Consider the following 59772-nt stretch of genomic DNA (forward strand, 5'->3'; position numbering starts at 1 on the left):
AATAGACAAATAGATAAATCAAGCCAGGGAGCAATTAAAACGGGTAAATCAGAAGAATAATTTAAATTCAATGAAAACTATTAATTGGAAGCATGGATTTATTTTTTTCCTTCTGAAGTTGTGGATATCTAATAGATTCATAAATACTAAATAGTTGTAAAAACAGTCTTAGTATGGGGCTCACGGAAGGCGAAACTTAATTCAAAAGCGCTTTGGCCTGTCTTAATTCTATCATCTGTCTAGAGACAGATGATAGAATTAAGACGGCTTACCGAGTCATTTCCTGTATCGGTGTCACGTGGGTTCCTTCTCCGCACAATCAGACAGGAAGTTTGTACCATTAACTAGTTAGCACAAAGAAATGTTCAAAATTAAATATTGCTGTCCATTAAATTATTTTATAAGAGCTTTCGACAAGCTTAAATCTAAAATTCGTAAAATATGATAATAAGAGCTAAAATACAGTTATTTTTATTTTAAACAGCCTGTGTATTAGCGACACTTAAATCGGCTTAGTAATGTCGTCCAATATGACATAGGCGAGAAGGAAGCCTGTAATTGGACGGCTAGCACTAGGAAGTGATGAGCTGTCTGACAGTTCTCTTGTTTGGTAAGATGGTGAACATTACGATAATGGTGCGGTGCTGATACTACGACGGGCCGGTACAATCCACAGTTGTGTCGTCCTCTGAAACGTGATGGGTTACCGATTGTAATGGCCACTGAAGTGGATGGTTTTACGCTCTGTGTGACGTTACCAGCTTAACAGGCTTTCCAGTGTACCCAGTGTGGTTAGCTCATCTTGAATATTCTGTCTGGATCAACCACTCATCATCATCTCAGCAGTCATGTACGTCGGTCAATGTTTTTCTGTAACTTTTTACTTTAGCTCTTTCAGTTGCAGACAATGTACAAAGCCAGTTAGCATATTAAAAATCGACGTTCTGAGTCTCAGGTAGCCGCAAAATTTTTGTTGAAATGTTTGTGAAGGTTACAGGATTGTTTCTGTTCTTCTGAGTAGCTAATAGAAAAACTCCTAACAACCTTAAATGTAATTGTAGTGGCATCATGAACTGAATTGATGTGCTGCTTTACTCTAAGTATACCTTCCTATTTTATCACAATGTAATTAAAATTGTTTATTGCACGTGACTTCCAGTTGGTGTAAAGTTATATTTCTGTACGTTCTTGTAACTTTAATCTTGTAATTAAAAAAAGGGTTGTTATAAAAATGTATTAAGTTTGAAATGTACCAGAGAAAGTTAGTCCTTGTACGCTGTGACTTTAATGACATATAGTTTAAATTACCCCTTTTTCAAAGATTTAAAGCAACATCAGAACAATGCCAGGAGGATTGGATCAGGCCTGTTTATCTGGGTTTCTTAACTGACTGGTGATTGAATGTTAGTTTACAGTTTACAAACCTTCATCAATGATTGCTCTACTACAGTCTGCCTGTCAGAGATGGACCATGGAGCGGAAGTGCAAGTTGAAGCTGCTCCATACTGCTGCCCCACTTGTGATGAACGGGGCCAAAGCCTGGTGCGAAGAAATACAAAAACACGCAGCCTGAGCACCTCCTCAGCAAGCAGCTCTTCAGAGTACAGGTAAGACTTGAACAGAGACCCACAGGCATGAACACAGTTTGTATTCTTCATTTAGTCTTTATGAGATTTTTCACTGGTGATGGTGATCCTTACAGACCTCATAGATATTTACCCAGCAGATAGAGGTAATATTTTTAAACCAAACCTGTTGGCAATTGCTGTTAAGGTATTCACAATATGTTCGACATGATATTTGTTATCAGTAGAAAGTAGCTCAAAAAGTTAATATCAAGTATTGGCAGATACAAACATTTCTGTGGATATTTACAGGTAATATAGTGACTGTACATATTGCCAGTATATGCTTGTCTTAAATATCAGCAAAATGTACAACTGTACCATAAGTGCCAGACACTCAAGGAGGCCGATCATAAGCTGTGAACATTTGAATGAAGCCCCAAATGCTTAACAACTCCAAGACTGTCTTCTTCCCTGTTCTTTACAATAATAAAACGCATGTTTACTTATCAGTATTGGCATCAGTTTAGATGAGTTTGGAAATATTGACATAGCGGATATCGCAAAAAAATCCAATATACTGTCAAAAAAATGCTCAAATTGACCAAATTTTTTTTTTAATAAGGGTTTTTCTTGTAGTTGGAAAATTTGTTTCACGTTAAGATTTTTAAACACCTATAACGTTTTATAGGACTTACAGTTTATGCATGGCTGCCAGGCTGATTCTGTCTCTTATACCTAACATTTTTCTCTGTCACCCTTTCTTTCAGGAGAACACAGTCTCTTCATGGACCAAGCCCTGTGACTACATTTGGCCCAAAGGCATGCATGCTCCAGAATCCACTCGCTGTAATGTAAGTTTAACAAGGCAAAAACCATTTTGCAGAAGTGTTTGTACCCATGCTTACTGTACAGTTAGGTGGCCTGTTAAGATGGGATAAAGGAACAAATTGGGATTAGGGTTCCATGACAGTGCAAATCCACCATGAGCAGGTGGTTTAAACCAGTGGTTCTCAACTGGGCCGGCCTCAGGACCCAGTCTGTCTTACAACAGATCATGACCCAGGTTTCCAAAAAAATTTCAACAACGCATGTTTAATAAATTGAAAATGTTGCAGTCTGGAGCATGATTGGACCAAAACACTTGATATAAAAAAGAAAAGGGCAAACTGACAAGTTTTATCCTCTCTTTCCCCATCATTGTGTGTCCGTTTTTGCCAATTTTCCAGATAACTTGTGAAATTACTCCATTATCATGGGAAAAGTAGCCATTTATTGCAAGAAAATGAGATAAGTTAGTTGAAATATTGATCAAACATTTAAATATACCCAATTTCACTGTAAAACAGGGTAAAATAAGAGCTATTGATGCATGTCCTATAAGGACTGAAGGACTTTTGCCACCGTTTTATTTTTTATTTTTTCCTCAAACCCCTAGTGAAGACCCACTGAAAACTATTCGTGACCCACTTTTGGGTCCCAACCCACCAGTTGAGAACCACATTGGCACATTTCAGTGGGTTGGATTAATTGTTATTACAACTCATGAGTAAAAAAAAAAAAACTGGTGATTTTTCAAACATTGAAACCCCATATTTACTTGAAAATAGCACAAGGACAAAAGATTAATTGTTTTAAAAGAGAGATGTGTTTTGTTTTTGTTTTTGTTTTTTGTTTTTTTTTTTTAAATATGCTTATTTTGAATTTTATGCCAGCAGCACTTTTCAAAAAAAGTTGTGACAGTGGCAACAAAACAACTGGGAAAGTTGTAAAATGCTTAAAGACTGTACATGGAGGAATATCTCACAAATAATTGGGTTACCTGACAACATGTGAGTATCTTAATCAAAAGAGTGTCCCAGAAAGGCTGAGTTTGTCTAAAGTAAGGATGGGGAGGTGTTTCCACTCTCTTAAACAGCGGCTCCCAACTGTTTTCCTGAAAGCCCCCCTTACTGTGACTCCCCAGGCATCACACAGAAAAAACAATTGATGCATTGCTTCTGAAATTAAATAACCCTGAATACTAGGCGACTACACACTAGATCTTACAAAAAAAAACTTTCTAAATTATCTAGTAAGTTTTTTGTCATGAAGGAGGGCACAGTATGTGAGTTAAACAGCTGAAAACCCAAATTAAGCAAGAATGGGGAAATGTTTCACTTTTGAAATTACAGACACAGGTGTCTTAAGTTCCCAAACACACGCAGAGTGTTGCTACAAGAGGTGATGCAACAGAATGGTAAAGAAATCCTGTACCTCCCTTTTTAAGCATCTTGGCAAATGTAAAAGTAGACCTCTCTCTCTCATTTTGATCTTTGTGCTTGTCTCAGTCAGATATGGGCTTTAATGTTGTGTAATTTAATTCATTTTATTGTTTTTTACATTTACATAACATCCCAACTTTTTACAAAATGGGACTGTACAATAAATTCTGTGACGTAGTGCACAGCACAAGAATGAAGCTAACATATTAAGTGGTATAAAGATTAAAACAGGTTATTACAACACAGAAGCAAAGCAAGTCTGGCATTTAGGGAAAAAAATCACAGTTGGGACTGACACTAAGTCCTAACAGCATGCAAGCATCAGATGTTTTGTTGGATCACACACTTGCTGCCCACACTGCATCCAATAGACATTTAAGTCTCTGCCTTGTGAATTTCAGTTTCCCCTTGTGAGAAATCTGTTCATAGTTGTCATTTCTTGTAAGGGACCTCTCACTGCCCACCTGCCATACTTCAGGGGCCCAAAAGGGGGCCGCGGCCCACACTTAGGGAAGCACTGCTTTAGACAAGACGTAACCCTTATTCTCCTTAGCATAAAAGAAGAAACAAGTGTCCTGTATTTGGGGATGTCCTATAGGCCTCTTCAAACTGACACAGGATCTTAATTGGAAAAGCTCTGTCTAAGCCCTGCTGAACTGCACAGATCTCCTTTGTCTCTGGCTTACCTGTACAGAACCGTAGCAGGATCCTCTTTGGCCCAGCACAGCTATATGAGATGGGGTATAAACAGTGGTTCGCTGTTTTATGTTTAGTAGGTAAAATCTCTCTAATTTCAGCTTCAACTGGTCCATTACTTCACTGACCACATTACAGGCTTAGCATTTCAAATTTTTTTCCTGTCCGTAGGAGTAATAAGGACCAGGCAGTGACTAGAGATATAAAGCTCAGGGGGAACAGAGCAATAGGAGTCTATTAAATTTGGCAATGGTCAAGTATGTTGTTGGACTGGTTGGGACTCAATATGCTGTCTGTATTTTGGCAGTTCAAGGCTTAGATTTGCTCTGTTAAAATTCTCAAGATTGGTGAACAGAGAGTGGAGATGTTTCCTCTCCACATGTGCTACATCAGTAGAACTGAAAGTCTTTGAAGAGCAGTAGACTAGACCAGTTCAAGATACTTTCTCTAAGCCAAGTTTTGGTGAAACATGGGACAGTAGATCATAACAGTCCTTCTTTTATTCTGTGTAGGAGTAGTTAGTCCATCTTTTGATCACACATTTTGATCTACCAAGAGTTATCAATAAATTTGCATAACTAGAGGTTTGGCTTGGTTGATTTACAGGTGGGTGCATTGTAGCTGTTTAGAAGAAGACAAAGGATTGTCCATGACTCCACCTCTTTGATTGTTTCTAGGCGGAGCAAAAGTTAGGCAGAGTCAGCTTTTCAGTCATGGCCACAGTTTGTTTACTCTTGATGGGGTACATCTCTGAGACATGTCCATGGTTTTTACGCTCTATGGGCAACAGCTGCTAACACTTCTATTCTCTCTGAACAGCGGATACTTCATTTGTAACTTGGCCATTCTGCAGTGTAACAGAAAAGTAACTGACAAAATTAAAAAATCTCCCTCTGCTGTGCAGTTAAAACCTGTAACTGTTATAAGATCTTACCACAATAGATGAAAAAGTTTAACCAGAAGTTTCAACATAGAGTCTAGTTTCAGTATTACTTGTTCTTTTTGTGGCAGTTGGGAATTTTGGCCAAGAAGTTTGACAAAGAATAATGTTTCTTACCTTCCATCCATTTCCAGATGTTTAATACCACATCTGCATTGAAATTGTTGTTAATATCAACAAAGTGTGAGTCAGATAGACTTTGAAATAACTTTCAGACAAAGGTATGTTTTTCAAGACTTGGTCTTTTATTGTAATATATTAGCAAGCTTGGTTGTCCATTTTGCAGTATGAATTTTGTTTCATAGGTATTTCTATATAGTGGATATGCAATTACAGTTAAGAAAAGTTTTGCCAGCATCAATTAGTTTGTTCAGAAGCTGAATAAGAAATTATACTGTTTGTCCACTAGCTGAACGAGATGCCAAGGTAGAGTACTTCATATGTTTCTCTGTTAAGTGATAAAGAGTTCATGTTTTCCTGTTCAAGTCTTGTTAGACAGTTGGCCTCTTGACTGTTTAAGTCACATAAGTGGCTCACAGCACTGCTGCAGTAAATGAAGGATTAACTGCTTCAAAGCTGCTGAACAGGTTAAAAGTAGAAAAAATAGCATCTTTTTACAAAATTAACATTAGGCTGTAGCATTTGTGTACCTAGCATTTTAGCTGATACATTCTGTGCATTCATTTTCATATATGTAAAATATTAAACAACAGAAATGTGTTTTGGCCCCCAAAAACAAAGCTGTCTCAGTTTATTTAAACTGAGAGTGACTCTGAACAACCTATTTTTACTCAGACACCGGGAGTGGTTGTTAGACTGCTCACAGTAGATGGACAAAGCCAGATTGTTTGGTATCACTTTAGAGATTATTGTTGGAGAGCATTTGTTGTGAGAGTACAAAGACACCCATGACAATGGTTCCAGACACACCCTGAAACAAACACGTCAATGGCTGAAGCGTTTATTTTGGTCAATCCTTCCCAGGTCATTATGCTTCACATATTGTCTGTCCTTTTTTAATTGCTATCCTGACAACTGTTTACAAGTCAGATAAAAATGACTCTACATACAACCCATGTGTTGCTCATTTTTGCTTTGTGTAAGCCTGCACAGAATGATAAAATATGGTATAAATGTACCTAGATCTCATTAGAAAGTCAAGTTAACAATAAATTATGCCTGTGTAGCTGAAAGTTAATGTTTTTGTTTGAGTTTGGCTAATAGTTTGGAAAACAGCTGTAGCTCATGTCCTCTGTTCAACTTGAATGAAGCCTGCACAAATGCAATGTCTGCTAATGGAATTTCTAGATTAGTGGTGATTTTTATGAGTAGGATTCATTAACATTTGGACTCACCTGACAAGGTGGAGGGCAGATGAATAAATCCACCACACAACCTAAATCAGTATTTAACCAGTCAAGATGCAGTGTTGTGTCACATGCTCATGAGTTTCACTACATTTCATTGAGAAAAGTGAGCTGTTATCTTTCAGTCAGGTCTCAGGTTTATGTCACAGATCAGGTCATTCAGAAAATTAATAGAAAACACTTTTTTACTGGGTTTTTATTTTCTAAAAAGTTAGGGGTGCCAAGGCCACACCTGACACCATTAGCATTACAAACAAAAAACAAATCCATCCATTAAAAGCACTTTTTTAAAACTACAAAGACCAGCTTTTTTTCTTTTGAACTTTTACAATATTGACCATGCAACATGTGTGCACCATTTAATGAGCAGATGTGTGTTTGTGCTGGCTGCTCCTGCAGTAGGAGTTGTGCTAATCAGCAATCAGTCAGGTAGTGGGCATTTATGGATTATATCTTTTTGAATAAAACCATCCCTGTTAATCATAATGTGTTTAATTTAAACATGCTGGCAGCTACAGACTACAGTAGGCTGTGGGATGTCTTTTGCAAATGTAACTGATTTTTGTCAGACACAACCAGCAGTTTCAATAGAAATTAACCATACACATGGATATCTTATCCTTTTCCATAGTTGATGATAACATCCATTTTGGATTGGAGGGTCGATCCAGATGGATCCCTGGTCAAGTGTGAAGCAGTTTAACATTTCTAAAAATTTGTTATTGTCATCAATGTGTTTAACTTTATTGCTGAAACTGCCATTGTTTATGATATAAACAAACTCACTGGCATTAGAAATGGAGGCAAGCTAACTCAACATCTGAAACACCCATCGTTGAGCAGTGGTCAAGAGTGTCTAGTCTGGCCACAGATCATCTCGACAAAGTGCCTCCACTGACTTCATCTACCAGAGGCAGAGGATAAGGAGAGTTTGGATAAAGGATAATGGATAGAGTCGGAGTCACAGCCTTGACTGAAACTGGGATACCCCCGGCCAATCTGCACCCCATTAAACCAATTTTACTTACCACCACTAAAACACACTTTACTGCATTTACAATTTTATGCCTTTGTCTTGATAAACTTAGAACTAACATTCACCTTTTTAGCTGCACTGTCTTTATTATGACAGACAAATGATGATATGAATGTTCCATCATTAGGAATGAAAACAACTTAAGGATGTCAGTTGATCTGAGTCTCATGCAAGGTAATGTAAAAAAATGTTTTAGATTAGGGGACCTGAGTCAGGAATTGTCAACATTTTCAGTCAAGGTGTCAGTATTTATGAAGGGCACTGTAGCCTTAATTTAATACTGAGAATTTCTCTACACTGTCAGGATTTTTCAATATTCTTGTTTATGAAACACAATTATCAGTGAATCACCCTTGTAGTCTTTGACAACAAAAATCTTTTTTGATGTATCATAAGGCAAAATAGGAAACTACAGCAAATGAATGTTCTCTAAACTGCTCTCTCACACCAATAGAGTGGGAACCCTGTAGAGGAAACAGTCAGTCAGACAGCCCTTTCAGGTTCCACAAGAGGAGACAGAGCAATTCAGACAGCTCACTTAGGGAAACTCCGCTGAAGAAACCTGCTACCAAGCAGGTTTGTTCATGACAGATGTCACCAGAGTATCTGACCTGGAGTAAAAGGGATGTCTGCTTTTAACATGGACCAAAAACAATTCCAAAACAATCCTTCTCACATTTCAAGTTTAACAAACTTACCTTTAAGCGTATTGTTTGAAACATGCCTCTTGTTCCATTAACCACCCTCAACAATAGGGGTGGGAATCACTAATGGCCCCATGATACAATATTATCATGATACTTGGGTCACGATTCGATATTATTGTGATTTTTAACATTTTGCAATACAGTGAGTATTGCAATACAATATATTGCGATCTATACCATTTTTTTCAACTGTTAAGCTGATTTAGCATTAGTCCTGCCCTCATGTTTGTCGTATTTCCACAGTATTTTATTTTGATGTAGTACTTCTTGCAAACCTCATGTGTTATGTCCATTTCATTCATGCCCTGTTTGCGTTCCTAATGTCCTTCCCCTGGTGCTGCCATGTTTGTCGTACTAACTTTCTCCTTCTGTATGACCTTCACCTCTGCCGACCTCACTGGACAAAAAAACGGTTGTTATTTTTCTATCAGCAATTAATAAAAAAAAAATTGATACTTGGTGGGGGAGACGATACGATATATCGCCAGACAAAATATCACGATACTATGCTGTATTGATTTTTTCCTCCTACCCCTACTCAATGAGAATAAAGTATACTGGGCAGAAAAAACATACATAATTAAATTAAAATATATAGATATAGGTGATATAGATATAGATGATACAGATATAAATATATTCACACACAAAGATAGACATAAAACACATGTTGTTGTTGTTGTTGTTGTTGTTACTTCTAGTCACACACACCTTTCTGCTGAAAGGAAGCCCTACCCTGAAGTGGGCATGCTCAGAGAGGGTGGAGGCAGTGATGAAGCCGACCTTAAGCTGAGTGAGAGTTGTGATACAACAGCAGAATGCACCCGGAAGGTTTAGTGTTAAATCCTCAGTGGGACAAATATAGCCACCGTGAATCCAGCTGAAGGCGTTGTGAGTTTATCCTGTTGTCTAAGTACAGTACATAGAGAGACTCTCCCCTGTCTGTCTCTAAGACAGCCTGTGGTAGACTTATGTTTGACTGAGAGAAGTAAACCGACACAAATGCTCTGGCTGCTCGACAATGTTTGGCTTTCAAGGAAGTTGTTAGAGGAAGAATGAGTTGTTTTGTCAGTGCAGGCAGCACAGGGAGTGCGTTCTGTTCTCTTGCTGAGTCAATCTGAAGCAGCATCCTTGTTACATGTGGACAGCAATGAAGTTTCATCATTGCATCCCTCGGGACACTCCTGGAAGCCACAAGGAAAACAAAGTGTGGAAATGGTGAGAGGAGCCTCTGGCAACTTCCCTGTTTCTTTCTGAGTAGAGTTTGTTTGATTGTTGAAAGTCTGAATGGCAGCACCAGTCAGTGCATTGTCATTGTCAAACAGATGTTGTGATTGCTGGACTCACTGAAGATGCATGTCACTGCTGAAAGCTTCTGGTACTATAAACTGATGTCATGGCAGATCCAACTTCAAGCTTTAGACAAAGTATGCTCCATGGCTAACTTTTTGAGATGGTTTTGAATCAAAGAAGAAAAAATGTGTTCTTTTGGCTTAGAGTGATTAATTTTCAACTTCATGTGACATAAAGGTTAAGCTGTGGAATAGTAGTAAATGTAACCATGTGAAGAGGTAGTTGTAGAAACTGATGCTATTGGATGCTCTGGCTCTGTGGTAGAGTCATAGTGGGAGGCTGAACATGAGGGGAGGATCAGGGTGTAGATGCATTGAATTGGTAAAGAAAAACTGGTAATGAATAGTTCAGCTCTTCAAAGCTATGGAATATTTATTGTTCTGTATTTGTCCATTCATGAGTATGAGAGTATCGGTTGAAGTAATTAATGTCTTTTTTTACATAATACAGCCCATGATGCAATATAAACAGTTTTTTAGGTTTAATAATTAACATAATTATATTATTTGAAGTAGAATAGGAAGCAGGAATGTGACAGTTTTTAAACATGTTTTTTATTTCTTTGTGCTATGTGTTGTACTGATTAGTTGTAAAAATGAGTTGTGCAAACAGGTTCATTGTTTATTTTCCAAAAGGTACTTAGTTAGCTCCCTTTAATATCAAAGGAGAACAGTGACAGTAAAACTGAATTTGTCCTTTTTTAGTAGTAGTATCTATATTACCTGGCTAGAAGAGGCCAAGCTCATGTTTTTGCTTCATACTTGGGCTCCTCATGTCTCCATTGCATGTGCAGAAATGATCTCCATTATATATACAGACACATTTGACATGTATGATTAAATTAGTAAGTCATTATCTTATTACTGTGTTTTAATGTAGATGTCTGTATCTGTGTTTTTTTTTAATATGTTTCATTTTTTATTTTAAAAAATTTATCAGTGGGAATAAGTGAAAGTTTAACTTATTTAAGGGTTTTAGAACATAGTTGCAACATATCAACTATATCTGAGACAGAGCTCCACTTACAGCGACACAATAATTCTGACTGAACAAAAACTAAGCCGTGTTTGTTATGATAAAGAGGTGGACAAGTTTTTTATCGTCCTGTATTTGGTCTTAAATGCATAGGTCTATGCCGTTCGAGTCATACTAGAGTCTGGTTTGCTCCCAGAGGTAAAAGATTTGCATTTTTCTGTTCAGGCACATCCAGGACCCTGCAAGCCAAAGACTAACGTGGAACAAGCCACCAAAAAGTGTCCTTGTCATCAAAAAGATACGAGATGCCAGTTTACTTGAGCCTTTCAAAGAGCTCTGCATTTTCCTCACTGAGGTAAGACCCCACATTTCAGCATTCCACTTCATGTGCAACAGATTCTGATTAGATATACTCTTACCCGGCCCGCCCCTCCAAATACGCAGACTACGCATAATACATTGGGCAGGGATGTCCAAACTATGGCCCTGGGGCCAAATGTGGCCTACTAGCCACTTTTGACTGGCCCTCAAAAAATTCTGGAAATTAAATGAAATATGGTCCATATTACAGCATGAAGCTTGTACTAGACTGTATTATTATTATTATTATTATTAGCACAAAGCAGTGCTACCATGCTAATTCTGTTAAAAAAAACATTCTGACCAGATTGATTTATTTATGTTTATTTTTTTCATGACAAAATTAAGACAACACTGTAAATGGTAAATATATTGGCAACCAAAATAATATCTTAATTCATAACATCATGACAGCAAATAGTCTGATTGGTCACCCCAAACTTCTTGAAGTGATTGCCTATATTCCTTGTCAGCCATTATAAATAGCCATTTTCGCAATCACCTAGCATATCTTAATCTATATTACTGTTTTTTATTAACTTTAATATCCTCAAGGTGAGGTATATGAAAGTATCCCCACCATCCTTACATATGTCTTTATGTGGCCCCCAATGGAAAAAGTCTGGACACCCCTGATGGAGGGTCTCATCAACCGGGGGGGCTCCTCACTTTAGGCATTTCTTTCACCTCTCTGCCCATCAGGCCAGTGTTTGTATGACGTTTATGATGAATGTATAGACAACATTGGCCAAACATAAACTTTACCTTGGTGTCACACATTAGTAATTCAACTCTCAAGATATCTATTTTTAGAGATCGGTGCCATCTTTGATCAATTATGTGTGCACAGTGTCCCTTGCTCTACTTCTCTCTAACTGATACTTGCTGCACAGAAACTCTCATGGCATCTGTCCCTTAAATTTACCCGTTGTTCTGCAACCTCTCTTGCACAGATCAGCTGTTTTATATTTTAAGGTGATTTGATAAAAGAAAGGCTACTGAATGTGTTTAGGGGTCTCTTACCAGAGTCTGCTTAGGGCTTTACTTTGGCCAGGGGCAGCCCTGACTCTAACTATATAAATGGTATTGTGTGTGGCAAGGAGATCAATCTAACATCTCTGTCTGGGTGTTTCTGTGTGTCATTCAGATTTTATTCAGTCAACCTAAATAATGCAGAATTTCAGTGAAGTTGTGTCTTTTTTTATTAGTGTCATTTAAAGGTTATTCTTACGTGGGATTTCCTTATTACTTCATTCATTTCATCACAGGGAAGTGCCATAGTTGTCTGCTCACGCACCCATGCAATACTCAGGAGATTCTGTGACTACCAGCTTTTTACAGTTAGAGCCGTCTTTTTGTTTCTACCAAGGAAGGCCTTATTGGTGAAATAATGACTAAGGTGTAGCCACTGATTAATCTGTCTCCTTGTTTCTGATTTTAGGTGAAAGGGATGGTTGTTTATGTGGAACAGAAAGTTCTTGAAGACCCAGCTATTTTAGGCGATGAAAACTTTGGAGCTATTACAAAGAAATTCTGCACTTTCAGAGAAGGTATGAAAACCATCTGTATATGTATATACTGTATATACACTGTGTGTGTGTGTGTGTGTGTGTGTGTGTGTGTGTGCTGTATATAAAAAATATATAAAAGAGATATGACTGGAGATGTGTGACATCTGTTTTTTTATTAAATATTTTAGATCTTGATGATATCTCAAATCGAGTGGACTTTATCATCTGTCTTGGTGGGGATGGGACTTTGCTTTATGCATCTTCGCTTTTCCAGGTATTGTTGTTTGACAAATAGCAGCTGTATGTGTGGAGGTGGTGGGTTGCATGTATTGCTATTGCGTAACAATTCATTAATTCACTTACAGGAGAGTGTTCCACCAGTTATGGCCTTCCACCTGGGGTCCTTGGGTTTTTTGACACCTTTGAAGTTTGACACCTACCAGTCTCAGGTCACACAAATGATAGAAGGTACTGAATGGCCATGTCATTTTCATCAAACTTTTTTGTGTCAGCTTTCATTCTAAAAAGGAAATGTATTTTGTTTGGATTTTTAATGCAAATAGGTAATGCTGCCATTGTCCTGCGAAGTCGTTTGAGAGTCAGAGTATTTAAAGAGAACTGGGATAAGAAGGCCAGACTGGATGAAAATGGAATCATCCTGACTAATGGGGACATGGATAGTCGACGAAAGCCTCTACAATATCAGGTATTAGCTTTGCATAAAAAAATGTAGGCTGGAAATGTGTAAAGCATTTCAAGTCAAAAATAGATAGAAGAATAATTTGCTTGAGACCGATTGCTTGGATCATCAGTGTATGTGGGGTTATTTTACACAACGACCCTGGTAAATGAGTGGCTCCTATTCACTAAAGCCAACAAGAGAAAAAAAAAAAACATTTTAAATTGAATTCACACTCATATGAGCTTTAAGTGCTTATAGCCAACTGAGCTTTGTATTTTGGAATAAATTCAAAGGGGACATATCATGAAAAACACACTTTTTTGTATCTTTGGACCTACTGGTATCCAGAGTCTCTAAGGACTCAGAAAATGTTAAGCAAACCAACCCAGTCCTTTGTGGTTCACGTATGCCTGTAAACATGAGATCTGACGGTCTGTTCAGTCTTTGCCCTATGTGGCATCACTTATGTGTCATTGTAATGATACTGGCTCCTTATTAGGTATTTCCACCCATGGACAACGAAGCACACAGCTGCACTTGTGTCGGCACACTTCACAGAACCCTTAATTGCATTTACAGAGACACACCAAAAGGGAGTGTTGTGAGAAAAGCTGTTTGGAGCTGGTTTACAAAGGGGCAAAAACCTCCTCTGGTGTTTGATCCATAGTGTATTTTGACCAAAGGATGGCACAGATGTTTCATTTAGAACACAGGGGACTGAGTTAAAAGGTGAAGAAGGAGGATGATATGTCACCTTTCCGCCACATGATGTAAAGTTACTGCACCCTATGGCAAGTCTATACATAGAAAAAACGTCAACTATGTGGTGTCAACATAATGAATCCTTCTGTGACCTTAAAACCTGTTAGCAACAATCCACCTACACAAACACTGTCATCAAAACAAAAAACATAGCTCTGACCTCACATAAGTCTTTTTGTGTGTCTGAAGCCTCACTTCACACTCCTGGAATGTTTCTTTAATTGTTGCAAATGTGTTCAAACACCAGTGTACTTAAAAGCTTTCACAGTTGTGCAGTGTCTGTGTGAAGTTTGTCTTGAGAGAATATTAAGAAGTCTGGCTCAGGTGTTGACATGGCAGTGTGTATTGGTTCCCATGGGAGAACTGAACCCAGAAATCCCAAAATAACTAGGACACTAACTGTCATCACATGTTAAGCCATGTCATGAAGTGTTCTTGGTAGATTGAGAATCAAAATATTTAACACTTGAATATGTTTCAGGTTCTAAATGAGGTGGTGGTGGACAGAGGCCCCTCCTCCTATCTCTCCAATGTTGACCTCTTCTTAGATGGACACCTCATCACCACTGTGCAGGGAGATGGTGAGTGAGAATGTGTGTTGATGGTAAGCTGTTGGGAAAATGTACATTTCTTCATTGGATCAACATAGAATCACTACCATTTACATGCCATATAGAAGACCGAAAACTTTTTTTTACTTAAAAAGAAATTATTGTCTGCAATATATAGTCATCTGTATAGTCTGTATAGTCATCTGTGTATATATGACAGAGAACATTATTTGCTCTTTACTGTGAAACTGTGAAACTTAAGGTCATTCTATACAAACAGTTTTTTTATTCGTATTACTCTGAATTAAAAATGTTACTGTTTTAATGGTAGAACTACACAAGCGTCCCAGTCAGGATGGCTCCACAGTAGGGCTCCACCCTACTATTAACAAGCCAATGCTAGCTTGTCAACCAGGAGTGGAAATGCATTGTTTTACTAGTAGCTCTCTAGTTACCTGGATCAAAGCTGAATCTTATGCTGCCTACCTAAACTGCACAGAAAGAGTGTTAATTTGTTTTTTTGTTTTTTGTTTTTTTTCCAGATTTAGTTGCACTTTAGCTTTGAATAGAGCTGCCATTTCAGCAAATCTTCCCTGACAATATTCTGTAAGGTCCACAATGTAAGCATTAAATTCCTGATGAGGATAATTGCAAACTCTCCCATATGGATTCCTATGATATCTAAAAAAAAAAAAATAAACAAATGTCTGTACTTAGTTCTTGTTGAAACATTGATGCATTGATAGTTTTATTATCATATCTATTGTTAAGATCATATCAATCAATGCAGCAATGCCAATAATAACAATAATAATATTGATAATAATAACAACAACAACAACAACAACAACCCCATACCATTTAATTGTGTTTAATGCCTTTGTGCACCAAGGGCGACTTAAATAGACAGCATGAAAATGTGAATAATCTGGAGGTGAATTTTGATGTGCCTGTTTATTCACATTAGGAGAGTACTGCATTTTTCCAAATAACTTAATCACACTGTCTGCAGTGTGTTTGCACTGTTCTGTGGTAAACAGAGATATATTCCAAAACAAGATAAAAGCAGGGTTTTTTCCTTGCTTTTGTCCTGTTCCATGAATAAAACACACAGTCACTGCTGTTTTATTTCTCTCTGTCATGATCAGCGCCACTTCATTTCTCCTGCTAAGAGTCATTTTCAATCTGGTTGTAAATAGCTCCAGCACATGATACATTCATATGATGGACATGTTTTGGGCTGCCTGCTGGCTGTCTTCATCTTTTAAATAGGAGTGAAAAGAAGTGAAAAACATCAAAACAGTATTATGGAGAGGAGGGTGTTTTTGCTACTTCAGTATACATTTAAGAGATACAAATATCTGTCCAATCAAATAAATGTTTCTGATAATGCAGGGTTCCTTTTTAAACTGTTAAACCATAGGCACACACACATTAAATTGTCAGATGTGTGCTCAAATTGACCATGGTCCAAAAAATATTAGCAGTTGCTGTTGTGAAACTTGCATTGACTGGATACAAATAATAATAATGTGTGAATTGCTCACACAAAAACATGTCTAGTATGTAGGGCCTTTAGTCATGAACACATCCTGGGTACAGGAACTGATCTTAGTATGCATCACTCAGCGAAGTCCCTCTATGTGCTTACAGCTGTTTGGAGAAATCCTGCAGCCCTTTTCTTTGTGGTGGCTTGGTTACTCATGGCTGCAATTAAATTGAATTCCTCTTTACCCACCACATGTCCTCCCTCAGCCATATCATCAAAAAGCTCATTCTGTCATCTTGGACAAAAACTGTCTCTCTTTCACCCTCTCAAGGAGCTGAAAAACTTATCCTTGACTTTGCATGCTGTTGCCTCACAGCGAGAAGGTTCTTGGTTCACTTTCTGGCCAGACCTTCCTGTGCGGAGTTTGCATGTTGTCCCTGTGCATGCATGCGTTCTCTCCAGGTTCTTCCCACAACAAAAAACTTGCCTGTTAGGTTAAATGGCGACTCTACATTGGCCGTAGGTGTGAGTGTGATCGTGCCTGGTTGTCTATCTCTCTATGTCAGCCCTGCGATTGACTAGCGACCAGTCTAGAGTCTACTAACAGGATAAGCTCATGTTTTAACTAAGCTGACATTGGTAAATCGTTCCATTGTTTGAAAAGAATGGTCATACTTGAGGTGTATTTCAGAGCAAATTAAATTAAAATCCTGCACTTGCAGTTTGATGTTTACTCTCTTGATATGTCTCCGTGTCTACTCAGGTGTGATAGTATCTACACCTACAGGAAGTACAGCATATGCGGTTGCAGCTGGGGCTTCCATGATCCATCCCAATGTCCCTGCAATTATGATCACTCCCATCTGCCCGCACTCTCTCTCATTCCGGCCCATAGTGGTGCCTGCTGGAGTTGAGCTCAAGGTATTTGCAATAACTGTTTATGTATTCATAGGAAGTAAAACGTATCCTAAATCTGGCATTTCTGTGATAATTTTATATTTCTCTATTTAGCATGTTGATTTTCTTTTTAATCCATGTATCACATTCACACTCTACAACTCATCAACTTGCACTTAGTGGTAGCATTAAAATTCTTCACACAATACTGTAAGTTATTAGACCATAATGGTCCTATTATAATGCAGTACAATAACCGTATCCTTAACACAGGTGTTAACCTTTTATGATATATATTTCTGGAGCCGGACAACTTGTTGAATTTCTAGTTATGTACAGAGATTTAACCTACTTGAGCATCAAATAACAAAGTAAGATTACATGCGTTTAAAAATGAGGTTTAAATATTGGTTAGTTTGATTTAATTTTTAGCTATGGGAGTCAAAAAGGGATTCTTCTGAACAGCGAAAAAAACTTAAGTTTGCTAATTATTCAGTGTGTTTGCATTGTGTTCTTGTTATCTCTCAGATCATGCTGTCACGGGATGCCAGAAACACAGCCTGGGTGTCACTGGATGGAAGAAAGAGACAAGAGATCTGCCATGGAGACAGGTTAGTTCACATAGCTTGTATTCACACCCCAGCCACACAAAAACAAGGAAACAGAGAGGAATGGAGCCTAGTCAATGAAGCAATACCAATAAATATAATGTCCTATTCTGTCTATGTGGCAAAGTTGGCCTAAGTCACCCAACATCTTACATCTTATAAAACCTGCATACTTATTTAACCTGCCTAATCCCAGGAATGTGCCATAACCATCTTTTTCTATTATGTTTCTTAGTCAGAGATAATCATTTGTCTTGGTTCTTACAATGAACTTTTTGTTAGTTTGAGCACACTTACACAAATGTCCAGTATTGCATCAGAGGGAAGTCATGTAACAGCATTTCATGTCAACACTTCCTCTTTTATTGTGTGATTGCAAATACCTGGACTTTTCTACCCTTCCCTCAGCTATTGTGACACAAGGCCTTGTCTGTTGTCTTTTTTTACCATCCTTGTTCCAGTATTACCATCACCACTTCCTGCTTCCCTGTTCCTTCCATCTGTTTACGGGACCCGGTTAATGACTGGTTTGAAAGCCTTGCCCAGTGTTTACATTGGAATGTGAGGAAGAAGCAGAACTACCTGGAGGAGGAATTCTGAGGCCTTTCCCATCATCTTTTCCAAAGTTCCCAGGGCGCCCAAGGTTGAAGCCTGACCCTACTTTGCCTTTTGTTGTCTATGGATGTGAGATCTTTCCAAACTTTATTCAACAAAGTCTGAACCTGAAAATATTCCACTGAATACTTGAAGAAAAAAAGACCAAACAACACTGCATCAGTCCTTAGTTTGCCCTTTCAGTCCAAAAATTATGTGGATACTATTTAAAAAGTTTTTTAATTGGTAATAGTTAATTAATATTACAGCAATAACTGATAAGTACAGTATAAAATTAGGTATTTTTTCTTACCTTTATTAAACTTTTTTCATTATTCTTGTAAATGACAAAATCAATTTATTTGATTATTATTATTATTACAGTTCAAAAATTGTTTCAAATTACATTCATCCAAAAGTATTTTTTATTTCACAATGATTTCACAACGTTTCATATAAAATGCTCCCTTTCTGTGACAGTGGGGAGTGTCAACATGGCAAACCAGCTTGCATTTGTTAAATCATGACAATCCAGACACATTTTGCTGCAGAAAACAAACACAGTGAATGGACACAAAGAGTAACCTTTGATATTTTTATGTTAGAGGTTGCAAATATTGCATGGCTACCTGACTAACCAACTTGGTTGGCTTGTAAACTTTGATTTGGACATAGTTCTTCATACTGATTAAAGTAAAAGCAGGTACTAATGGCAGCAGCAAGATGGTTAATTCACAGTTAATTTGTTAGGAGTGGGGTCTTTGATTACTTAGTTAAACATCTTAGAGAAGTGCCTGTATTATGAGACGCTACATCTCTGTTGTCCATCATCATTGTAGTCAACAGGAGCTAGTAGCAAGTTGTTTGACTATTCAAGTGAAGGAATAAAGAAATATTTTTTATTACCCCAGGAAGAATAGTTGAGAAACTAATTGAGATCCACTGTAAATAAGTAGAATATGACTCGGTGGTCAAGTTGGTCATCTCTCAACTGGAAGTTTGGGGTGATTCCCGGCTCTTGCAGTCATATGTTGAAGTGTACTTGGGCAGGACACTGAACCCCAAACTACTCCCATGGGTGTGAGTGTGCATCAAAGGGATTAGATAATGCTGATGGATGCTTTACATAGTAGCCTCTGTGAGTGAATTGATGAGTGGGACCTGGTGTGTAAAAAGTGCTTTGAGAAGTCTGGAGAAGAGAGAAGAGCTATACAAGCTCAAGTCCATTTACCATCCATTTTTAAAACAAACTGGAATGAAACAAAGTTTACTAGGATTATAAAATTCTAAAAGACAGTTTATTAACATTAGTAGAACTCTAATATACATGTATAATTATTTCACAATATATTGGGCACTATAATTTGGTTCAACATTCGGAATTTGAAGCACCAAGCTCACTTGTGCCACCATGAAGACAGCACTAACAAATGTGTACTATGCACATTCGTATGACTATCATCATTAAAATGTATACTACAAGCTATTCCCAAAAATATGTATTTCTGTTTGTGTGAGCATATCAGAATGGTGGCTTGTTGAATGGAGTTTGGATCCACTTTTGGTCTAGGGCTGTCTATTTGATTTTTTTTTTTTCTTGTGTACACTATTAAGGTGGAATCGCCTGGGTTCAAAATGCAGTCTAGATTTTTTACCCTTTTTTCATAAACTTCACCAAAACAAAAAGCAGGTTTTGGATGATTTTGGACAAAATCGGTCAGATGTGGATGCCATATGTTGCAATACTCTTGGTGGGTGTTATCAGAACAGCGCTTTTTAATCTTTTAAGATGAATGGCAGGGACACATCCACTACTTTATAAGCAACAAACGCTGGTTTTGTTTTTAGAATGTGTTGTAATTTCTAGAAAACTCTGATCTAAGTCAGGCTTTGTTTTACTTCTCAAATTTTGTTAATCATATCAGAAAAAATATGTGGATATACCATCAACTAATGAGATTTAAGTTCATTTATTTTTTAGGTCTGATATGAGGAACAGAAAATTTACAGTACATTTTATGGCGTAATGTACGGACTGTGCCTTATACATTGGTATAGTTAAAGTAAAGAAATGTATTTTTTGTAATAACAGAGTTGCACCATTCTGTGATTTTTTTTGTATTTGCATTATAACCACAGTTGATTGTTGTCTTTGCTGTCTGAAGCACATAACACTTGATTAATTGAATTGTGAAATATGTTTGCAGAGTCTCTTTTCTGCAGTTAGGTTGTCGATGCTTAGGAGGACTTTCAAGGTCACACTTGTTCCAGGCGAGAGACCACAGTTCAGACATCTTAACCATATTTTTAATGTGCGTTATTTAATTTTCCTTTAAGCCATAGCTTAATTCTATGTACTGCAGGTCTCATAAACTAATGTGTGTTGATTTCATGGTCTTTGTGTTTAAGTTGGTGACTGCAATTATTTAGCAGCTTTATGCCACCATTCCAATGAGTTGGCAACTACTCTGTCACTGGGCAGTCTTAGCGAATTTTCTAAGGTAACTTGGCTTACATATCTATTCAGATATTAAATGTAGATGTTAATATATAGATTGTGAATTAGCTGAAAAAAATGATAGAAAATGAACAGATGTTTCATCTGTTGTATTTTTCAAATGGACCAACTGCTGAGTTTTAAGACAATCATTCCTTTAACAGATTTTATACATGTATTGTAATTGTTGAAGAATGTATTTTGTAAAGTCTATATGTTTATTAGCCAGTTTACAATTGATCCTTACTGAAAATAAATGTTTTTGGTCATTTTTAACTTTCTTAAGTCATTCAATTCATAGAAAAAGGATGTCATAACAGTTCTGATCTTCTGCTTTCATTTAAAAGTACAATAGTTCAATACTTTTTGTAAGATTTCGTCAGACAAGAAATAGTAGTTTAACTTCAAATGATGGTCTTGCACTTTAGTTTGAAATCTTGCTGAGAACTGTTATAGCATGTTTCAAAATCTTGGTCTAAACCCCAGTTCAACAATAAACCTCGGCCATTACTTCTTTTTGCTGTGAAGTATAATTAACTCTTCTCTCAAACAGCTTTCAGTTTTGTAACTCTGAGAGCGTGCTGACTCTGACTTTTGTATTGATCATTTTGGTAATTTTTCTATTTTGACTCCTAATATTTTCTTTCAGAGCACTGTAATAAACAAGGAGAACATTTGAACCAGAGAGTTTGAATTCCTGATTCCATCAACAACACCTCACACCTGATCGTCATTTAGTGGCCATGAAATTTGTTGTTGTTACTTAATGAAGACCTCTTGTTATAAATGTGCTTCAGTGGAATACTGTGCTGGAGATAGTGGAGTAAAACTGTTCTTATTTCACTCAGTGAGTAAAAAATAACTTATTTTCCTCATCGTGCCACTGAAAATGACAAGGTTCACAGTTGGCAGAGCAGGCACCAAATATGCTGAGGCTACATTCCTCGACACACAACTACTCTCCATCCTGGTGCTGTTTGGTCAGTCTTTCTCCTTTCTCCCTCCACATATTTCTTGTCTCTCTTTAGCTGTACCATTTTAATAAAGGAAAGAAAGCCTCAAAATAATCTTAAAAAATCTGAGAACAGTTCAACTGTTATCTCAAGACACCTTACAAAATAAGAGCAGGTGAAGACTATAATTAGTTTTATATTTACAAAGACGTCACATAAAACCGCCAGAAGCACATTTGTCAATATTTAGCAAAGTTACAGAGGCAACAGGCAAGGACATAAACTTCATTCAACAGCCAGAAACCTCAAGCAAAAGCAGACTTCTGATGAAGAGTCTTCAGTAAAAACTATGTTGGGGTTGACAGGGATAGAGAGGGGTGCACGCTGTACTGGTATAAACTCAATAACACTCACCATTGTGGAAGTGCCTTTTCTGAACGTTAAGCAAATTTCTGCACTTAATTATTACTTAACCCTCCTGTGTCCCTAGGGTATTTTTTGTTAATAACTTTTGTTGTATTGATGCATACAGCATACATATCGCTAAGGGTGTGTATTGTGGGGTGAACTTTGGTATTTTAGGAAAAAAATTGAAGTCTTTAATACACTATATAAAAAAAAACAACAGTCACACATGTCACTAAGGGTATTTTTTTTTATCCCATTAAACTCCCATTAAAAGCAATTTTTTGAATACTTTACCATTGCAGTTTGATTTATTTTTATTTTTTTAAATTTTCATGTTGAAATCCATTCAAAATTGTATTGTTTCTCACTAGGTGGTGATATTTTCTCATATACTGAAAACCCACCACTGAGAGGCCATGTCAACTTTTTTTACAGTACTGTATTATATGATGCACTGTAGGCTAATTCAAAAAATATCTAGAACAAAAATTAGTTGGGTGTGTTATAAGGATGTCATAGCGTGGTGTGAATATGTGTGTTGAGGAATTGGTGTGTGTTTGTGTGTGTGTGTAGCCAAAACACAGCCACTAAAATCATGGTCAGTGCAATGTGAAATGATGAACCCTATTTTACAATGCTTGTATGATTTTTCAGATGGATGAGGCTTGTGTGGGTGTATGTAGAGAAATGAGACCCAATCTGACAGACACATATATATATTTTGATCTGCAATGGCACCTGTGTAAACAAAGCCGGACTTTTCCAGGCTTTTTGTTTTGGGTCACTATGAGGGTAAGCTTTTGTACTCCCAAATGATGCAAGATGTTTTTTATTAATTGACAGAGTGTATGTGTAAACATGGGCCTGTGTGTGGGTGCATGTGTGTGAAAGATGGGTTTTGAACTTTGTGCACATCATAAAGGTCCTTTTGCCCACACACACACCCATCCACCACCACATACACATGCACACTCGCACACAATCCTCATCCATCTGAAAAAGCTTACATGAAAAATAGGGTTCATCATTTCACATTGCACTGACCATGACTTTAGTGGCTTCGTTTTTGCTACACACACATACACACACCAATTCCTCATCACACAACTTCACACCACAGTATTACATGCCTAGAAGCCCCAAAAAAAAACAGCCCAAAAGGGTAAAAAAACAAACAAACAAACAACCTAGTAGGGACACAGGGGTGCTGACTGAAAATAAAGTTTTAATAACAAGAACTAAGAACTGGCTTTTAAGGGGTGTGAATTTTGAATCAATGAATATTCATTATGTATGGTGAGGACTGAAGTTACTTATAGTATTTACTTTTTAAAAAATTGGAATGACACATAAATCTTCTATGGCAGTCTTTACTGGGGGGTATTTTTTTACCCTTAAGGACACAGGTGTCGCTCTTTTTATGCAATCTGACACTGCAAAAATAAAAATGAAATATGTTAAAAATCAATCCTAATGCCAATCTTTGACAGTCCCAGACTCTGATAATCTGACCCCAAAAAAATCAATTTTTTTATGGGATGGAAAATAATTCACTTTTTTGTTGTTTTAACTACAAATCAGTTTTAATCACAAAAACTGGAATTTAAAGGGTTAAAAATTTTGAAACAGAATGAGTATTTGCTTTGTTTGGTAAGGACTGAAGTTACTTGTAGATTTAAAAAAAAGGATTTAAAAAAAAGGAATGATACATTAATACATAAATCTTCTATGGCAGTCATGAACAAGCTTGCGTGCTACAGTAGAGGCACAGCCTAACCTCTGCTGCTACTTATCCTTCCACTTTTCTCTAAAGCTAATTTTCATTTAGTTTGAATTTTATGAGCCCTCTTTGTGAATAAAGACTAATGCTGAGAAATCCATACTGGTAAAAACAGAAAATAAGTCTTTTATCTTACAACACTACACTAAAGTCACTTGAGAGATATATTTTATTGGTAACCAGTTTGATGAGTGCCCTTAGAAAGTATTGGATATCTTGAAGAAAAGTTTCAAGCTATATAGAGTGTTACAGTGTTTGGTGGAACACCCCTCCTGCATGAGTTTCAAAGGATTTTAAATGATCAGTACTGCTTCAGAGGTATGACAATGTATGAAAGCTGTGAAAAAAATGTTCAGGAATTGATTTAGTTTATGTTAAATGTTATGTTGAATCATCAAACCACTTCCTTGATGGCATATTGTTCCGAATACCTTCAAACAGTACCTCTCCATTATTTTATAGTACAACCATCATTTTTAGTTGATTTGTGGAAAGAGCAATTATGCCAACAAAGAAAACGAGTGAAGAATACTTAATGCAAAAATTGCAGCAACAGCAGCAACTGCCAAGAAGGATCCTCCAGTGAGAGTTTTTTTTTTTCTGATTTGGAAGTCAAGATATTTCAAGACAACCATTAAGCATCAGTAACAAATGTTTGTCTACTAGCTAAATCAAACTGATACGTTTGTTGTTAAATATCATATGGCCCTCTCTCAGTCCTGTTAATCTAGGCCAAAATATTACACTATATATATTATACGTATACTTGTTTTCTGATTAGAATAGCACAACCTGAAATGACCTGAACGAACAGCATATGTTGTTAACTCAGTGTGATATGTGGCATCTGACTAAACAAGTAGAACTAGTTCTCTCTCTGTCTTCTTGTTTTTTCTTTTCCTAGTTCCTGACAAATGAACCAGGTGAGGAAGTAGGTTGACCATGCTCAAAGACTTTTAAAGGAGAATCTTTGAGTGAGGATTGATGAAGGAGAACTGAGGCAGAAAAAAAAGTTATAGAAAACATTAGACAGATTAAGGGACAGTCCACCCTGTGTTATTAGTGAAGAGAAGCACACTCCATGTCTGCTAAATGCCTCGTCTACACCCTGTGGCAATTTGTTGTTTCCATAACACTGTATTTTGTTTTATATTGTGTTTGTTAATTAATACACAACTAATTGATTACTTTTTTACAGAATGCATAATAATATAGACAAACTTTTCAATAAAAACAAGGAAAGGGCTATTTATGCAAGTAAGGGCTGAGCAAATATACAGAAATATACCATTATAGCATACTTCAGGTTTTAATGAGTAGTATTTGTGAAGTCTTTGTCATGTGTCTGCAACCATGTAGGAACTGGTCAGCTGCTCCAAATATGGACTTTGCTGATGTCATCTACTGTCTATAGGGATCATTGTTAACAACATAACATTACATGACCCGGAGCATAACAACATTGACAATGAGCTTAATACATCATTGCCCTCCTCTTCTTTTCTAAAAGTGCACTCCCTCCTGGGACAAATACAAGATTATTATGAACTGTTTTTACTTCCATAAACTTTCCATTGATAATCCTTTTTTTCCAGGAAGCTATTCTGATTTGCATCAACTCCCAGAATGTTCACACCAACAACTTTCTGGACTTACCAGCATCATTAGTGGAGCGCCATTACCATTACCCAGGCAACAGGCAAATAAAAACAGAGCCACCACCTAAATATGTCAAAGGCAGACATTTTAGCATGTGCCAGGACAGAGGGAGCATAGGTTTTCAGAGACAAAGTATCTGTACATTAAAGCTTTTGATTTAAAATGTGTGTTACACAGAAAATATAACTCTGATTGCATTACTATCAACGCTTCATACAGATAAGACTAATTCAAAGTGAAATCTAATGTGCAGTAAGAGTTTCAGTAAAGGAAAAAAACAACTGTAGAGCAGTTATACTTACCAACAAATACAATATTTTAATCCCAACAAGAAGGCGCCCCTTATTTAGTATAAGGAGACCAAGCCAGGTTTGATGAAAAGCAATCACTGTGTAATTTCAGGGAGAAGATTATGAATGTTACTCTTTATTATACATGATATACTAAATTGCAATATTATCTTTAGGTGGTACCTCCCCTTGCTAATAAGGAGAAGCAAGGATGAGCTCTGCAGTGGTACAGGTGTTGGCACCATTAAAGCAAGAAGGTGCATGCTTCAAAACCCCAGCCAGAAAAGAGGCTATTAGTGAGGAATCTGCATGTTCCTCCTGTGCATGCTTGGGTTCTCTCCCAGTTCTATGGCTCCCACCCATGAATGCACTCTAATGATACTAGTCAGAGACAAGGAATTGTCTGTAGACTGTGTATGCCACTAGTCATTTGACTCAGCATGGCAAGTCAATGACTTCAACCTTGTTCAATGCCTCTTGCTCATCAACAGCTAGGATCTGCTCCAGCCAAACTACAGTCTACAAATTACTGCCATCTTGTGACACCATATGGTATTTCCATTTAAGGTCAAAGAGAAAAACATGCAAAAGACATTACATAAAGTGGGCTTTCAGATATCTAAGGAACAAATTCTGTCTATAACAGTGTTAATTTCGTCGACTAAAACTATAACTAAAAGTGTTTTTCGACCGCCTTTTTTTCCATGACAAAAACTAGTCTAAAACTAACAAAAATAGATCTGTGATGACTAAAACCGGCAAAAACTAAGTCTAGTTTTTGTCAAGATGACAAAAACTAGACTAAAATATGATGTAGTTTTCGTTGGACATTCAAAATCCATAATATTTCTCCACTGTGGTTAAATCTGTCAGAAAACAATGCAGCTGTAGCTATTCTGCTTCTCAGCTGGCCTTCTAAAGTAAAGACTAAAATGTGAGGACTTTTTATGGACTAAAACTAGACAAAAATATTTTGATTTTTCATCAACTACAACTTAATAGGATAGAAAAGATTAAAATGTGATTAAAACTAAAATAAATTTCATTTAAAGACTAAAACTAAGAGTGAAATTGAAAATAGTTGCCAAAATTAACACTGATCTATTATATATATATATATATATATATATATATATATCACTTTAATGTTTCGGACCATCAAACTGGTTCTTATATTTCACAAAGACAAAATTAACACTGATCTATTATATATAACCTATCTGGCCCTATTTGAAAAGAAAAAGTAATTTTCCCCTGAACCTAATAACTGATTGTGCCACCCTTGGCAGCAATAACTGAAATCAAGCATTTGTGATAACTGGTGATGAGTCTTTTGCATCACTGTGGAGGAATTTTGACCCACTCTTCTTTGCAGATTGTATAAACTCAGCCATATTGGAGGGTTTTTAAGCATGAACTGCCCATTTAAGGTCACAGCACAGCATCTCAATTGGATTTAAGTCTTGGCTTTGACTTTGCCCCTCCAAAACCTTCATTTTTTTTTTTTTTTTTTTTTTTCTGGGCCATTTAGAGGTGGACTTGCTGGTATGTTTCAGGTCATTGTCCTGCTGCATAACACAAGAGCGCTTGAGCTTGAGGGCATCAACTGATGGCCGGATGTTTGCCTTCAGGATTTTCTGGTAGATAGCAGAATTCATTGTTCCATCAATCACAGCAAGTGGTCCAGATCCTGAAGCAGCAAAGTAGCCCCAGACTATCACACTCCCACTACTATGTTTGACTGTTGGCATGATGTTCTTTTTAATCAAATGCTGTGTTATTTTTACGCCAGATGTAACGGTCCACTCACCTTCCAAAAAGTTCAACTTTTGTCTGGTCAGTCCACAGAATATTTCTCCAAAAGTCTTGGGGATCATCAAGATGTTTCTTGGCAAATGTGAGATGAGCCTATGTTCTTTTTCATCAGTAGTGGTTTTGGCCTTGGAGTTTTCCCATGATGCCATTTTTGCCCAGTGTCTTTCTTATGGTTGAGTCATGAACTCCAACCTTAACTGAGGCCAGTGAGGCCGGCAGTACTTTGGATGTCGTTCTGGGTTCTTTTGAGACCGTTGCACCCTTGGAGTCATTTTGGTTGGCTGATCACTCCTGGGAAGGTTAACCAATGTTCCCAGTTTTCTTCACTTGTGGATAATGGCTCTGACTGTGGTTCACTGGAATTGCAAAGTCTTGGAAATGTCTTAGTAACCTTTTCCAGACTGATAGATTTCAGTCACTTTGTTTCTCATTTGTTCTTGAATTTCTTTGGATCGTGCCATGATACGTTTCTTTTTGAGGTCTTGTAGCCTACTTCACTTTGTCTGACAGCTTCTATTTAAGTGATTTCTTAATTCAACAAGTGTAGCGGTATTCAGGCCTGGGTGTGGCCAGGGAAACTGACCTTGAACACATTACTTTTTCACACAGGGACTGATAGGTTTGGATTTTTTTTACCCTTAACAAATAAAATCATTATTTAGAAACTGCATTTTGTATTTACTTGGGTTGTTTTTGTGGGATATTAAAATTGGTTTGATGATCGGAAAACATCATCAATACTTCAATCAATACATCAGCCAAATACTTTTTCACAGCACTGTGTATATAAAAGAAATTAATAAAGATTATGTAGAAGGGGGTTAAAAGGGATTAAATCCTATGAATCAAATCTTAGTGGTTAAAACTCTTGAGAAGTTTTGATCTAGTTACAAAAATGACTTTTATTAATGCTAATAAGCTATATGGCTCATAAAAGACCATCAGTACCAAAATTCATTATTAGGCCTACTGCTTTGTGTGGTGATGGGACAAGTTAAAAAAGAGGAAGATCATAGAAGGTTTTTTTTTTTTTTTGTAACATGCTCCTAGACAAGTCTTGAAGAAAGTACTGGTACTGACTGAAGTATGATTATACAACCCCAATTCCAAAACAGTTTATAACAACGTCTCTTTTAGGAAAGGCTTTGCATATTTCAGCAAGACAATACTAAACCACATCCATCACAAAAGCATGACTTTGCAGTAGGAGAGTCTGTTGCTGAACTGGCCTGCCTGCAGTCCAGACCTTTCATCAATAGAAAACTTTTGCCGCATTGTAAAGAGAAAAATCGAAGACCCAGGACTGATGAGCGGCTAGAATCCTACATCAGACGAGAATGGGACAACATTCCTCTCCCAGAACTCTAGCAACTGGTTGTCTCACTTCCCACACATTTGCAGACTGTTCATAGAAGAAAAGAGGATGCTGCACAAAGGTAAACTTGGCCCTGTACCTATTTTTTCCAGATGTGATGCTGCCATCAAAATCAAAATGAGCTAATGTTTTTAAAGAAATGGTAAAATGTCTCAGTTTCAACATCTGATATATTAATGTTCTATTGTAAATTAAACATTGGTTTAGGAGATTTGTAAATAATTGCCTCTTGTTTTCATTTACTTTTTACACAGCACCAAAACTATTTTGGAATTATACATGTTCTTCATTTGCTTTCAATAATCAATAATAATAATTAATACCAATGTTTTTTAAACAAATCTAAACAAAGTGAAAGACATACACAACATTGTATTATCCTTCTTCTGCCCTACTTGGAATCCTGCCTATCCACCAGACAGACAGCATTCCTGACTTGAAAACTCCTTGACTTTCTTTAAATAGGTCAGTAATGTGGTTCTCAAAAGATGTGGCCGCAAGTTTAGGTGTGCTTTGGTAATTTGCACAACAAAACTTTATTGCTACAACTATACATCTTAAGTTACTTTAACAAGTTTTTAAAAGGATATATTTTATATGGATATAGTGCGCTGTATTTAAAGATTTTGGACTGATCTTGAGTGTGCCCAGGGCAATAAAAGATTGACAATCACTGTATATGTACAGGGCCTAGAATTTGAATGTTGGTTTTATTTCAATTAAAGTTTTTCTCTGTTACTTATGCAGAATTTTCCAGTGAAAGTGAATGTTCTCCTAACAGTTTTTGAAAACCCTCACAGTTTGTAACTTGTGAGCAAGAAATATTTATTTGGGGTCATACAGCGCTGCTGCCATCCCTCTTTTTTATTCTTCTTCTTCATATTTTTATAATTATTATTAGTAGTATTAGTATAAGTATTAGTATTATATTATTATTACTATTATTGTTATTATTATTATTATTTCAATCAAATTATCAGCCCTAATAACTGTTTTACCACATGTAAAGGCTACCTCTGGGGTTGGAACAAGTAATAAATAATAAGAAAAGAAAAAGAAATTTAACTAAGGTTCACTGGTCAGGTCAAAGACATTATTCTGCCCAAAGAGATGCCTCTTTAGCTACATTTCAAATTGCAGCTTTGTAAGAAGACTTTAAAAAGCCACAATAATAAATAAAACTAGGCCTACAGTGATCGTGGTAGGCCTAGTTTTATGTTGTACTTGTGTGTTTATTTAACAATAGGCTACCATCAACGGAAATGCCTTGGTCAAGACATAAAGACGAAATCAGTCTTACCGGAAACTGTGAAAATAAGAGCATATTCTTGCAAAAGGGAAGGGTATAAAAAGTCAAACATAACAAACAAAAATAGCAGTAAAGAACACAAACGTATAGTTTAACACATTTGGGACGACATTACGTTAAAATGTTTTCAAATGTCCGCTTAAATGTGTAGCCTAGCCATAATATCCAAAAGGGCGCTTTAATTTGAAACCTCTGTTGTAATAGATGTACTTCCCGTTAGCTTGACGAAGCACTATGATTGTTAACTGGCACGTCTTGAAGTCAGGTACACAAACAGGTAACACAGCTAGCTCTGTTCGTGTGTGCTTATCCTGAGTGCAGTCAGTTAGTGCTACCTTACGTTGCAAGATAAAACGGATGTCTTCAAACCAGTCCTCTCCCTTCCATGTTCAGACAAAAAAACAGTGGCTAGTCAACGTCTACGTACAACTTCCTTTTATCTGCAACTCGCAGTCTTCACGCATACCGGCGGGTATTTTTTCTTCTTGATTGGAACATTCGAGTTTAAAGGTAAGAGTTCGTAGATTTTTCTTTATTTGAGCGTGCATGTACTGTTCACGTCATGTGTCCCTATGTGGAGACGCTAGCTTACTCCATACATTGGTTTGTCTGTTCAAGGCGACGTTTGCTTGATGGCAGTTGAGGTCAAAGCTCATCTCGATAAAAACACTGAGTTGCTTCTAGACTTAGCAGTGTAATGTCGAGATAGGTTGTGTGTGAAAGTCCTTAATGTTTGTGTGGTTCATTTGTACTACTCAAAAATATATTCTTTGTACCGAGGAGCTTTGCTGCTGTCATATCGTACACATCATTGTGTCTCATAATAGGTGTTGGCAATATCCATGGTGTTACAGACAAGAAGCAGTAACTAACTTGATGCAACAAATTAACCTTAAAGATTAGAAACGGCAACCTATAGACATAATACGATATTGATGCGACGTAGAATGATAGTAAGTTGTACATTTCTTGACAGTTCAGGCTGTTTTTGATAACTTCTTTCTTCTTCCCTGTGTCCATGTGTCAGAATCAGAGAATGTGATTTTTTTTTTCTTTCAGCACCTGCAGAACAAGGGGCGCCAGGCTAAGTTTTTTCAGCCCTGTGTTTGACTGAGCGACGCATCAATTGTTGGACCAATCCAAAGATGGAATAACCATGCAGACTCACACTGACGCCTCCACTCGTTAGCACCTTGTTGCAGCATACATAATGCCAGGTGGCAGGCAGTCCGCCATTCATCCGATGTGGCGCCTCCTGTTGCCTTTTCGCCATCGCCAGGAGCGAGTGGTTCTGGCCCGGAGCGAGAGCCTGCCAGGGGAGCAGGTTCTTAAGATCACAGTCACAGAGACAACTGTGATAGAGGCGGAGTCCGGGCTGTGGAACTGGCGCTCCTTTACTTACCTGGGCCTATGGTACTGCTTCAGCTTTAGCACCCTGTTCCTTAACAAGTACATATTGTCTCTGCTAGAGGGGGAGCCCAGCATGCTAGGTAAGATAGAATTAAAAATTCATATAATATTAACTAGCATGCACTTTTATGTTTTGCTCTCTATTGTTCTGTGTTGAGAGAAATTATAGGGATTATGCTATTTTTGAAGATTTAGCTTTATATTTTTTTAAAGGTTTGTGTTTCAGTGTACACAATAAGTCTTAAGAGTGAGAGATATAAAACAAGTTAAAGAACCACCAAGTTAGCAACAATTATTTTGGGATTTGACTCTGTAAGACTTTGAAAAGTAGCTCCTTTAATACATGACAATGGTAAGTGGGTTTCAAAAGTACAACAAACTGGTACAGCAGGTATTTTTTGTCTGCTAGAGCAGGTCGCACTGTCGGAGTTCACTGTCACTCTAAAGACATATTAATATTTTGAAACTTGTTATTTTATGGGCTTAGACATTGGCAAAGAACTCAATTTTGATGTATGAACACAAGGTTTTAGATGAATTATACCCTTTCACAAGTTAACTTTTCTGTTTTGATGTATGTTAACTTGTTTTGGCAAAAGAAATCTTCATTCCCATAATTGTAAAGTATTTTGTGAAATGTTCAAGAAGAAATGAAAGAGACAAACTGTAATGGCTGAAAAATCAAGACTATGATGCACATAATTTGCTGACTATTACTGTACTGTGCTTTCCTGTGTTAGGTGCAGTTCAGATGGTCTCCACCACTGTAATAGGCTGCCTTAAGATGTTTGTGCCTTGTTGTCTGTACCAGCACAAGTCAAGAAATGAGTATCCCCCAAACTTCATCATGATCATGCTGTTTGTTGGACTAATGAGGTGGGTACCCTTTCTTTTTAAAACAGATTTTATATTAATGCTCACATCAAGCAGTTGTGCTTCTCACTTTTCTACCCGCTGGAATACCTGCAGTCAAGAAAACCCAATTTTGTCATTGCATGATAACTTATATTTTGAGTACATGTTTTCCATGGCTTTTATTTAAAGAACAGTGGGGTCTGGGAACCTTGTCAGTCATTTTGAGAAAGCAGGCACAGACTACTCAAGTATTTCCAAATTTTTTAACACATAATACTAACTTTGTATCATATGTGTTTTCTTCAGATTAATTTAGACAATTTAATTATGCATGGTGAGTAATTTAATCTTGGGGAACCATTAGAGCAGTGTTTCCCAAGCATTCTTCCTTGGAGCCCCCCCTGTATGTACCTAAGAAAAGCAGAGTCCCCCCAGGATCCAAGAGAGAAGATAAAGTGACACACTGCCGTCAAAAATCAGCATCGATTTTAATTGTTTCACTAATAAAACTCTAAAAAGGCCTATGCATGCTTTTCTTTTCAAAAGACGTGTATAAACAACTAACTAATAACTACTAATAACTACTTTATCATGGTTTTAGTCAGTATTTTCAAATCTATTTTTGGCAGCCTCAGAGCAGACAAACCCTTGCCCCCCTAAGTGAAGGGTTTCTTGGCATTGAAGATGTTGCAATGTATTACCTGATGTTGCTTGACTGTCGCAAAAGCGTTATAAAATATTGGGCACCTTTATAACAGCCACTGAGAGTTTATGGCTTTCTACTGCTGCTGTTGTAGAACACAATTTTGTAAATTATTTATTTGATTTTTAACATAGCTCTTGAGAGAGTAGATTATTGACATCATTTGTATTTCTATGTCAGGTTTACCACAGTGGTGTTGGGCTTGGTAAGCCTGAAGAATGTGGCTGTGTCTTTTGCAGAGACAGTGAAGAGCTCAGCACCCATCTTCACCGTCATCATGTCCAGGCTGATTCTTGGAGAGTACACAGGTAGTGCAGTGGTGTATGTCTGTATGAGGGCTACGGTTTTACGATAAGATGTAAGGATATCAGGAAGTAATTCAAGGACTCTAAAGACAGCTTTACAGATTGGGGACTCATTTGCAAAACAGTATGTAGAATCCAGACTAAAAGCATACCTGAGTCAAAAACCTAAAATTGGCATGTGCCAAAAATAATTCAGATTTATAAAGCTATGCACAGACACATCTTCAAAAAATGTTCTCCCACCCCAATGGACTAAAAAAAAAATCAATTAATCAATCAATCAGACAATCTTTATTTGTGTTGTGCCAGTTTAAAGAGGGCATGTCTATACAGTGCTCCCTTGATATATTGTAAGGACCCAACATTAATCCTCGAGATCAGCACTAAGAAGCATTTATCATCTTTACAGTGGCAAGGAAAACCTTCCCTTTAATGCTAGGAACTTTGAGCTGAACCAGACTCATGTTAAACAGCCATCTGCCAAAGTTGTGCCGGAGTTGAAAGGGATGATGGGGCGGAGGAAAAACAGGAAGAAAGTAGAGGGGGATGCAGGAAGATACGAGGGCAACATCAAATACGACAAACTTATGGCTGTCAAGGCCATACGTTTATCTTCGATTTTGTAGGATATGGAAATAATGGTAGCATTATGTGAAGGTTTAGCAATAAATAATCATGATTAATAGAAAACAGAAAACTATAATGCAAGTATTAGCAGCTACGAGAGGACTATATTTGATAATCATAGCAGCTGAAGCTGCTCTGATTCAATTCAACTGTCCCAACTAATGATTATGAAGTATGATTAGTTAGTAGATGAAGCAGTTGTAGACAGGCAGACTCACAGCAGCAAGCTGTCCATGATAATAGAAACAGTGTGTTTGGAATTTGCGGGAACAGCCATGTAAACAGATCTTTGAAATACTAGCATTAACAAATAAATGTAGGGCTGCAAAGTTATAGTGGTTGTAGCCAGAGAGTCCACAGCAGCGAGCTATCCACACCAACGATCCAGAGGAATCTACGAGGCATGGGAGCCAGGGAGCTCTTAGGAAGACAAAAGAACGGTGACTGAACTAGCGCATGAAGATTCACAATTGGTGATATGCAGTAATATTATATGAATAAATGAAAAGAAAAGGAGAGAGAGAGAGAAGCTCAGTGTGCTGTCACCCCCAGTAGTCAAAGCCTGTAGCAGCTTGACAAAGGGCTGGTCCAAGCCTAAATAGTGTTAAACAGCCTTCTGCTGAAGTTGTACTGTGGTTAAAAAGCAGGAAGAAAGGACAAGGGGATGCAGAGAGGGTCAAGAAAAACAATGAATATGACAAACCGGTGGCTGAATGGCCATAAATCCATCCTCCATTTTTTTGGGATATGGCAATAACATTGGTCATGATGGTAGCAGTATGTGAAGAATTAGCAATTATAACCATGTTTGATAGTAAACTAAACTCTGTAATATGAGCATCAGTAGCTAAGATGATAATGATTTTGTTTATGGTTATGGATCATTATAGCAGTTAAATCAGAGATGCTCGTAGATTCAATTTAACTTTTCAAATAATGATCATCCAAGTAAAGGTTAATGTTGATGGATGAATCCATAGTAGACAGATGGATTAACAGCAGCAAGTCTGTGATAACAGCAACAGTGTGTTTGGATTTTGCAGGAACGGCCATGTAAACAGATCATACTAATACTACTAGCATTAGCACAAGTAATAGCAATGATGAAAAAATGTAAGGTAATTTATAAAAGTAATTATTGAATAAATTGACTTGAGCAGCTCCTAAATTCAGTTTAACATTAAAAATAATGATAAGAATAACCATGATAACCATGATAAACTTTAAGTTGGAATAAATAGATAGATCAGCCTCCTATTCGGGCCTCTACATGCTCATATTTGCCTAAAACATCCAAATGCAAAGCTCCTTGTGAATTACAATGAGCCAGCAGGTGAAGGTTTTCGTCTGTGAATCCCAACAACAAAATGAAGATAGTGAAAGAAAATGAATGTTCTGAAACAGAAATTGAGGTGCTTGTGCAGGAAGAGTCATATACAAAAGAGAAAGCCGACTGTTTCCACACTGCTGCATCTATGTGCTCCTCCCTAAGTGCCAAATTCTCCACCATTCATCACCACACACAAGTTCCACTGCAGTTTTCATTTTTTTTTACGGAATTCACGTTGTTTTCTTCACTTGATGTCAACTAGGGCTGCAGTAATTAAATCTTTTTGTAATCGAGCACTCTATTGATTCTTCTGGCAATGAATCGAGTACTCTAATAACAAATATTGCAGTTTTTTAAAATCAATCCCTTTTGCTTTCTTCAAGAGAAATAGTACTACAGCAAAGAGAAAATACAGTGGGTCCCTTAAATGGACTACTAGTATGTTAAAAATAGGTATTAAAAGGTTATCTAAACAAAATATCTAAAATAGTTCTGATGGCAATTTACATTTATTAAAGTTGAAAGGAAATACAGTTAATTCCATTAGATTATGCCATAATTGAGGTTTAGGGATCATCTCCCAGGAAATTCTGGCTGCTGATTCTTTATTTCTTATATTGTAGTTTACTTTTCTTTTTCACTTTGTTATTAAGGTAAATTAACTATTTTAACATCCTCTACTTCAAGCATTAGTGTAATATTTCATGTTCTAGCAAGAAATAAATCTCCATTATCCACACAGTGGTATGATGATATCTGAGAGCTGGACTTTTACATTCCAGAAATTTGATCTATTTCTCAAAGGGTGTTCGCTTATAATATTTGCAATCACAATTTTGTTTGATCCACTGTGACTTTTTAACACCATATCTGGACCTGGGTACAGGTTTTAAGGTAAAGCGGCATCCGTTATCTGTTAAATCCTGACTGTATGATGATGAACTTTGACCTATTTGGTCTCCCTGTCTCAGTCACTTAGTAGCAATAATGTTTCTATTTAACTGGCATCTAATCATCAAAATGTAGTCTTTAACCGCTGTAGATTTTAACTGCTGTCAGTACAGATCCTCAGCTGATGGAATATGTGTACAGAGACAGTTTGAGTCGTAACGCTACGTTAAATATGTGAATATATCTAGTCTAGAACAGTTTACAGGACAAAATATGAAAGTTCCGAGCTGTACTTTGAGAATTCGACACGTTAAAAATAAAGGAAACGTTCAGCTGGTGTTAAAATCAAGCTAGATTAAGTCAGAAATCCTGGGTGCGCTGATCTTGTTTCAAAATAGGCTGCAGCCTCAAGTTTTACAAATATGTTCAGCAACCACAGAGCGATGTTTTCACAGGTTACCTAAAGAGAGACAGAGAGAGAGAGAGAGAGAGCACCTGAACAAGGCTTGAATCATGAAGTGTGTCTTTTCTGTAAGACTGTCACGTCAATCAGTGAAGTTTATAAAATCCCCTGAAGTCTGCAGACATAAACTGACCGCAGTCTCGTATGAGTGCGCAGTGCAGGCTGCTTGTAATCTCAGAGATCTGCATACTTTCAGCCTTAAAGGCTCTTCAATCTCCGTAGAAAACTTGTTCTTTATTTAAACTTTTTTTTACGATAAAATATCACTACAACATTAGCGTTGTGCCGCATCTGCCATTATTCCACAGCCAGTGTATTCGTAAAAACACAGCAGGACGAGTGCCTGTCAACATGAATGCATCACCTTCTTTCTCTTCTCTCATGATTTTCACACAGCACAGTACATAGTCTTTACTGAATGTTAAGTTATAATAACAGTGAAAACAAATACATTGTGCCACACAAATAACCGTGCGTGTGAAACACAGCATGCCGTGCGCCAGCGCGATGTCCAAGCCTACACCACAGCATGTATGGATACATGACTGATTTAAGCGAAGCCTTGAGGCAGATAATTTGCAGCGAGGAATTTTTTTAATCGAGTCACCCGAATAATTCGAGGAATCGCTTCAGCCCTAATGTCAATGTGCTAACAGGAATATATTTCTCCCTCATTGTAGAATATTATTAAAGAGAGGTTAGAGCCGTGAACAAAAGCTTTTTTTAATTTCCATTATGATGTGATGATGATTTGGTGAGTGCGGAGAAGGCAGAGTGTATGAAATAGACACTGCTTTATCCCTTTCTACTCTGTGTCTAACAGCAAAGTAATATTTACTGAAATTCACAACGACACCCTGTGGCAACAAGGAAAACAATTATGAAAATTACTGGCACTTCATAAACACATTTTGGTGTTTGGATTCTACAACATACACCATCTATTAAGTTAAGTTAGGGTTTGGCCATCTGTACTCCAGATGACTGAAGGTGCAAATTTAAAAATAAAATGTATAGCAGGGTTTTCATATTAGGAAGTAGAATATGGCTCACTGGGTATGTGTCCAAAAGAAACTGTCCATATATAATGACATGAACCATGGAATTGAGTTTTAGATTTGGTAAAATTTAAGGTTGCGTAGACATCAATATACAATTAGGCTTCAGTTCACTACTTAACGTGTTTTGCTGATTCCCCCGCAACTAAAATGTACAGTGCTTAACAAATTTATTAGACCACCTGTCTCAGAGACCATCCAGCATCATGAAGTGCTTTAATGCAGACTCTTATTTTCAGTGAGCTCTCCATGTTTTACCATTTTGAACAGGAATGAGGAATTTCAAACTGAATTCACCTTTTTAAACCCAAATTTGAGCCAGCTCTCTGGGCTTCTCTGAGAAGTCAGAAATTAATCAAGCATAACGTTCAACAACTAAAACTCATTTTTCTCTTCAGGAATGCAAGTAAATAACTATAATTTGACATACAGTCATGGACAAAAATGTTGGCACCCCTGGAATTTTTCTAGAAAATACACTATTTCTCCCAGAAATTGTTGCAGTTACAAATGTTTTTGGCATTGTTTATTGCCTTTATGTGCATTACAGCAATAGAAAAAATTCAAAGAAAAAAGCCAAAATTGACATAATTTTACACAAAACTCAAAAAAATGGGCCAGACAAAATTGTTGGCACACTTTTAAAACTGTGGGTAAATCATTTTATTTCCAGCATGTGATGCTCATTTAAGCTCACCTGTGGCAGTAACAGGTGCTGGCAATCTAGAAATCACACCTCAAGCCAGTTAGAATGTCTACAAGTTGACTCAACCTTTGTGTTGTGTGCCTGTGTGTGTCACACCAAGCATGGAGAAGAGAAAGAGGAGCCAAGAACTGTCTGAGGACTTAAGAAGCAAAATTATGGAAAAATATGAACAATCTCAAGGTTACAAGACCATCTCCAGAGATCTAGAAATTCCTTCATCCACTGTGCGTAATATAATCAAGAAGTTTATAACCCATGGAACTGTGGCTAATCTCCCTGGACGTGGACGAAAGAGAAAAATTGACAAAAGAATGCAATGCAGGATAGTTAGAATGGTGGATAAACATCCTCAGTCAACTTCCACACAAATTCAGGCCGTCCTGCAGACTCAGGGTGCAAAAGTGTCACCTCGAACCATACGTCGTAATCTGAATGAGATGAAGCGTTATGGCAGGAGACCGAGGAGAACCCCACTGCTGACAAAGAGGCAAAAAAAAGCCAGACTGGAGTTTGCAAAAATGTACCTGAGCAAGCCTCAATCCTTCTGGGAGAACATTTTGTGGACAGATGAGACTAAGGTAGAGCTTTTTGGAGAAGCACGTCATTCTACTGTTTATAGAAAACGGAATGAGGCCTACAAAGAAAAGATCACAGTAGCTACAGTCAAACATGGTGGAGGTTAAAGGATGTTTTGGGTTTTTTTTTTGCTGCCTCTGGCACTGGGTGCCTTGACTGTGTGCAAGAATTATGAAATCTGGAGACTATCAAAAAATTTTGGGCCGCAACATAGGGCCTAGTGTCAGAAAGCTGGATCTGTGTCAGAGGTCATGGGTGTTCCAGCAGGACAATGACCCTAAACATACCTCAAAAAGCACCAAGAAATGGTTGGAGACAAAGCTGTAGAGTTCTGAAGGGGCCAGCAGTGAGTCCAGATCTAAATCCCATTGAACACCTATGGAGAGATCTCAAAACTGCTGTTGCAAGAAGGAACCCTTCAAATCTGAGAGACCTGGAGCAGTTTGCAAATAAAGAGTGGTCCAGAATTCCAGCTGAGAGGTGTAAGAAGCTTGTTGATGGTTATAGGAAGCGACTAGTTTCAGTTATTATTTCCCAAGGGTGTGCAACCAAATATTAAGTTGAGGGTGCCAACAATTTTGTCAGGCCCATTTTTTGAGTTTTGTGTAAAATTGTGTCAATGATGTCTTTTTCCTTCGGATTTTTTGTGTTGTTCCAATGCACATAAAGGCCATAAACACATGTATACCAAAACATTTGTTGATTGCAACAATTTCTGGGAGAAATGATGTATTTTCTGGAAAAATTCCAGGGGTGCCAACATTTTCGTCCATGACTGTATGAATCAAGAAATAATGTGATTTACTATTTTTTCAGTTTTTTTGTAAATCAGTAAATTTGAAAATTCACGGATAACAATAATAATTATATTCTAGCGTTAAAAATATCATTTGGGTTAAAGAGCTTCTACATATTGGTGTATTAACCATTGCAGAAACATAAAAAATGATTTTGGTTTTACCAATTTTTACAAGTGCTGTGAATTTGGGGCAGCTGTGGCATAAACCTTACTTTGGGTGGTGGTCTAATAAATTTGTTAAGCACTGTAAATCTGCATGGGTTACAATTTGCTTACTGGTCTTGACATTTTACCAACAGGATTGTTCCTGTAGATCATATAATTTGCATTGGAATGGCATTTACCATCTTTATGCAGTTGACAAAGTACTTGTGGCAATTTAGGAAAAACTTTATTTTTTCCTTTCTTTTTTTTTAATTCTTCAGGGCTGTGGGTGAACCTGTCCCTTTTCCCTGTCATGGCAGGCCTGGCCCTCTGCACTGCTACAGAGATCAGCTTCAACATGCTCGGTTTTTCTGCTGCTCTGTCTACTAATATCATGGACTGGTAATTTAGCACTTGAACTAGCTGTCCCACAGTAGTAAGATAGTTTATGTAACACTTGTCTCCGATCTCAGTTTGCAGAATGTATTCTCCAAAAAACTGCTTAGTGGAGACACATACAGGTTCAGGTAAATAGACACATGAACCCTCTTTTTTCTTAATCTGTCTATTATTTTATTGACAATTGAATTTTTTTTATGAAAACTTTCAATTTATTTTAGCCCTCCAGAACTGCAATTCTATACTAGTGCTGCAGCTGTTATCATGCTCATACCTGCCTGGGTGTTCCTCTTGGTACGTTGAGACATAGTTTCTTCATTTTTATTGAAATTAATTAGTCACATCTGTTCAACTTACATTACATTAAGTCGTCTACCTGGAGTCTGCAGTTACTACATTATTTTTTTACATTAAAATAGCCCACAATATGTTTGACAATAAAGTCCCAATCTTACAATTGTAAACAGGACAGTGATGTATAAAAATAATTATTTAGGGCTGCTTAATTAGTTAAAAAATAGATACAGCAGAATTGAAAGGCAGGTTTATTGATGGTTTTCATGATTTGTGTTCATTACTCCAGGAAATCCCAGTGATTGGAAAAAATGGGGAGAGCTTCATCTTCAGTCAAGACATAATTCTGTTACTGCTTTTTGATGGCTCACTATTCCACCTGCAGAGTGTCACTGCCTATGCTCTCATGGGACGGATTTCCCCAGTTACATTCAGGTAAGACGGGGCACAGGCTCAGGAATAACATAGCTCTTCATATGTAACAGGAGATTCTTGCAGCGTTTTACTTTTAAATGCGTCTGATCATAAAAAAGACCAAATGGCTGAAGTTATTTTCAAAACTTACTCTAAAGCAACAAAATACTTACTGATCATACTGACTTATGGATGCAGTTTTTTAGAACAACAGTCCAAATGTTTCTTGAAAGAGCATGAATCTGCTCCAAAGACATTATGCTGACACTAACTTTCATCTCTTTCTCAGTGTTGCCAGTACTGTCAAACACGCCTTGTCTGTCTGGATGAGTGTCATTGTGTTTAGTAACCACATCTCCATCCTCAACGCCACTGGCACCGTCCTCGTGTTCATAGGGGTCTTCTTTTACAACAAGGCCAGGCAGAGCCAGAGGAAATCTTTACAGGCCATGGCTGCTGAGCATAACCACAGGCCAGTACTGCAGGAGCAGGACTTCCAAGCCCCTCAGACTCGATGAGGAATCACAACTTTAAGACTGAATTACTGCCTGACAGGAATAAGTTCTGTTCATGAACTTGTTGCCATCAAGGCTGGATGCCTTGGTATATGGTTGTTCTCTACCATGCACATCTTACACTAATTTTTCTTTTCAGGTTTCATTAAGTGCCAATGTTAAGTCTTCAAGCTTAAAGTAAACTTAATTGACTGACTTTGTAGAGGTATATCTGTTTGATAGAGCCATCATTTATCCAGTGGAACAATCTTTTCAATACTTATTTGTCCCTTACCTGTACATTTTTGCATGAGGCCCTGTTTAAACTTGGTATCAACATTCATGCTAAGTGATCTCATCAAAGTGGACAGCATAAATACAGTTGTGAACACATCCTGGATGCATTCAGGGAGCATTAAGATATGATCGCCCACCGTACGTTCTGTTGTGGTCTTGTTCAGATATGTGCATCTAGTGTTAACTGTAAGCTTGAGAACTGCTCAGACAGCTAGAGAAATACCCTGAAAGTCCAATATTAGAATTCCCAAATCCACCCCACACCATTAATAAACACATTTACAATATGAAAAAATATATTTTTGTCCATATAGATGTTTTTTTTAATGTTCATTTGACACCTGTTAAGGCAAGTCACTCCAAGTAACAGGTGGATCCTGCAGGCTGTCTGCTATTTATCAGTAAAGCCACTTTTATAAATGAGCTTATCTTTTTGGCTGTTTGTGTATGGTTGAGGGATGTTGCTTCAATACATGGGGCTCCTGCATTTGCTAACTGAGCTAAACCTGTGCCTCTGAATTTTATGGCGTGTGAAATTCTAATGTTACGTTTTTAGTCTAGCACAAAGTGGCTGGTAGAAGAGTTTACTAAGCTAGCTATCACCACGTGTAGAATCTCACTACAGGAATCAAACTAGATAGAACGTGACCATAGGTAGACTTTGTGAAGTCTCACTGGCTACATCTGTTTTTATGCCACTGGGACACCTTAAAGGTCTGTCTAGCTCTTTTCACATCCACAACAATGATCTTTAGGCTTTACTCCACCAGATATGTTGTAAAGGACACATAATGTAATTAGTTGATCATTGAAGGTAAACAGTCACACTTAAACTGTCTACTTGGGATTGGATCATCATGATAATACCATGTTTTCAACAGGGTCTTTGTCATTCTTAATCCTTTAATTTTTGAAACATTGATAGAAGGGGGCAAAGAATCAGCTCAGGGTGTCCTTCAGATTTTTGTTGGGCCTTTTTATTTGCATTTGTGTGTGCTGGGTTTTCACAGAGGGCACAGCAGATGTTGAGTGTATATTGTGAATATAAAGCATTGATGCTTTTATTTTAGTGATGGTGTTAACCTCACTGTATTACAATGCATTGAAAATCTTGTTAACATCGTACTATGAGATGTTAAAAAGGCCTGAGGTTTTAAACCTCTTTTAAGGCTTAACCAGCGAAAGCTTGGCAGCCAGCCTGGCAGTTGACTCTTTTTAAAAAATGTGTTGAGCATTTGAAATTTCTATATTGCATTCCAGGAATGCTCACCCATGTGCTCATAATGTACTGTTGTTTGGTGTTTGTGGGGCTTTATGGACTGTACTTTTCTCTGTTTTTCAATGACGACTAACTTTCTCCCAGATCTGTGCTTTGTTATCAGCCCCAGCAATCCTGAACAGAAGGGATGCATCATGGAATGAATGATCCAATCTTGTAGTTAATGCTAATTTAACATGTTAAACCTGTTTAAAAATGAGACAAATTATACCTTTTTCATTCCATAAGTTCACTTTGTGTCTTCAGTGTGTCATTTCAAGTCTGATTCAATATTCTTTTTCAACACGTGCCACTAGAGGAGGCAGTATGGTCTACATTTATCCAAAAAAATGTAAGCTAGGGTTATCAAAAGTAGTGATAGTTTCATCCATTTTGATACAACATTTAGAGCAAAAGCTGTTTGACATTTTTTGCTCTGGTTTTGAAATTTATGAAATCATTAAATAACAGTTTGCGATCAGCTTTTTACACCCAAAGCTGATGTATCCAGTCAGGCCTGCTCACAGAAGTTACTAGGCCCCTCACAGGCTCAGTGAAAGGGCCCAGCTCAGATCTTTTTGATATATAAGCATGGATAACCAGTGTTGGCTACCATTCACCTTCACAGGCAGACTCAGATAAATTGGATTGAAAAGTGATTGTTAAAAGTTCAACAAGTCACCGTCGGGGTCCTCTTTCCATTTCTTTTCTGAGCCCAACATTTGTTGAAGTATATGAGTTAAAATTAGAATTACCCAAGAGTTAAGGTGGGTTGACCAATGACTTAAGTATTGCAAAAAAGAAAGAAAAAGAACATGCTTAAAAAAAAATAATCAACATTGGTTAATTATTACTTAAACTAAGAATTGAAAGTGTTTTGGCTAAACTTCATGGGCCCCCTCATGTGGCTAGAGAGCTTTCCCGTTTATTCCCTCCTTATGAGGTTGCTTGTATCCAATAGGGATAGCCATGGTGGTCTAGTGGTCTAAAGAGGGATAGCATAAAAGTGCTGTGGATAGTCAGATGACTAGGAAAGTGCTATACAATCTTTAGTCAGTTTATCATGCGTGCCTTACATCTCTTGTCCAGAAACAAAACAAAAACATTACCTGACAGCGAACAGCAACATATCAGGAACAGTGGAGAGTTTGCAATCATTTTGCTCTACTGTCATTTTAGATTTTACAGTATGAGATTAAGCATGGACACAGCATGCTTTAAAATCAGCTTATATAAAACGAAGTCAGCTTACAGAAAGGTCTACAATTATGCTTACCCCTTTAATGGTCTAAGCAGAGGAAGGTCATCAATTATATTTTTGTTATTTACTATAGTTATACTTCCTGCAGAGTAGAACAAATTAGTGCCTCAAAGGGTTCCCATCCTTTGTGCTGTCACTAAGGCATGACATTTGAGAGGTTCTGGTTTTCACCAGAAAAGAAGGCAAATATGTTTGATCGTCCTGTCAGACCAGCATTAACAGATGAATCTCTAGATTTTCTTTAAATCGGTTTCTAGCAGAGAGGGGCTGATAGACCTCACAGATGACGGAGGGAACTACTACAGCAGTGGTGAAAAACTTAATTGGTCCTATTTTAATTCAGTTTACCTGTAGAAGTATTTCTATAACACTATAAACTATAGTGTTTTATAATAGACAGATGCTGTCTCATATTAACAGTTCTGATGTGACTAATTAAGTCCAAGAAGTGGCAAAGGTGAATTATGGATTCCGACTGCCTTAAAACAGCACAGACGGAAAAGAAGATTCTAACAATATCCAACATATTAGAGCTCAAGGAGTCTCCTAAAATAGAAGATACAATTTCTGAATGGCACTGGACGGCATCGTACCACTGTGGGGCAGCAATACGCTGCTGCTGCGTCTATTCTGCCAATCGAAAGGAAGAAGAAGATGGGATGCGGGACGTCATGACCAAACACGGAAGCAGACAATGTTATTTACTCAGCCGAAATTTTTGAATGAGACCAAGGTCTGTGCTTGAGAGCGCATTTGACGTAGGGCACAAAGAACTGCGTGTTTTATTAAGGAAAAAAAATTTAGTTTTAAGCTTCAATTATGACACAAGCTGAAAAGGAGCAGGACAACGGGAAAGAAAAAGATAAGGAACGAGAGAAGGAGAAAGAGAAGGAGCAACAGCGTGGTGTAAAACGACCCATCGCTCCTCCAGTCATCCCAGAGCCCTTACATGAGGTAAAGAGATGTGAGAGCCTCTTACAGTGCATTCAGAAAGTCTTCAGACCCCCGTCATTTCTGTCATTTTCTTATGTTGCAGCTTGATGCTGCAGTCATTTAAATTCTTTTTTTTTCGTTATTTAATCCCAGCACCCCATCATGAGTGAAAACAGAATTTTGGATTTTTTTGTACATGTGTGAAAAATAAATAAACGAATATGTCACATTGACATAAGTATTCAGACCATTTTCAGCAACACTTGTAATTTAACACAGGTGACTTTCATTTCTCTTGGTCGTTTTTTAGATGTTTCTACACCTTGATTGGAGTTCATCCGTGGTAAATTTTTTAATAGGACATGATTTGGAAAGGTACACACCTCTATAGATGACTTTACAGCTATCAAGGCATATCAAAACAAAAACCAAGCCATGAGATCAAAGGAACTACCTGCAGAGCACAGAGACAGGATTGTTGCAAGCACAGATATTGGAAAGACTCCAAACAATTCTGCTGCACTGAAAGTTCCCAAAAGCACAATGGCCTCCATAATTCTCAAATGTAAAACGTTTGGCGCAACCAGGACTTTTGCAAGAGCTGCTCATCTGATCAAACTGGAGGACATTAGTAAGAGAGGTATCCAAAAACCTGATAGTCACTAAGCTCCAGAGATCCTGTGTGGAGATGGCGAAGCAGTTGGAGCAAATTGGGATTAAGTTTCTTGCCCAAAGACACATCAACATGTGACTGCAGGAGGCTGGGATTGAACCCAAGACCCTCCCATTGCAAAATGACAAGCTCTTCCTACTGAACTTCAGTCGCCCCTAGCCTTTTATTTTGTAGCCAGCCTGAATATACTGTTTAAGTTCATGTCTAACACATGTATTTATTTCACAGCAAATACAGAGCAATTTTGTAGTTGTTATCCACCCTGGATCAAGGACACTGCGCATAGGACGAGGAACAGACACTCTTCCAGTGACGGTTCCACACGTCATAGCACGCAGACACAAGCAAAGTGGACAGCCCAGATGTGAAGATGCCTGGCTGTTGAGGGAAGGTCTAAATGTATGTCACTCATGAATGGATCAACCATAATACTGTCTTGTATTTCATTTGCCCACAGTAATCAAATTCTTTCATTTTTTCTGTTTATTTTTCCTGTCTGGCAGAAACCAGAGAGTAATGAGCAAAGGCAGCATGGTCTGAAAATGGTTGACCAAGCCATCTGGTCCAAGAAGATGTCGAATGGGGTGCGGAGGACACCGGCGTCAGCTGAACAGGTGTGCATCTTTAAATAAAAAGCATGAAAAGGGAAAAATGGTGCTTATTTAAAAAAATGTAAGGAAAGGAAAAATTTAGAGTTTTGTTCATCTTTTGTCAATTCTTTTTTGTGTTCAGGCAAGAGCTTATAATTGTCAGATCCGTCCAGCAGTTCTAGACAACAGCACCAGAGTGAGGTGGACAAACACAGCCCACCAGCCTCCTCATCTGGTGGGAGAAGAGGTCAGTAAATATTTTACGTGTGTTAATGATTTAGAAACTATTAGGGACACCTACAGCCATTTTCATTTGAGAAACTCTTATTTTTATCCTGCTACATCAATTTCTCCCTAACATTCAACCTTTCAACTTTCTATCCTATTGTCATGCAGGCTATCTATGTGAATCCAGCTGACTGCTACAACATCCACTGGCCCATTGTGAGAGGTCAGCTCAATGTACATGCAGGTCCTGGAGGCTCACTGACTGCTGTTTTGGCTGACCTTGAAACAATCTGGAGTCACATCATTCAAAAGCAATTGGATATTCCCATTAAAGATTTGAAGGTAGAGGCAACATCCCCTCCATAAAATGTTTAAGAATTCTGCAAATTGTTAACAGAAGAAAATAACATAAAAAGAATAAATGAAAATAGACGGATAAAGTTTTTGCAAGAAATGGCATTGCTTTTGAAAATGATATACCCATGTTGAATTTGATGCCAGCAGCACATTTATAGATGTTTATAAATTAAACACATAAATTAACAGTTTAAATGCATATCTCCACCGAGCTGTTAAAAACTTTGATAGTAAGCAAAGTGAATGGTTTAAATTTTGCAAGAACAGATCAATGTAACATGGCATGTTGATTTATCCTTACTCAGCAGGGGGTGATGTTAAAAAAGAACCCCACAAAAAGCCTCATGTTCAGATATAAAAATGCTTTAATCTTGAACCTGCAAAACAACCGTACTGTCCCTGCAAATACAAATGAAATTTGTGTGTATGTGCTACGATTAAGCCTTTGGCATCTCATACTGATTTTTTTTTTCTATATCAGTATCCATTAAGAAATAAGAAAAAACAAGGATTTTTTTGTATACTTAATACATTTTTGCCTTGCATTTTGTGAATGATGATCAGTATTACAGATGCATCTTGTTGGTCCCAGACATCTGTAACAGGCAGCACATCAAAGAAATTGTCAACATGCTGCTGCTTAATATGGGCTTTTCAGGTAATTCATACATATTTACTGAAGACGTTTTTAAACACAATATTATTTTCTGCGCAGGCTAAAGAATTCTCAAATCTATGTCTTTGGCTGTCACCTAACCTCTTTGTGGTCGGTTATTTGCATGTTTTCTATGTGTTCCTGGGTGTGTGTGTGTGCAGCAATCATAGTGCACCAGGAGTCAGTGTGTGCGACTTTTGGCAGTGGATTGAGCAGTGCTTGTGTCGTGGATGTAGGAGACCAGAAGACAAGTATATGCTGTGTAGAGGATGGGGTTTCCCATCGCAATTCCAGGTAGGAATTATTTACATTTTTGTTATATCCATGAAATTATTTATTCATCCATCTTCCACACAAAAAGCTGTTACATTTATTAGTTGGAAGCACATCTGAGTGATACAGTTGTTTCTCAATAAATTAGAATATCAGCAAAAAGCTGGTTTATTTCAGTAATTCAATAAAAAAAGTGAAACTCATATATTACATAGATTCATTACACACAGACTGATGTATTTCAAGTGCTTATTTCTTTTCATTTTGATTATTTTTGTTTACAGCTAATGAAAGCCCAAAATTCAGTACCTCAGTAAATTAGATTATTTCCTTAAAACCAAGAAAAAGGCTTTTTAACACAAAAATGTTGATCTACTGAAAAGTATAAACATGAAAAGCACTTAATGCTTGGTCGGGGCTCCTTTTGCATAAATTACTGCAGCAATGCATTGTGGCATGTAGGCAATCAGCCTGTGGCACTGCTGAGACGTTATTGAAGTCTCTGATAGCGGCCTTCAGCTCATCTGTGTTGTTGGGTCTAGAGTCTCGCATCTTCCTCTTCACAAACCACATAGAGAATCTGTGGGGTTTAGGTCAGGCCAGTTTGTTTGCCAATCAAGCACAGTAACACCATGGTCTTTAAACCATGTATTGGTACTTTTGGCCGTGTGTGAAGGTGCCAGGTCCTGTTAGAAAATGAAATCAGCATCTCCGTAAAGCTGGTCAGTAGAGAGAAGCATGAAGTGCTCTAAAACTTCCTGGTATGCGGCTGCGCTGACCTTGGACCTGATAAAACACAGTGGACCAACACCAGCAGATGACATGGCTCCCCAAATTTTACACTTGAGGTCCAAGTGAATCCATCAAGCAACTTGGATTCTGTGCCTCTCCCTTCTTCTACCCGACTCTGGGACCTTGATTTCCAAATGACATGCAAAATTTACTATCATCTGAAAATATGACTTTGAACCACTGAGCAACAGTCCAGTCTTTTTGTCCTCAGCCCTCTGTCTCTGGTTCAGGAGTGGCTTGACACAAGGAATGTGACAGTTGTAGCCCTGTCCTGGATACTTCCGTGCATGATGGCTCTTGAAGAACTGACTCCAGCTGCAGTCCACTGCTTGGGACATCTGCAGTCTTCCCCATGATTGTGTAGCCTACTGACCCAGACTGAGAGACCATTTAAAGGCTTGGGAAACCTTTGTAGGTGTTTTGAGCTAAAGAGCTGATTAGAGTGTGACACCATGAGTCTCTAATATTAAACTATTTCACACTATTCTAATTTTCTAAGATACCAAATTTTGGGTTTTCGTAGAGTTGATTCTACAGGGTTCTCATCGAATGTTACATACTCGAGCTTGAACTTTTTCAGTTCAATATGAGGTTTAAGATGTAATTTCTGAACGACTTAATTGTGGCTAGTGAAAATGCTGAGTGGCTAGTAACTTTGGAAAACCTTGGCCATAATGGCTGGTGAGCAAAAAGTTATTGCCAGGCCCTGGTTATGAATGATGAATTCCACCTGTCCAGTCACGGAGGAAGAATCACAAAGGCTACTGTATGTATTTGTTTACTGTAGCCAACTTTTACCTTTTTTAATCTAAAAAAATTGTATGTTGAATCATATCAAACCATTCTTAAACACATCTAAATAAAACATTCTTGAACTGGCCTTATTAAAATATACCTTCAGTTTAAGGATGTACTCAGCTTATATAGCTCTACAAAGATGGCAGATTATGTGCTTATGGTGTTGTGCATTATATAATATTATGTGTGGGACCAACATTGCGTTTACAGCTAAACCTTTCGTTATTAATTTAAAGGAAGGTTTAGCTGCAAAAGAAAGTGTTTGGTGAATCAAAATATTGCAAGAAAAGGAAAACTTAAACACAGGGTTAAAGAATTTGTGAAAAATATTACCATGGACCTTTTGCAGGCTACAATTATTAAGTTGTATGTTTTTCTCTGTTGCAATTCACAGACTGTGTTTAGCATATGGCGGCTCGGATGTTACCCGTACGTTCTACTGGCTTCTACAAAGAGCAGGTTTTCCTTACAGAGACTGTCAGCTGTCCAGCAGACTGGACTGTCAGCTCCTGCAACACCTGAAGGAGACCATGTGCCATCTAGACCAAGTGTGTATTGTTTAGGGGAGAGGGTGAGTTCACTGGTTTGTTTAAATGTTGATCATTTGTGTCTTTTATTTTCTTGATCATAACAGGACATATCAGGACTACAAGACCATGAATTCCAAACACGCTTCCCAGAAGCACCAGCTCTTCTCTACCAGGTTCGGCTAGGGGATGAGAAATTAGAGGTATCTTGCTCAAATAGTAAAACTAATTTTTAACTGGATTCCTGCTGCGACATACTGTAGTTTTGCAGTAGGTGATTCTGTGGCTCTATTTGTAACCTTTCCCATATTTCTTTTGGTGTAAATGGATTTATGGAAATATTAGGCACCCATGGGTCTCTTCTACCCTACTACATTTGGCATTGTTGGCCAGAAGATGACATCAGTTCAGTATCGCTCACAAGGTGACTCAGAGGATCCCTATGATGAACATTACCTGCTTGCTACACAGAGCAAACAGGACCAGGTAAAAGACTCACACACACATTGAACCCACTGAATTAAATTCTAATTGCCTATATTGTTGTTCTATGATTCAGTCATTATTGATCAGTTGCCAATTTTCTCCACCAGTCGTCTAAATCTGCTACAGACCGGAAGGCAATTTCTAGACCAGGTGGAGGTTTGGATGGTGACATGAGCAGTCAGGTGGGGATTGGGGAGCTTTCTGACCTTCCCAGGGGCTGTGGGACCGGCAGCAGTAGCGGAGGGACAAAAGGGGAACTGGAGCTTGGGACTGCACAAGGGGAGTGCCTTATGGGGGCAGGCGATTTGGAAGAGCCCTTATCTGCTCATCTCTCCAGGAAGACTGCTCTTATCAGCCAGTTTGAGAGCAAAGCACTTGGCCTGGATAAGGCTATCCTGCATAGCATTGACTGCTGTGGTAAGAGATCAAGTAGACACAATATGCATTAACTGGGTGCTTTACAGGAGAAGTGGAAATGGGTCACTAATTGTAAAAATGAGAATGCTTTAATAAAAATACAATGAAATCAGTATTTCAGAGTGAACAAAAACAGTTATGGCTTTAGGCTTACATTATCTACTTTTACCTAGTATTCTCTTTTGTACTAACAGCATCAGATGAAACCAAACGCAAAATGTACAGCTCTATCCTGGTGGTGGGAGGAGGGCTTATGTTTCCTGGTGCCCAGGAATTTCTGCTTCATCGCATCATCAACAAGATGCCGCCCTCATTCAGAAGACTGGTAGATAATGTGGAAGTTATCACACGACCTAAGGTAACTGGAGATAAGTAGCATATCAACAATGACCTTGATACAGATCTGTAATACAGGCAAAGTAACACTGTGTTTAATAGTTCCCTTTTTGTGGAGTAAGAACAGTAAGTTCTAAGCACAGCTATCAGTGAAGACTGGTGGAAATATGCTGCAAACAACTCTTCAAATTAACTGTATTTTGATATTAACGCACCACAGGACATGGACCCTCGGCTGATATCATGGAAGGGCGGAGCAGTGTTGGCGTGTTTGGACACCACCCAGGAGATGTGGATCCACCAGAGGGAATGGCAGCGTTTTGGTGTCCGAATGCTCCGTGAGAGAGCTGCTTTTGTCTGGTGATACCATGTGAAGTTTAATTTAGTGTCTTGGCTGCTTTGGCTGTGTTCCCCAAAAACATGGTGCACATGTTACGACTAGACTAATTCTAGCAGATGCCACAGTGGAAGGAGGATTATGTTTGAGTAAACATGTAAAGAAAGTTAGGCTTACAGTTAACTTGAGATGACACAGCTTAGACAGCAGACAAAGCAGGGCTGTTGAACAATAAACTCAAGTGTTTTCCTTAAGGCAAATGTTTTGGGGTTTTTTTTTTGTGATGTTCTGAATCATGGGAAAGCATAGTTATGAAATCAGAATCAATCAGATACAACACTACAAAACTCATGTTAACAATTGCCCCCCCAATCCCCCTTATTGTTGGCAGATGTTCCATGAAATGCCCAGAGAAGATCACTTTTTGTATTTATGTTTTGTATTTCTTTTTACAGAAGATGAGGCGTCTTTGATTATAAAATAAATAAAATGTTAATATATACATCAGAACAAACCTGTCACATTTGTCCACCCATGCCATTGAATTGCATTGAAATAAAAATAGTTGGAATACTGAGCATGTAGTAAGTAAAGTAAAATACAAAGTTGCCTCTGGTACCATCAATGTCTTCATCAGTCTAGAACAAAAATAATCCGTCGGTATACATTTGAAAAGCAAAACGTTTTATTCTGTCAGCAGTACAAACAATCATCATGAATAATGATAAAGGAGTTACAACAAAAATGTTACATCTCTCAAAGAGACTGATGTCTGGTGGTGGAGAAAGGTTTAGGGATGAAAGCAGAAAAAACAGAAGTGGTGTAGATAGCTGCTGTATCAGCCATTCTGGCCCCTGTGTGTAGGAATTCCCAGAATGGCGTCAAGAAACTGCTGGTGGCAGCGGCAGCAGAGGAAGAAGGGCTTCAGCACTGTGATGTCAGAATCTTGACACTGTGCCAGGCCCAATGCCTACACTGAGTGTAGGCGTTTACCTAAAGAAAAGCAAGGGTTAAACAATGGAGTAAAATGATGTTTTTAAATTATAATCTACATATCAACTGAAATATTATTAAAAACATCCTGGAAGACTATACCCTCAACTTCAAATCCATAAACACAATTTTTCATACTCTAATAAAAGATGAAATTACAACAAAGGGCTTATCTGTCAGCAATGTTGAACTGAAGACTGAATATCACCTTCCTCATCCTCCTCCACCCATAGGTGGAGCATTGGGGCCTCCGAAATGGTTTATTCTTCCCATATGTCTTCTGCCACCAGGGGGACCTGGAGGACTGGGAAAAAAGGCCAAGGGGATGGAGCATGGTGTTATAAAGGTGACAGTATTCTTGTTGTGCTTTTGTCTATATCAAATACATAGAAGTTGAAAGAAACCGATGGAAAATATGACTGCGTACAAAATTATTTTCCTTTATATATTTCCATCATATTAATTTATAACTGTTCTAATATGTAACCACATAAAATGGTATTTCAACTGTCTCTGCTGTCAGGAGGTAGTAATATAAGAAAGGACTAAGTGACATTTGTTGCCCATGAACCGAGTTTTCAATTTTACAAATGTAGGTTTCTTTTGACATGGCTAGCTGGCCATGGTAACCTATGTTTCAAATTGAATCAGCACCAGAGAGTGGTCCTGTTCCGATTAAAATCAGCTGAACCAAAAAACAAAAATGGAATAAAGACAAACTCTTTAGTCACAGAGCAGCACAGACTGCCTGAAACAATGGACTTCTAATGGACTTCTACATGCATTTAGCTGTGGATGCAGCACCTAAGAAATTCCTAGGACTGTATACAGGAACATTTGAACACTTCTGTCCTGCTTACATACCACAGCACTGTCTGGTCACTAATGTTATCAGAGGGAAGTCTTGCAAAAGTACCCAAGATGAGGAGATATTTAAATACTCTGGTCTTTCTCTCCCACTCAACCTTTTGACCAAAGGTTTATCAAAACTGTTCCACTTACAGGAATAAACTAAAAATCTTTATCATCTCCTAAGCATACAAACATTTCTTGCTAATACATGTGGCATTTATGATGTAAAGGGATGGATGGTTTATTGATTCAATTTTTTGTATCTAATTCATGACTGTGGAAACGTCTTATGTGCCTGTGTTTAGCCTCTAACACATTAAGCTTCTTGTAATAAAACCCCATTTCAAATAAAGTTGCAATGCTATACAGTTGGTTCATGCTTCTATATATAAACTGTGGCCAACACATTAAGTTACCTGAAATGGTAACCTAAGCTAGGCATATAAGAAATTCCAAAATGTGTACAACAGTGGAGAAAGAACTGTGCTCCAAGAACCTACCCTCTGCCATCACTGAAGCGTGATGAACCACAGTTTCCATCCTTTGTCATGTCAGGGTTTATCATCGTCTTAAAACTGGAAAAGGACAAAAAAGATCAGAGTAGACATCAGTGTTATTAGGTGATTCTGAACTGTTATTTGTTTCAATACTTGCACAAAAAACATTAAAAAAGTAATAATGCAGAACCTAACTCATTTGTAAAGTGAACAATTCACATTTTTCTTGCAACACATCAACATGTTGGGCACCTGTGGCTGAACTGGTTGCCCTTTAAGGGGGACATTTGCAGGTAGTTACCACTGGCTACATGTAAGTATCCTGAAATGGACAAGATACTGAGCCACAATTTCTTCTAAGGCAGGGGTGTCATACCCCTATTGGGTCCAGGCAAGATTTGCTCAAATGAGACGTCCTGTTGGCCAGGCTATTTTTGGTTACACCAATAAGACCAAACGCATATAGAGCATCTGGAAAGCATTCACAGCGCTTCACTTTTCCATATTTTGTTACGTTACAGCCTTATTCTAAAATGGATTAAATTCAGTTTTTTACCTCAAAATTCTACACACGATACCCCATTATGACCAAGTAAAAAAGTTTGTTTGAAACCGTTGCAAATTTATTTATTTTAAGAACATATAAAGTGTACATTAGTATTCACATCCTTTGCTCAATACTTATTCAATCACCTTTGGCAGCAATTACAGCCTCAGTTTCAAACGAACTTTTTTCACGTGGTCATAATGGGGTATCGTGTGTAGAATTTTGAGGTAAAAAACTGAATTTAATCCATTTCAGAATAAGGCTGTAACGTAACAAAATGTGGAAAAGTAAAGAGGTGTGAAAACTCTCTGGATGCACTGTATATGGGGCTTTTCTATTACATGGTGTGGCTCGACTCAGCATGGCAGCTAGGCATGGCAGGGAGACTTGCTTTTCCACCACAACTGAGCTACCCATTGAGGCCGCATGTAGAGCTAATGACGCAGTGTTTTGAGCCCTCCTTGATCTCTCTACACTGTTTAATGTGATTAACTTTATGTTGTTTTAAAGCAAAAATCAAACTGTAGACTGACAGCGCTGCACGCTGCTCTTTTCCCATTCTCTCTCCCTCTCTGTCCACAATCAATAGAATCTTCCTGCATAGAAGTTAAAGAACAGTCTTCTGATTATTGGTTTATGGGTCTCTAGATAGCAGAAAATAAACACAATCAAATTTTTGGATTGGGCAATAAGAATGGTATGCTTTACTAGTGTCAGTTAATTAATTAAAGACTGTCTCTATCACAGGCTAGAAATTTATTTGTCTTTAAGAAGGGAAAGGGTCAAACTTTTGTTATAAGTAGGTACAGAAGAAGTTGTACTCCTGGATCTGTGGATGGTCCATCCTGACCTCACTTGTCAGTGTGAGAACTCAGGCCGTACTCAACTATCGGCGGCAGTATGATGAATCATCAGTGGATGCTAAAAGTCCTGGGTGAGGTCGAAAGTCTTTAGAGAGGGGGAGGGAGAGAGAGGTTTCTCTCTCAATGATGCACTGTTGTGCAGCCTAATTGACTTTCTAAACTCCCGCCCTCTCCTGCTGAGTGAAATCTAAACTTTTAGACATGTATGAGCCCTCAAGAGCCATTATTCTGCAGGTTAATTTGATGGGGAAAATACTGACTGTTCTCAGGTAAATGGTTATGCTGACCTTGTCCTCATATAATGAACACTTGTCCAGGCAGGTGGCCCTGAAGACAGGGTGGTGAAGTTTCAAAACAGAGTCTCTCCCATGCTACAAAGACTAAATCTTACTGGCTGCTAGGTAAGCATGACATACAGTACTTACATTAATCTGTAATATGCTTAAATACTAAGGCATCTCCCTAAAGGATAACGTATCTTTTAGCTGAAGGTCATTATCTATTTTTATTTGTTAAAGCTTGTGGATAAAGTGTTTTTCAAAATCAGAGTGTGAACTTGACATTAGTTTGACCAATTCTGCAAATAAATGATAAAAAAAACAATACAAGGGTGTCCTTTAATCATCATCATACTGGTGTCATTTTATGCATCAAAGGGCTGAATTTAACATTTATGCAGCAATTTAGAGGAGATTTCAAATCATCTTGATATATATCATGTGTTGTTATACAGCCAAACTAAACTTAAAACAAAAAGTAAGGCAATTTGTGTTTGGTACATTATTTCTTTGTTGTAACAATGTTTCTTGGTAATAAATCTTATACCATTGGAAAGCCTGTTTGTTACCCTTTTAAATGATGCCACATTTGTAAGGATCATGGATTTGTGGAATGAGCAGGAGAGCTGAGTGTGTAGGTTGCGCGCATGAAAAATGTGCCAAATCTTCTCTGCCAATGCCAAACAGCTGGTTCTGCCATTGACTCCTGTTTGGTGGATTGGATTATTGAAGTTTGAAGAAACAAGACATACTGACAATTTAACAACTTATTCATTTAACAAACAGGAGCCTCCGTAGCTTGTGGAAGAACCATACACAGCCACAACAGCCTGGCTCCTCCTCCTCATGCTGGTTACCAGCCTGGTCGCCCACTGCTGTGGGATGGCATCCCTTTCTTCAACCAGCATTTGTCGCAAGTCAGCCAACGTGGTTGTGTTGGTCACTCCCAAATTCTGGAGGTAGTCTCTTAATAAACCCCGCTCTGTGGGGGCAAGTGTTGTCATCTTGGGGGACAGAGTTCTTGCTGGTAGGGTGAAAAAACAGTATTCTTGGGGTGTTGTCTTCTTGGGACGCCCACTTTGCAGCCTGTCTCTGACATTCCCTGTTATATGGAACTTGGCCTTCAGTTTGGAGATGGTACTAGGGTTCACTCCAAACAATGCCGCAACTTGGTTTTGCGGAACACCAGCTTGAAGTTGCCCAACCTACAGGCCCTATCCAGATCAGTCAAATGTGACATGCCGATTCTTGAAGCAGACATCTACTGACCACTGTAGCAGGGCCCATGCTCACAGGTGCTGCCAATCAGGCACCTGATTGGCAGCACCTGGGGGTACCAGAAGCTCAAAACAAGAGTCAATAACAACAACAAAATAAGCTGTTTGGCACTGGCAGAGAGGATTTGGCGCATTGCATGATCCTTACAAATGTGGCATCATTTAAAAGGGTAATAAGCAGGCTTTCCAACGGTATAAGATTTAATACCCAGAAGCATTGTTACAACAAAGAAATAATGTACCAAACAAAAATTGCCTTACTTGTTTTAAGTTTAAATCACGATACTAATTAAAGGCCATATCAACCAGCCCTAGTTTACAGTCATGAATACATATCTTACTTCCACCTGCTGAAAGAACGTCAGAATTGTTTATTTAATGCTTGTGTGATGCTAATGGTAACTTACAAAAGACCAATAAACTCCACCGCTGCCCAAAAAAGATCCACAATTAAGGACAATCGCCATGGCGACTGGGTCCTGTTGTCCAAGACCTGACCTGGGAAATAATGAGATGAGAGAAATAGTGGTGTCATTGTATTTTGGGAGGTAAGTGACATTATAAAAAATAACTGTCCTCTCAGTTCACTATTTTACAGACTAACTGAAAATACTTGGTTTTGATACACATACGTATCAAACCAATCGGAAATTGATATTGAAAACCGTCCAGAGCGTCGTTTCTATTAAGTATCTTAATGCTAAAATGGCGTTCGTGTCATGAATCTCTTGAACCAATATTGGACTAAACCTTATGATGCAGAACGGTCTGTGACACCGCCTAAAGCTGCCTAAACACGGGCCTGTCGGACTTAAAAGATTTTGAAATTGACACTATGGAAAAAAACACGGTTTGATAACGTTGCTTTATTAGTCCAAATGTCGCATTTTTCTGCGACGCAGTTCCAGGTAACCTAAACCTGCTGGCCCATTAACAAGCTAACTAGGTCCAGGCCCTGATCTCATCAAGTCACACATTTAGTCGACGTGTTGTGTTTTTTTTTTATTTTTAGCTGAGATGTCGGAATAGAAAAATATACACTAGAGAGCGAGACGTCATTTCTGAATATTACAGAAAAATGAACCAAAAAACACCCACCGTTGGACACGTATACCATTCTTTCTACGTAGCTGAGTTCACAACTAGGACTCGACAAAACATTTGTTTACTCAGGAAGCAAAACAACAACCCGGAAGTGTTATTCTTCTTCTTCTGTAATAATGGCGGGTGAGAACTAGCGTCAAAGCTACTTTACTGCCACTCACTACTCTGGGGTGTGGGTTTCCACACTGGAGCCTGTTGTCGCTGAGAGTAGGAAGTAAACTGAAATTGTTTCACCAGTAGAGTTTCTCGTAAAAATAAAATGAATAAATAAATAAACAGCTTAATTACATTCACGTTGTCTTATTATTATAATTATTATTTTTATTATTATTATTATTATTATTACTTTAATAACATTTAAACAAGATTTTATATTTCCTCTTGCAGGGATTTAAACATTGGACATTCAACTCCCTCTTAAGTTTTCTGTTTGTGTTGCACATCGGATTCAGACAAATTCCATGTCAAATGTTTCTTGTCCACCTTCACACAGACCTGATGGATATTCCAATAAATGCACATTGTGTGCCCTGTGTGTCCTTAATTTAGTTTAGTTAGGCTGTGTCTGTTTGCCCTCTATTTTCCTCTAGCCTACTGCCTTCGTCCTGCCCACTTTTTAGTTGGTTTTGTCCAATAATCCTTCAGCCATCAACTTTTGCCAGGCAGATGTGATTTTGTTTCAGTCATTCGTTTTTCCCTCAGCTTTACAGAAGGCTCCCTCCGTACTGCTCTGCTGTTTTTGTTTGTTTGTTTGTTTGGTTATTTGTTTTGCTTGATGGTCAGTTATTTCCCCTCTATTCTCCTTTGAGCTGAGACCCACAATAACTTGACAGCTGTGTGTTCCTTATGTACTCAAAAAGTGATTTATATATCATATACATGTAAGGCATTTATGCAATAGGCAAAGTATAATTATTTTGAATAGGAAATGTTAAATTAAAAGTAGAACATGTCTCTGAACTTTAAGATTTTAAGTAATGAATTCAATACATTGTTTTTCTCTTTTTTTTTCTTTTCATAAACTACTACTACTACTACTAGGTCAGATTCTTTTTTTTCCACTGCAGAATTTTGGTTCAGTTCTGGTGTGAGGTTGTGGCTCCACCTGAGATGTGATGACAATGAAGGTTCTCTTCTTTCGTCGCCACGTTGCCATCAGGAAATAACAATGGGTGGGGATTGTGACTGCAATTTCTAAACAACTTATGCGTGATATACAGAGGGAAATAGTT

At 37.8% G+C, this 59772-nt stretch overlaps 4 protein-coding genes across 5 annotated transcripts; 3 read left to right on the forward strand and 1 right to left on the reverse strand.

Annotated features, from left to right (window-relative positions):
- The first annotated feature begins 567 nt into the window (after nt 1-567).
- On the forward strand, nt 568-21534 carry nadka (NAD kinase a). Of its 2 annotated transcripts, XM_041799327.1 has the most exons (12): nt 568-850; nt 1451-1607; nt 2336-2419; nt 11129-11258; nt 12705-12813; nt 12963-13048; nt 13140-13242; nt 13338-13480; nt 14700-14799; nt 17022-17179; nt 17684-17766; nt 18225-21534. In XM_041799327.1, the coding sequence occupies exons 2-12, from the start codon at nt 1465-1467 to the stop codon at nt 18361-18363; spliced, it is 1278 nt and encodes a 425-aa protein (XP_041655261.1). In that variant the 5' UTR covers nt 568-850; nt 1451-1464; the 3' UTR covers nt 18364-21534. The 2 variants fall into 2 exon arrangements, with proteins under 2 accessions (XP_041655261.1, XP_041655262.1); XM_041799328.1 differs by lacking the exons at nt 568-850; nt 1451-1607; nt 2336-2419 and adding an exon at nt 9406-9793.
- Nucleotides 21535-30671: 9137 nt separating this feature from the next.
- On the forward strand, nt 30672-43719 carry LOC121516934 (solute carrier family 35 member E2A-like). The gene is made up of 9 exons (XM_041798368.1): nt 30672-30953; nt 31503-31933; nt 32594-32729; nt 33592-33719; nt 40592-40712; nt 40784-40837; nt 40931-41003; nt 41293-41438; nt 41707-43719. Exons 2-9 carry the CDS (start codon nt 31654-31656, stop codon nt 41933-41935), a joined length of 1167 nt encoding a protein of 388 aa, XP_041654302.1. The 5' UTR covers nt 30672-30953; nt 31503-31653; the 3' UTR covers nt 41936-43719.
- A 1704-nt stretch (nt 43720-45423) lies between these two features.
- On the forward strand, nt 45424-52383 carry actr8 (actin related protein 8). The gene is made up of 13 exons (XM_041800395.1): nt 45424-45681; nt 46562-46732; nt 46837-46947; nt 47066-47170; nt 47320-47493; nt 48073-48166; nt 48325-48457; nt 50421-50574; nt 50661-50756; nt 50899-51039; nt 51147-51456; nt 51651-51814; nt 52013-52383. Exons 1-13 carry the CDS (start codon nt 45547-45549, stop codon nt 52154-52156), a joined length of 1932 nt encoding a protein of 643 aa, XP_041656329.1. The 5' UTR covers nt 45424-45546; the 3' UTR covers nt 52157-52383.
- Nucleotides 52384-53326: 943 nt separating this feature from the next.
- Nucleotides 53327-58640, reverse strand: selenok (selenoprotein K). Its single transcript, XM_041800396.1, has 4 exons — nt 58535-58640; nt 57844-57934; nt 54475-54549; nt 53327-53426 (listed from the first exon to the last, which is right to left on the reverse strand). The coding sequence occupies exons 1-4, from the start codon at nt 58551-58553 to the stop codon at nt 53327-53329; spliced, it is 285 nt and encodes a 94-aa protein (XP_041656330.1). The 5' UTR covers nt 58554-58640.
- Nucleotides 58641-59772: the final 1132 nt, after the last annotated feature.

The sequence above is a fragment of the Cheilinus undulatus genome, linkage group 11, assembly GCF_018320785.1.
Source record: "Cheilinus undulatus linkage group 11, ASM1832078v1, whole genome shotgun sequence".
Classification (NCBI taxonomy): Eukaryota; Metazoa; Chordata; class Actinopteri; order Labriformes; family Labridae; genus Cheilinus; species Cheilinus undulatus.

Excerpts from the sequence above, each read along its gene's own strand:
- nadka (XM_041799327.1), top strand. The coding sequence starts at position 1,465 with ATGGACCATGGAGCGGAAGTGCAAGTTGAAGCTGCTCCATACTGCTGC. Across the intron at positions 2,420-11,128 it reads CAGAATCCACTCGCTGTAAT|GCACATCCAGGACCCTGCAA; the intron begins GTAAGTTTAACA and ends TTTTCTGTTCAG. Across the intron at positions 12,814-12,962 it reads ATTCTGCACTTTCAGAGAAG|ATCTTGATGATATCTCAAAT; the intron begins GTATGAAAACCA and ends TAAATATTTTAG.
- LOC121516934 (XM_041798368.1), top strand. The coding sequence starts at position 31,654 with ATGCCAGGTGGCAGGCAGTCCGCCATTCATCCGATGTGGCGCCTCCTG. Across the intron at positions 41,004-41,292 it reads CTGCCTGGGTGTTCCTCTTG|GAAATCCCAGTGATTGGAAA; the intron begins GTACGTTGAGAC and ends TCATTACTCCAG. Across the intron at positions 41,439-41,706 it reads ATTTCCCCAGTTACATTCAG|TGTTGCCAGTACTGTCAAAC; the intron begins GTAAGACGGGGC and ends TCTCTTTCTCAG.
- actr8 (XM_041800395.1), top strand. The coding sequence starts at position 45,547 with ATGACACAAGCTGAAAAGGAGCAGGACAACGGGAAAGAAAAAGATAAG. Across the intron at positions 46,733-46,836 it reads TGTTGAGGGAAGGTCTAAAT|AAACCAGAGAGTAATGAGCA; the intron begins GTATGTCACTCA and ends CCTGTCTGGCAG. Across the intron at positions 51,040-51,146 it reads CACAGAGCAAACAGGACCAG|TCGTCTAAATCTGCTACAGA; the intron begins GTAAAAGACTCA and ends TTTCTCCACCAG.